Below are 70,553 nucleotides of genomic sequence, written 5' to 3'. Positions count from 1 at the left end.
TGAAAGACCAAGGCAAAGTAGACATTCAGGTGTTCAGCTTTCTCCTGGGTAAGCAACTCTCCTGAGTTGTTGAGCAATGGCCCCACACTCCCATTTGTTTTCCTCTTCCTCCCTATGTAACTAACGAAAGATGTCTTCTTGTCATTTATTCCTATTGTTAATCTAAGTTTGGTCACTGCTTTAGCCTATCTTATCTGTTCCCTGCAAATGCGGGCTGTCGTGGAATAGTCCTCCTTGGGGCCCGCCCCAAGCTTCCATTATTTATAAGCCTCTTTCTTCTTTCTTAAGAGGACCATTGTTGCCCTGAGGGGTCAGATCAATGCTCAGGATCTCAATAGTGCTCTGTTAGGAGGGCATGGTGTAAAACTGCACCTATACAAACACACAAACCAATTAGGTGCATACACACACACACTACCAGGTCAGGCACATAGACATCCAAAACAGCCTAGGCACATGCATACCTATCACCAATTCAAGTACACACACTATACACCCCAAAAGGTAAACCCAGATTACTAATTCGTATGTCATGCACACAATGGCGTACATACCTATATCTGTATCTACACACACACTCACCAGTTCACATACAACACACCTACACATACACACATGTAAGTTCCTAACTTGGGTGTTGTGATGTGTATGTATGTATGTGCTTGGTGTACTTGGGATACCTGGGGAAAGTTTAAGGTAAGAAAGTAGAAGTTTAGGGAGTGAAAATTGCTGGGAGTGAAAGTCACCAGAACTGAGATTAGAACCAGTAGACTAGAGGGGCCTGGGCTGAAGAACTGACACTCGGGGGTTACTTTAGGTTAATTGATCTTAATTAATTAAAATGCCCAAAGCCTATGGAACAGGAGAGCTATACCGGCATAGAGGCTGGAACTGGAGCCAGAGCTACGGGGGAGCTGAAAAGGTAGATGGGGAAAGAGAAAATGGAACTAAGGGAAAATGTGGGTGTTAAAGAGGGGCTCTGGGTGTGGGGAGCAAGAGGATGGCTCCGCAGCAGCTAGAGAAGTTGCAGGGAGTGGAATTAGGTGGTAGCAGCTGGAGAAAGGCTCCAGCTGCTGGAGAAAACTGCAGGACAGTCATGAGGAACTGGGAAGCTGCAGGGGGGGCTGATTACAGAAGGTGTGGGGAAAGCCTGAAAACAGAGACAGCAGAAAGTTACAGAAAAAGCAGCAGGAGAGACTGAAAGGTGGCAAGGCAGTGGGAAAGCAGACAAAGGCAGCAGAAAGTCACAGGGAAAAGGCAGTAGATAGCATGGGAGGCTGAAAGGCTGAAAGGGACAGCATGAGAGCAAGCAAAGGCTGAGAGATGGCAAAAAAGGGGAAATGAAATTGGGAGAAAATCAGGAAAGTAACAGAGGGGGGCAGAGCTGAGAGAGAGAGAGAATGAGGCTGAAGTTTAAGATAGGGAAGGGACTGGGATTCAGTAAAACATGACCCAACTCGGGGTTGCAAATCACAGTGGTTTTATTGAACAGGGGAGATGGTAACACAAAGTCTCACCAGTTCCCTTGCACCCACACACACACACACAATGGAAGCAGGGGTTAGAGAGGCTTGGTGCAGGAGCTGAAGTCCACTGAAGTCCAGGAGGAGAGTGACAGTGAGAGAGAGAGAGAAAGTCCAAATTGTAGGAGAAGATATGCAGGTAATATCTACCTATCCCAGGCTGGAAAGGGGTCCTTGTCTAGTAGGTGTTGTCCAGAGGGAGGTCGCCAGCAGGGCCTCTGGATGGATAGGTGGTGTGGCATGGTGCTGGTCCAGATGGAGAGGGCGTCCCACTGGGTCTGTCTTCACTGCCCCTTTTTATAGGGGCAGACCTTGTGTGACCCTAGTGACAGGAGGCATGCCCAGGCAAGGGTTAGCCCCTGGTGTACCGAGCATGTGTGCTCCATGCAGAGATGTGCAGTTTTGGGTGTCTATAATGGTGGGGTGTAATGGTGAGAGTTGCTGGTTCTGCAGGGTCTTTTGTCTTTCAAATGCTGGGTTCTTGTCTCTGTTCCTGGGTGAGGTCTGTGGTTCCTGGATGAACCAATGCAAGGTGATGGCCTGGTTGTTACAGGCCATTCAGTGGAGTCCTGCTACCATTGTATCTAAATCATTGCCAATCACTCTCATTCATCTGGGAACCAGTTTACATGGGAGGGGTACTTGACATATAATTGCAACTTGGGATGCCCAGACAGAGGATGGAGGCTTGACATATAAAATGGAAACTTGACATGACTTTGCTTCACTTACAAACACAAGCCTTCATATCCATATGAAATAATAAAACTCAATATAAAAATGATACTAATATAATATACAACAGTAAAAAACAACACAAACCTAATAATTATTCATTATATAACAGTGGATATCCAAAACCAAAAACTTGCTACCAAAATAACAAATGTTAAAGCTTATCCTAAGTCTGAGCTCACTTATACTTATCTATAGGGAACAGAGAGGGAGAGAAAAAAGTCAGAAATGGTTGGGGAAGGGAAGGCAATGCATTTAAAAAAAAATAAGAAGAAAAACTTGAGGTTTTGCTACACCATTATTTCCCTATTTAGCCAAGAGGGCCCCTTCTACTACCTTTTCTTTGCATGGGAATGGACTTCCTTTGTGCTTCAAGGATCATGTCCTTGGGAACAACCAGTCTTTGTGCACATCTTTCACCTTCAGTACCTAATCCTGCAGCACTTGTCCTACTAGTGAAGATGATGATGATTATGACAAAAGGTTATAACATTTTTAACATTCAAATTAATCTTCTGCAGTGGAGCACAGGTTCAGCTAGTTTATGGTGAATTTGTAGTAAATAATTTATGGTTTGTACTTCAGTTCTATATCACAACGCAGACCCAGAGCTTGCAGACTGCCTTTGGCTGTGCCTTATAATTAGTCTTAGCTCTAGAAGGAAGTAGTCCTCTCTCTGTGACTGTTCAGTCTTGTGCTTGTATAGTTATAGTTATCTTGGTGATATGATCATGGGTGCTGCTAAGCCATAAAAAAGAGTTTCTGTACCTTGGGTCACACTGGCAGTAGCCAGCCCAGCAGCAGTGGCCATCCCCATTTTTACATCTGCTTAAAATTGTTTCTCAGGGCTGGTGACCCAGCCACTCACCCCTACTTACATTACTGAGTTGTACTGCTGAATTTTGTTAAGTAATTATTTGCATAGTACATACTACACTAAAACTTCTATTCTACTTCATGAAGGAACATCTGGTGGCAGACAATCTTTTCTATCATCCTCTGGTTTTGAAACAATAATTTATAATGAGAGGCTTTATTCTGAATTCCCAGTTCTTTGATCTATTCAAGTATACCCATAATCAGAGATCCTGGTTTTCTCTGATAAAAAATCCCCAATTTTTTAATTTAAAAAAGTCACCAAAAATGCACATTTTTCCATGATTAAAACGAAATGCCACTTAAACACACGTGCATGCACACACACAGAGTGGTATGGGTAATCATAGAAAATGTGGATTTTGGGTTACTTTTTTTAATTCAAAAAGTGGGGATTTTTTTTTTATCAGAGACAACCAGGATCCCTGCTCACAGTATATGTTTTATTGTATTAATATTAATATAGTGATGGTTCATAAAATACCTTGATGAAGACCACATTTTATATACAGGGAAAAGAACACCACCTTACCCTGATGTGTTAATCAAATAAACAAGGGAGTGAAGAATTACAGAAATTAGGAACTTAAATGTGGGGACAGGCTTCTTCCCTCTTTTGTCTTGCTTTAAAACTCCTGGTTACTACAAGCCACCCCTTTTCTCTACAAGCCAGAATATTTCTCTCTCTCTCTTTTCCTTTAAATTAATAATGCTTCTTCCTCTTGCTACAAGATTTTCAGTCATCCATTACAAAGTGATCAGTGATCCAACTTCAGTTTCAAGGACTGATTGATGGAAAACATGTAATTAATTTTAGTGGGCCTCAGAGCAAGCAAGTCCTTCACACTCAGGTAGGCTCTGGAGTGGTGGGAGTCTACTACAGACCTCCCACTCAAAGTCCCGAGCTTGACCAGGAGTTTGCCCAGGAACTGACTGAGGCCGCTTGCTCCAGGACCTTGGTTGTCATGGGTGACTTCAATTACCCGGACATCTCCTGGGAAGATCACTCAGCTAAATCTGAGCGGGCGCAAAGCTTTCTCTCATGCATGGATGACCTCTACCTGACTCAAGAAGTCTATGGGCCAACGGGAGGCAAAGCGCTGCTTGACCTGGTACTGGCTACGGGGGACGACCTAATCGGGGACCTAGTGATCGATGGGAAGCTGGGTGACAGCGGCCATGAGCTGATCACCTTCACCATCCGCCGTAAAGCTGGCAAGTCAGTCAGCAACACAGAAGTCCTTCACTTCAGAAAAGCTGACTTTGACAAGCTCAAGAGGCTAGTCAGTCAGGCCCTCAGGGACCATGACCCCAGGGAGATGGGAGTTCAAGAAGAGTGGTTGCTTCTCAAGGAAGCAATCCTCAGTGCACAAGCTAAATCTATTCCAACAGGGAGGAAAGGCAGCAAGAAGGCACAGCAGCCCCCCTGGCTCTCCAGAGACCTAGTGGACCTACTGTGGCTAAAAAGGAAAGCCTACAAAAGATGGAGGATGGGATTCACCTCCAAGGAGGATTATTCTGCACTGGTCCGGTCCTGCAGGGAGCAAACCAGGAAAGCCAAGGCTGCAACTGAACTCCAACTAGCTTCAGGCATCAAGGACAGCAAAAAGTCCTTTTTCAGACATGTGGGGAGCCGGAGGAAAAGCAAATGCAATCTTGGACCCCTGCTAAACCAGATGGGGCAACTGACAACTGACGCCCAGGAAAAAGCCAACCTATTAAATAGGTACTTTGCGTCAGTCTTTCATCAGTCACACGGGATGCCCATCCCTGCTATGGGACAGGGAAATCTGGGTGGGGGGGATCCCCTACCCTCCATCAATGCTGACCTCGTGAAGGAACACCTTGAGAAGCTGGATACCTTCAAGTCAGCTGGCCCTGACAAACTGCACCCCAGGGTACTAAAGGAGCTGGTGAACGTCATAGCCCAACCCCTGGCATGGATATTTGAAAACTCCTGGCACTCTGGTGTAGTGCCCGAAGACTGGAAGAAGGCCAATGTGGTGCCGATCTTCAAGAAAGGGAGGAGAGTGGATCCGGCTAACTACAGGCCCATTAGCCTGACTTCTATCCTGGGGAAGATCTTAGAAAAGTTTATTAAGGAGGCCATCCTTGATGGACTGGCCCAGGCTAACATTCTAAGGGACAGCCAGCACGGGTTTGTTGCGGGTAGGTCTTGTTTGACCAATCTCATTTCCTTCTATGACCAGGTGACCTATCACCTGGACAAGGGAGAAGAGATTGATGTCATATATCTTGACTTCAGAAAAGCCTTTGATCTGGTATCCCATGATCACCTCTTGGCCAAACTGGCCAGTTGTGGCCTTGGCTCCACCACGATCCGCTGGCTGGGAAACTGGCTCCGTGGTCGGACCCAGAGGGTTGTGATTGATGGCAGTCACTCATCATGGTGCCATGTGACCAGTGGGGTCCCTCAAGGCTCTGTCCTGGGACCCATACTGTTCAACATCTTCATTAACGATGTGGACATTGGAGTCAGGAGTGGACTGGCCAAGTTCGCCGATGACACCAAACTTTGGGGCAAAGCATCCACTCCAGAAGATAGGCGGGTGATCGAGGCTGACCTGGACAAGCTCAGCAAATGGGCAGACGAGAACCTCATGCTGTTTAACACCGAAAAATGCAAGGTTCTCCACCTTGGGAGGAAAAACCTGCAGCACCCTTATAGGCTCGGCAGTGCTACATTGGTTAGCACTACAGAAGAAAAAGACTTGGGAGTCATCATTGACCACAAGATAAACATGAGCCTGCAATGCGATGCTGCGGCTAGTAAAGCGACCAAAATGCTGGCGTACATCCATAGATGCTTCTCGAGCAAATCCCGGGACGTCATTCTCCCCTTGTACTCGGCCTTAGTGAGGCTGCAGCTGGAGTACTGCGTCCAGTTTTGGGCTCCACAATTCAAAAAGGATGTGGAGAAGCTTGAGAGAGTCCAGAGGAGAGCCACGCGCATGATCAGAGGTCAGGAAAACAGATCTTACGATGACAGGCTGAGAGCCACGGGACTCTTTAGCCTGGAGAAGTGGAGGCTCAGGGGTGATCTGATGGCCACCTATAAGTTTATCAGGGGTGACCACCAGGATCTGGGGGAACGTTTGTTCACCAGAGTGCCCCAAGGGATGACGAGGTCGAACGGTCACAAACTCCTGCAAGACCGTTTCAGGCTGGACATAAGGAAGAATTTCTTTACTGTCCGAGCCCCCAAGGTCTGGAACAGTCTGCCAATGGAGGTGGTTCAAGCACCTACATTGAACACCTTCAAGAGTAAATTGGATGCTTATCTTGCTGGGATCCTATGACCCCAGCTGACTTCCTGCCCTTTGGGCAGGGGGCTGGACTCAATGATCTCCCGAGGTCCCTTCCAGCCCTAATGTCTATGAAATCTATGAAACTATGAAAATACCTAGCACATATAGCACTTTGCTATCTATCATGCACTCAAAAAAAAAATGACACAGTGAGGTTTTCAGGAAAATACAATTCATTTAAAATGGAAAGTAGTACGAAGAGTCTGAAAATGTCTCTGTGCTACAGGTAAGAGTAAACTATCAGCTCCTTTTCACTTTCCAAAATGGATGGGAGTAGATGATCTCCCCAGGCACCCAAATTTCTTCAGATTCCTAGTCACAGTTGCAAGTGGAAAGTAGCTCAGAGAAGAACTTGATGATGTGGTCTATAATCCCTGAAATAATACTAAATGCAAAATGGAAAAAAAAGAATAAACCATAAAAGCATCACTGAACTATTGGGGCATATTAAATCAAGTAGTTCTTGTTGTAAACATCTGGGTTGGGTTTGTAGGATTGATTTTCAAGCTAAGTGCTTTGAGATAGTCCATGCTGGTACTGTAAGGCAATCTAAAGAGTAATCTATCTAATGTAAGTGTAATATGTTTCTCATTTAAAATATGAGTATTAAAAAGATAGAATTGAAAAATCTACTTGTTCTTCTATTTTCTTGTGGTCATACATTTTAGAAGAGTGATGCAATTGGTGCTGAGGGCTACAGTGTTAAATGTTTGCATTTTTATAGTACAAATCATTACATCCAAACTTCAAAGGCCTTGTTTTGCTTTGTGCCTCTAATCTAAGCATTCTACACAGAAATTATATGCAGAGTGTGTGAGGGGGAACAGACTTCAAGCTCAGAACACCTAAATTTCCATGTTAACACACAAAATGGAAGGTAAAAAAACCCAAAGCGAACTAAAACGGAAGATAAAAGGCAATGTAATGTTTTGGAACACAACCAAAAGTCTTTTTCTAATCTTTTATTTTTATTTTCTTTGATCAACATGAAAGTTGAATACAGTTTCAAGCTTTTAAAATGTCACACAAACCACTTTGTTTCTCTTTTCATAATTTAATTATCACCTGAGTTTTCCCCCCTTCTATACCCTTATTTAATAAGAGAAGGTGACCATAAACATCTACTTTTAATACACAATCCTATTAAAAGTGTCACAACTTTCAAAGTTCTGGAAGGCCATGGATCTTGACAACATTAATAGCAAGTTAATACTAGGAAAGTAAGCTGCCAAAGTATCTCACGGTGACCTCATGGTGTTCCTTCTATGTGTCTTTCCCTTTACCTGTTAAGCCATTTAAAAAGCATAACCCTTTTGCTATGGGGTATATTATACCATTTTGGAGAACCTTTTGAAAATAGCAGGCATTGAAAACAATAAGGCTGCACAAAATTCACTCTTATACATTTTAACCACTCAGTGGAATTGCATGGCATAGATAAAACTGAGTCCTGTAGAAGTTAAAATTCAAAAAACAAAACAAACAAAAAACCACATGCACAACAGAGTTGTTCTTATTTTGTATTTAATCCACTGATATTTACCATGAAGGCCCTATTAAGTTATGGTAGATCAAGTTTTCTCTTTTCCTTAGTAATATGGGGTATAGAACACAAAATAATAGATCCACCTGTAAACTCCTTGATGATATAGCTGGGGATGGTCCTGCTTTAAATAAGGGGTTGGACTAGACGACCTCCCGAGGCCCCATCCAACCCTAATTTTCTATGACTCTATAACCTCCCAGGACTTCAAATTTCCAATGTATTACAGCAGTAAGGATATAAAACTAGAACACTTATTCCCTCCCATCAATTGAACAGATTTCTGTTCAGTTGAAAAGGTAACCTTTTGTTTCCACAAAATAACCATATTATTCTACTTTCCATTCCTGGAAAAAAAAATTATAAGTCATGATGAAGGTTGTATCAAAATTTTAATTTATTCTTGAATTACAGGTAACTCTTTGTTAAGCATTCAGTATTTGTATCATTATATAGCATCTACCAAACTGTTGTATCTTTCCAGTTCAAATCACCTCTCAATCAATTCCACATAACAAGCCTAACAATAACTGAAAGTAGAAGAAAAAGATTGACCCATGAATGTATTGTACTTGAGATATATAAAAGTTGTGTGTATATTTTATCTGTATAAAAAGTCGTGTTTCATTTTAATCATGGGGAAAATGTGGATTTTGGGTTACTTTTTTTAACTGAAAATTGGGGATTTTTTTTTTTTATACAAGAAGAACGGAATCCCTGGTTGTCATGTATTCTTTTTGTGGCCCATATAAAAACCTCATTTTCACACACTTGATGTGACAGATGCCTTTGTCTTTTGTTCATAAAAATTATGGATTCAATCACTTCTGTGACTGTAGAGTCTAAATATGAAAGCATGGTTACAAGCAAGGATCCTATAAAAGGATAATCCTCTTTTTGAAGTGAATGTATAGACAGAAGTAATTTTGATGATCTTATGCTTAAAACAATTTAAGAACTTTGTAGTGATTGATAAAGTCATGTAGGTCATTATTTTAAAATTTACAGAGAGTTACAGAAAGCATTTATTTACAGACACACATAATCAGCCACTTATACATTTTCTAGAGAACAAAAATATCTTTTAAACAAAACAGTTAAGGGTTATCAGCAAGGAGGCTATTTGGTAGGGCTGTGAGAGTTGGCAGAGATCCGATCCAGCTTCGGATCCAGCTGCTTCAGATGGCCGCAATCTGATTCAGAGCTCTGGACCGGGTTTCTGCCTTGATTCGGCCGAAGCAGCTTCAAAGCTTCAGAGCCACCTTGGAGATCTTGCCATAGGGTATAATAGGGAATCAATGGAAGATCTATAACTTTGTTGTTTTTTTGTATGATTTGGATGAAACTTACAGAGGTTGTAGCCTCTGCTAAGAATATGAAGCCTGCCAAGTTTCAAGTATATCCAAGGGTTTGGGGGGAACTGTACACTAAATTCTTGAAAGCCAAACTCATGTCATGGCTGTGTTTTATGCCACAGGGGGCTGAAAACTACAGGGTAGTAGCTCTTACTGAGGGCACAAAGTCTGCCAGGTTTCAAAATGGTTGGTGCAGGGGTTGGGAGGAACTGCAACCCAAATCTTTGAAAGCAAAGCTCCTGTCGCATCTATGTGTTACAATACAGGGGGCTGAAAACTGCAGGGGTGGTGGCCTCTGGTGAGGCCACAAAGCCTGCCAAGTTTCAAGAAGTTCAGTGTAGGGGTTTGGGGGGAACTGTAACCCAAGCTGCTGACAGGCAAAATTCATGACACAAATTACCCTGCGTGTGTTAAGGTGTAGTGGGCTGAAAACTGCAGGGGTGGTAGCTTTTACCAAGGCCACAAAGCCCGCCAAGTTTCAAGAAAATCAGTGCAGGGTTGGGGAGAACTGCGCCCCAAGCTGCTGACAGGCAAAACTCCTATCACGTGTATGTGTTACAACACGGGGGTCAAAACTGAAGAGGTGGTAGCTCTTACTCAGGCCACAAAGCCTGCCAGCTGTGAGTGTGTGTCCTAGAGTAGGCCTGAGTGAGTGCTGGGCTCTGCCAGGCTGCAAAGCCTGCCAGCTGTGTGTGTCTTGCTGGGGGAGTCTGTCATTTGGGGCTCTGCACCCCAAGCTGCTGATAGGCAAAACTCGTGATATGGGTGGGTGACACTGTGTGTGTTAAGGTGCACCCTTCCTGGTGCTGGGGCCTCTGCACAACACGGCAGTGTGCCCCACTGAGGTCTCCTCCTCCCCTACACCCTCATGCCCGGTCCTCCACTTTACGCGATAGCAGGTACAATAACTTAGGTGGCTCAACACCAGTAGCATCAGCAGCAGCATCAAAGGTACCCACATGGAACTGTCACAGAGCCTGTCATTTTGTAAAGGAATTGACAGCTAGAAATAAAGATGTATTGTGTTGGACATATGATATTATTCATAGTGTGTGATGCCTTATCTTGTGTTTTTATATCTATATGTGTATGAAGAAAAGGATACTTAAAAAATGTGTCTTTGGAAGCTTTAGGGTTAAAAACCCCTTTGTCAGCTAAGCTGAGCTCACCAGGAGCCTCACAACTGCACTGCAACCAGCAAGCATCAGACCTGTCAAAGATGTGACAGCCAGGACTTTGTGCATGCATTAGCTAGAGGTTATGGTGCCTCGTCCCTGTCTTTCACCAGGGGATTGTTGATCCTGGCATTTACGGGGCTGCCGCACTGCCAGCAGTTTCACCAGGCCAGCCTACCCTGGCAGGGTGAAGTTTTAGTGGTCATGCCTAGGACCTGGGGCCTCCTTCTTCCCCATAGCCCCCATCCCATACCTCCAAGTTCATCCTGGCAGGGGAATGAGCTCAGCAGGGATATGTTCTTCCCCTGCTGGCTGGTGATGCAGTTAGTGCCCCCTCCAGCTGAGAGTGGGGCATTACTTGGCTTTTCAAAACCTCAAAAAAGGAAATTGGTGCAGACAGAGTGAGGAGGGTGGCACTCAGTCTATTGTAGCAAAACCCCCAGTTTTTCTTTTTCATTTTTTCTTTTTTTTTTAAATGCATTCCCTCTCCTTCCCCAACTATTTCTGACTTTCTCTCTCCTTTTCTGTTCCCTATAGATAAGTATAAATGAAATTAGAAATAGGATAAGCTTCAGCATTTTATTTTAGTAGCAAGTTGTATTTGTTTTGTTTTTTTCTCGGTCTTTATATTTGTGACAGCGCGGAGTCCTAGGAGTGGCCGTGATCTCCCCTAGTGCCCCCTACCGTACCAATGTGGTACTAAAGCACCCTCACATCTCCCCTGCCATGTCTTTGATGTTAACAATGTATAAGGGAGGCTGCCTTTTGTCCCCTCTGACATGATGCTCTGATGTATCTCAGTCTCAGTTCTATTTTGGGTGACTTGGTGCACCGCAGCCTTATGGGCTATGTGTGGCTCTAGCCACCCCGTACCACGCCCGAAACCTCACAGATGTACTGGATGTTGTTTGGTTGATTTCCCTCTCCGCACCCCACAGATGCTCTCTGGCTTGTCTCGTAGCCCATGCCCCACTGGCGCTTTCTGGCTTATCTTGCAGCCTGCGCCCCCACTGGCACTCCCTGGCATCTTGCAACTGCCCACACTGGGGCTTCATGCAACTGCCTGCACAGGGGCTTCTCGCCTTAGGGCTCAGGTGGCCTCGGCCTTATTTGGCCCCCTCCCAATCCTCTGCTTCCTTTCTCAGGGCTGGGGTCAGTGCACCCCTGAATGTTGTGCCGTCTCTGGCACCGGAGTCCCCACACTACTGTGGAGCCCCTGTGAGGTCTCCTCCAACCCCTAATAGCCTCACCCAGTCCTCCAGTGTAACAACAACAACAAAAGCAATAACCCAAGCCAATCGGCTCTAACTCAAATCCAAGCCTCCTGGCTAAATGTTCTCCAAACCACACAACATCTCTCCCCCATGTAACTAGCGGCTTGTACATCCAGGCCTTTTCCCTTTCCCACCTTCAGGGCCAAGCTTTTTTCCTTAGTCAGGCAGTACTCCTTCTCCCTGGCTGCCAGTTGAGAGAGAGAGAGATCACTCACAGCCTCCAGTCTGGATATTATAGTAATCAGCCCTGCCCCTTCCGGTCAGCTAACTCAGCAGGTGTGGGATCTTAGTTCCTCTTGGTTGCCCCTAGTAACCAACACCTGAGCCCATACTGCTGTTTTTCCGGTAGCAGGCATCTTAGTGCCCTGCTATAATATTGTATAATTGTTATGTTTATATTGATTTTTACTGTTCTATATTACTGTTTTACTGGTGCTATATGATTTAGGCCTAAATATGTAAGTTAGCATAAGTCATATCAAGTTTCCTTTTTGTTTGTCAAGTCTCCATCTTGTCCCCAGGCCTGTTTGTGCAACCCGTGACTCACACCTTCTTACGTAACTTGGTTCATGAAGGAATGGGGATAAATGAGGGTACTTGAGAGACAATGGCAGGAGGTCTAAAAATAGCTCCTTCTGAATGACGGAACCATGAACACTAATACCTGGACCAACGACCCAGCCCTTGGAACCACCCTCAGCATTCACGAATCAAAAGATGAGGCAACTCACCATTGTGCCAGGCTGCACATGCTCAATAAGAGCACCTGGAGCCCTTTGGAACAGAACTGACCTTGCCTGGACAGGCCCCCCCATAGGAGATCAGAGGTTGTCTTCCCCATAAAAGGGATAGTGAAGACTGACTCCTTGGGACACCCTCTCCATCTGGAGCATGCCACACCACCTATCCATCCAGAGGCCCTGCCGGCGATCCCCCCTCTGGACAATACCTACTGGACAAAGATGCCTTTCCAGCCTGGATGGGTAGCTATCACCCCCTACCCGCTCTTCAACCAAGGACTTGAACTCTGCTTCTCTTCCCCACCTGGACTCCAACCCTTCCACTGAGTCTCTTTCTCCTGCTGCCATTATGAGTGCTTGTGTGTGTGTGTGTGCGCGCATGTATGAACCAATAACTTCATGAGGCTGTGTGGTGTGTTCTGTATTTAATAAACCTGTTATTTTGAAACCCCAAGTTGGGTTTTTGTGTGTTTCCTGACTGTTTCCTCCTTGCCACCACTTATCTGCCCCCACCCCCCAATATCTCACCTGTCTGCCTCAGTTTCCAGCCCCAATCTACCTTAAGTAACCTCAAGCCTCAGTTCCTCAGCTAGCTTCTCTCTAGTCCACTGGTTCTAATGTCAGTTCTGTCAACTTTCACTCCCTACACTTTAACTCTCTCTCTCACCTTAACCTTCCCCAAAGTATCCCAGGTACCCCAAGCACACACATACACACCATGCCATCCAATTTAGGAACTTACCTATGTGTAGGTGGGTTGTATGTGTGTGAACTGGTCAGTGTGTTTGTGTGTGTATATATATATAAAATTATGTGCATGATATATGAATTAGTGATCTGTGTATGTGTACTGAGTGTGTGGGTATGGACAATTGATTTTTGTCTAATTTTTAGTGTGTAGGATGTATGTGCTTGAATTGGTGATAGGTATGCATGTGCCCAGGCTGGTTTGGATGTGTAGGTGCCTGAGCTGGTAACGTGTGTGTGTATGTATGTGTGTATGCACCTAACTGATTTGTGTGTTTATATACATGCAATTGTGTCACATCCTCCTGTCTAACAGCAAAATATTGAGATCCTGAGAGTTGGCCTGACCCCACAGGGCAACACCGTCTGTAGGTGGAGTTTGGGGAACCCCAGCAGCAGGAGGTTCACCTTTAGGAACACCAGCTGCTCCATCAATGTGGGATCCAAGCAGGTGTGGTGAGGTGTCACAACATCCCCAGCAATGCTGAACACCCTCTCACTTAGAACACTGGCCATTCACAACATTGAAGCCATGCCCATGGTTCACATTGGCAGTGGCTAGCGTGGAGGACACTGGCTGGTGCTGGTGCTGGTACCAGTGCTGGTGCTGGGAGTGCTGGCACGGGAAAGTGGATCCTGCTCTTCCACATCCCCTCACCTCTACACTTCGGCCTCCCTTTGTTCACCAGCACCTGCATCCAGTGATCAAGGGTTTGGGGGCTGCCAGTGCACATGATCCCCTCCACCCTGAGGTCACACATGCCCACCATCATGCAGACTGTATTGCACTGCAAGGGTTCCAGCTGTCTCCTGATGACCTCCTTCAGCCACCTCACCAGTGCCTGCACATCTGGTGACAGCAGCCTGCCCCAGCCAGGAACATTGCTCCCCTGGAACTTCTCCATTTGGTTCTTCAGTTCCCTTACTAGGGGGATCACCTGGTTGAGGAAGACATCACCAATGCTAAAAGTCTTGAGGAAGGGCTTGAGGAGATAAGAGATGGTACCCGACTCAGCTCTGTTCAGGGGGGCACTGATCCCTACCTCTCCAAGCAAGGCCATCTCATGGATGGCCTTTGTTGCTCCACCAGCCTTTCAAGCATCAGGTATGTGGAGTTTCACCGAGTAGCCATATCCTGTATGATTCTGTGCTGCAGGATGCTGAGCTCTGCCTGTTTCTCCTGTTGCATCTTGCCCCCCCCTTGATGCTGCGGTGGAAGTAGCCCACCACCTTCCTGTATTTTGAAATCAGCTGGCTTGTAGCAGTACTGTTGGCGGTGCTGTCACCGGCAGCCTTGTCCCACTCCAAGGCATCCCTCACTATTAGGTGCAGCCTGTGTGCTACACACCAGATGCCAACAAAGTTGGCATCATGGACAGCCTTCATCATATTGGCCCCATTGTCGGTGACCATGAACCTGCAGGTGAGCTCGGCCTGCCCAACACGTCACCCTTGAACCTTTCAGTTCATGGCCCCCATGATCTCTTTTGCTATGTGGGACTCATCCAGCACCTCAGCTTTCAGTGGAGCCCACCGATGGTCTGACTGATCGCACCAGTGTCCCATGAGGGAGAGGTAGGCATGATCACCAGCCCAGCTGCTCCAGATGTCAGAGGTGCAGTGCAAGGCTACCTGTGGCCCTGCCTTGTACAGCTCCTCCCTCAAGTACTCCCTGCATGCCTGATACAGAGAGGGCACCACCGCCGTGCTAAAGGTGGTGCATACGGGCACTTTATGAAATGGGGCCAGAAGTGCTACAAACTGCCTGAACCCTGGTCGCTCAACTAGGGAGAAGGGCTGGCTATCCAGAGCAAGCATCTCCCCAGTGCTCTGGGTAATCTTGTGCACCTTGGGCATGCACCCCTTTTTCTGTCCACCTTTCCCCCACTGGTCCAGGGTGGCCTGCCTCTGCTTCGGGGTAAAGGGGGCTTTGGAGCAAGTGGGGGACTTTCCTTTCAGCACACTCACACTGGTGCCAGGCTAAGCAGCAGGAAGAAGAGCAAGGGGGTGGTGCCTACTCAGATGCTGCACCATGGCTGTGGTGGAGAAGTGTCTCATGTCCTTGCCATGGCTCATATGTCTTCAGCAGTGCTGGCAGATGGCAAACCTAGGATCATTTGCCACCTCAAAATGATTCCACATTAGACTACTCCCCTGCTTCTGGGTTGAGGGTGAGGATTCTGCCTTTTCCCCCTTCTCAGAAGGCTGAGGCTGAACAGCAGGAGGAGCTGCCTCAGCTGAGCCACTTGCCTCCATAACCTCAGCCTCCTCATAGTTTCATAGTAGTTTCATAGTAGCTAGAGTCGGAAGAGACCTAGGTAGATCATCTAGTCCGACCCCCTGCCTTGGCAGGAAAGAGCACAGGGGTCAGATGACCCTGGCAAGGTGCTCATCTAACTTCCTTTTAAAAATCCCCAGGCTAGGAGCCTGCACCACTTCCCCTGGAAGCTGGTTCCAGGCCCTAGCCGCCCTGACTGTGAAGTAGCGCCTCCTAATATCTAATCTAAACTTACCCTCCGCCAGCTTGTGACCGTTATTCCTGGTCACTCCTGGCAGCGCACGGGGGAACAGGGACTCCCCCAATACCTGCTGATCCCCCCGACCAGTTTGTAGCAGGCCACAAGGTCCCCCCTTAACCTTCTCTTGTGGAGGCTAAACAGGTTCAGGTCCCGTAGCCTCTCCTCATAAGGCCTGCCCTGCTGACCCCTGATCATACGAGTGGCCCTCCTCTGAACTCTTTCCATATCGTCCACGTCCCTCTTGAAGTGTGGCGCCCAGAACTGGACGCAGTACTCCAGCTGCGGCCTGACCAGTGCCGCATAGAGGGGGAGGATCACCTCCCTGGACCTGCTCGAGATGCATCTGTGGATGCATGATAGGGTACGGTTGGCCTTCTTGACTGCCTCCCCACACTGCCGGCCCATGTTCATCGTGGAGTCAATGACGACTCCAAGATCCTTTTCCGTCTCCGTGCTGGCAAGAGGGGAGTTCCCCAACCTGTAAGTGTGGTGCCGGTTCTTCCTCCCCATGTGCAACACCTTGCACTTATCAGTGTTAAACCCCATCCTATTCTCATCCGCCCACCGTTGCAACCTGTCAAGGTCAGTTTGTAGCCTATTGCACCCTTCTAGTGCACCCACATCCCCCCACATCTTAGTGTCATCAGCAAACTTGAACAGGGTGCTTTCTACCCCCTCATCCAAGTCACTGATGAAGATGTTGAACAGTGCGGGCCCGAGGACCGAGCCCTGCGGAACCCCACTGCCCACGTCCTTCCAGGTCGAGAAGAACCCATCCACTACCACCCTCTGGGTGAGGCCCTCTAACCAGTTGGCTACCCATTTGACCGTGTGGGCATCGACACCACAGTCTCCCAGCTTTTTGATGAGGACAGGGTGAGAGACAGTGTCGAAAGCCTTCCGGAAGTCCAGAAAGACTACATCCACAGCAACCCCTGCGTCTAATGATTTGGTGACCTGATCGTAAAAGGCCACCAGGTTGGTCTGACAAGACCTGCCACTGATGAACCCATGTTGGTTGCCCCTGAGCATGCATTCCCCCGCAAGGCCCTCCTGGATGTGTGCCAGGATAATTTTTTCAAAGAGCTTACCCGGGATTGAAGTAAGACTAACTGGCCTGTAATTTCCCGGGTCCTCTTTTTTTCCCTTTTTGAAGATAGGGACCACATTGGCCCTCTTCCAGTCCTCCGGCACCTCACCAGAGCACCACGAGTGCTCATAGAGCCGCGCCAGGGGTCCCGCAATGACCTCGGCCAGTTCCTGTAGAACCCTAGGGTGAAGATCGTCCGGACCAGCGGACTTGAACACGTCCAGCCTCTCCAGAAGTACCCTAACTAACTCCTCGCTAACCCCTGGCCCAGGCGTGTCTCTCCCGGGGCCCGAGGGGGGCCCAGCAGGGAGGTGGCTGAACTGGTCCCTACTTAGGAAGACAGAGGCAAAGAAATCGTTAAATATGTTAGCTTTGTCATCTGGCTGATGATGACTAAGTTGCCCATCGTGTCCTGCAGGGGCCCCACATTACTCTACTGCAGCTGGGGAAGTTGGCAAACTACCTCCCCAGGGGTAACACCCTTATGTACTGAAACAAGCTTCTGGAAAGCCTGAACTTCTTACCCAGCACTCGGTGTTTCCTTCCTCCCTGCCCTGCTCTCTGTATGTCTGTCTGTCTCTTTCAGAAAGGAGAGATAAACAAACCTCAAATCAAATTGTTAATAAGCCAGATGCCGCTTTTTAATTCACTCCTTCTCTCCACCTGGAGAGATCCAGCTTCCAGGCTGGTCAGATAATGTAATCAGACTACAAACATTAATTTCTGATGTCTCCCAAAAAAATCTCTAACTAAGCAGGAGTACCTGGTCCTGTAGTTTCCAGCAGGCACACTGCCTGCGTCACTCCCATGCCTTCGCATGGGAAACTGGCTCTGTCACTGCAACTGTTTCTTGGCTCTGGATCCTCTCCCCTTTGAGGAAATTACTCATCAAGTCTAGCTCCTCTTATAGTAAAGTATAGTGTTGTTGTACCACCTGTGCTGATCTACAATGCCATGAACACTCCTGGCACCGGCAAAATGACATCATCTTGCCAGCTGGCCCCACAGCATCTGGTAAGTTTCTCTTTACTCTCTTCACTTTTCTGTAACAGGGTCACCAGCTTCCTGTTACACACTGTCAAGGGAGAGAACAGGAGAGAGAAGGGATAAATGGGAGAAATAAAGAAAAAGAAAAACACCAGTTGCCTGCAGCAGGAGCCATGGCACAGCAGGGAGAAGAGGAGAAGCCTGCATGGCTCATCAGTCATGTCTTTATTCAGCTGGGACCGGCCAGTGATGTCACCAGCAATCGCCAGCTGGTGAAAATAAAAATGATGGTCAGCAGAAAAAGTGGGAAGGAGGAAACAGAGAGCAGCAGCGTGTGCCCTCAGGACCCCTGCCAGGAAGCCACCAGGAGGAAGAAAGGGCTGGGTAATGAGTCAGAAGAGACTTCTGGCCCTAAGCCTGACAGCAGCATAGTTTCATAGTTTCTATGGTCAGAAGGGACCTGAGCAGATCATTCAGTCCAACCCCCTGCCATGGCAGGAAAGAGTACTGGGGTCAAATGAACCCAGCAAGGTGTACATCTAGCCTCCTCTTAAAGACCCCCAGGGTAGGAGCCAGCGCCACTTCTCTTGGAAGTTGGTTCCAGATCCTAGCCACCCCGACGGTGAAGTAGCGCCTCCTGATATCTGGCCTAAATCTACCCTTTGCCAGCTTGTGACCATTATTCCTAGTCACTCCTGGTAGTGCACGGGGGAACAGGGACTTCTCCAGTGCCTGCTGGTCCCCTCTGACTAGTTTGTAAAGTGACTGCAGTAGCGGATCAGCCACTAACATGGGAAGTGGGCTGAAAACTGCTCCTGCAAGTTGCAACCACAGCAACAGCACAGCCCAGAGAGAAAGGCATGACATAACCTTCAATACAGCAGATGGGAGTATTGGGCATGGTTGAGGGGAAGGAGGAGGAGACCCTGGCAGAAGAAGCCCAGCAAAAGCCCAGGGCGGGCGCTGGACAAGCAAGGCACCTCCAGCACCTGTATCAAGGTGACCAAGCCTGAGCAGGGGAACAATGGAACTCCTGGAGAGGGGACGCCATCAGTGGGAGAGAAGAGAGATGGCCTAAGGGCATGTGAGGAGCTGGGAAGGAGAATTAGATAACTCGTATAGGTATAAATTAGGAGTGTGCTAGAAAAGGGGAAGTTTCCCCTAGGTATATTATGGGGGAGCTAGGCCTCTGTAGGCTCTACTGTGAGGAGGCAGGGAAGGGAACTTTCATAATTCCTAGCTAGGCAACAGAGGTGGTGTTTAGTGTTTTTCCTTATGTGCATTTCTTTTGGTTCCCCTGAGTGAAGGGGTTGAGAGAGAGAGGGCTGGATAATATAGCCCATAGGATGGCAGGTGATGAGGTGAATCTGAGGGCCAGAGTGCTCAGAGTAATGGATAGGTTCCATGATCAGGACCTCCAACCACAGAAGACCCATGATGGGGTAAGCCAACCAGGCTCCAAGAATGGGACCCCAGTAAGAAGAAACCCGAGAAGCACCATAACCGCAGGGGTGAGGGGACGTGGCCAAGAATACTTCTGGATCCACTAAGGTGGCATGAGGCCGGGATGTAGGGGTGGCGAAGCCCTGCGAGTGACCGTTGAGCCCACCATGGACTGCAGAGGGACCCAGGACAGTCAACCCCCCCACTGGGAGCATTCAAAGTCATGGCAGGCAAGATAGGGGAAGATGACTCCTGGAGGGAACAGCTACTCTGCCAATCACAGGAGCTGGTGAGATGTACATCACCGATCACCCAGACTAAAGCCGCATATGACAGGGTGCTAGAAGCTTGGCGGTCACGCACACCTTCCCTCTTTGTTTGAATTTCTGGCTGAAGAATTCTTACTGGCAATGTTCATTCATAGTTTTTCACCATTCCTCTCTTTTTTCCATGGTTGGCTCATCTTCTTCACTTGTACATTGTAGTAGAAAAACAACTACTGTGTTCTTCTTTCCTGCCCAATACTCTATTGTAAAATGGAAAGGCTGTAGTGCCAATGCCCACTGTATTATGCGGGCATTGTTAGTTTTTTCAGTTTGCAGCCACTTCAAAGGGGCATGGTCTATAATCAACACAAACTTTCACCCCAGCAAATAATACCTTAAAAACTCAACCCCCACTCTCTTCTGACCCCCACGCTAGGCATTCTCTTTCTATTGTTGAATACCTGGTTTCTAGTTTTGAAAACTTCTTACTAGCATATGCTATTGGGTGCTCTTCTCCCTGCCATTTTTGGAACAGCACTGCCTTCCTGGCACATCCTGAGACATCTGCCTGTAAGAAAATTGGCTCCTAAAACCTAGGGGTAGATAAAACTGGTGCCTTACAGCGTGACCATTTATTCTCCTTGAAAGCTTTTATAGCAAGCTCCAACCAATTCAACTGTCTGACTCTTCCCTTTGTCATATCTGTTAATGGGGCCATGATCTCAGAAAAATGTTTGAAAAATCTCCTACAGTAATTCACAAACCCTAAAAATGACCTAAGTTGTCTTAGTGTCTTTGGCAATTTATAACCTCTTATAGCCTCCACTTTATCTGCTAGCAGTCTCATCTTGCCTTGGCCTATTTGAATACCAAGGTATTTAGCCTCATCTTGTTCCAAACTACACGTTTTGGGATTTGCTGTCAGGCCTGCCATCCAGAGCTCCTGTAGGACTTTCCTTAGATGTTAGCAGTCTTGTCCCCAAATGGGTGAGAATATTATAATATCATCAATATATGCCAAGGTGTAATTTTGATGTGGAGCTAACGTTTTATCCATCAGCTAGTGGAATGGCACTGCCATTCTATGAAGGCCAAATGGCATTCTTTTAAATTGAAATAATCCCCACGGGGTCCCAAAGGCCGTTTTTTTCTTTATTCCTATTGTTCAGAGGAATTCACGAATAGCCTTTTATAAGGTCTAGGGTTGAGATATATTTGGCCTTGCCAATCTTCCCTAACACCTCTTCTATATGCAGCATAGGAAATGCATCAGAAGTCACAACTTTGTTTACCTTCCTAAAATAGACATAGACCTGGATAGTGCCATCCATCTTTAGCACTATCACCAATGGACTTCTCCATGGGCTCCTGGACTCTTCTATAATATCAGCTTCCAACATCTGTATGATCTCCTGTCTAATAGTTTTCTACAAATGTTGTAGCAACCTCTGCCAGTGATCTCTTATAAGCATCCCTCTGGTGTCCTAATACTGTGCACCACTCCCTTGGCTCTACCCAGTTTTGCCTTGAACACATCAGAAAACTCTTCTGCCAACAGTCCTAATTCCTTCTTCTGTTCTGAGGACAACTTAATTCCAATCTGGGGATCTCCCATCACAAATTCATCTATTCTCGGGTCCACCATATCATCTAAATACCGCACATCCTTCTGCATCAGCCATGACTCCCTACAATTCCACTTCCCTAACATGTTAATATGGTAGTTCTGCTTCCTCTTAACACATCTGGTCCTTTGGACCTCATAGTTCACCCATCCCAGCCTCCTAGTCACTTGGAATGAGCCTTGCCATCATACTAGCAATTTATGACTGCTGTCAGGTAACAGCACTAAAACCCAATCCCCCACCTTCAGATCTCTTTCCTTAGTATGGACATCATAATTTTGCTTTTACCTTTGCTGACTCAATCTGGGATTCTCTTGTGCCACCTCTCTAACTCTTTCCAACTGTTCTTGGAAATCTCTCATGAATGGGGGCTGATTCTCCCTTTCCGGGTGTCCCTCAGACCACCTCTCATAAATAATATCAAGCAGACTTCTTGGCTTATGCCCATAGACTAGTTTAAATGGAGTACATCCTGTGGATACCTGAGGGGCTTATCTGACTGCAAATAATAAAGAGGGTAACAGGGACTCCTATACTACCCCAAGTGCATTTACATTACTTGAAAATCATATTGTTTGATGTCCCTGTCACTGTCTTCACCTGGCTATGCAGATTGCTATTAAAGTGCCATTCTTTTATGTTGCAAAACTCTAAAATTCTTGTTTCAGGGATGATACTTTTTATTAGACCAACTAAGAAATTGCAAAAAAAAAAAAAAAAAAAAATCTTTCTTTGTAAGCTTTTGAGCACATGCACCCTTATTCAGGCTGAGGGAAATTAAAGATGATAAAAGTCTCCATACATAGAAAATAAACTTCATTTGCACAGAGGAAGCTGAAGGTTGGATCTCTCTTCCTCTGGGTTCATGAGAGTTCTATTGTGTAACTTGCTTTTCTATGTTAGATTTTTGCTTAGTAGAAAAATTCTTTACAGGGACTGAATGAAGCTAGGTACAATAAAACTGCTCATCATCACATGGGCAAATGAGAGAGGCACTGCCAGAGGTCCATTTTTTGTCTTTAGTTTTCTTTAAAAAATCATTCAGCTCTCTGATATATAATAGGTTTTTGCAGATAGGACCTAGCTCAGCAATGCCTTTGTATACATTCTTATTACCATGAGGTTTCATGGGACCTTCTTAAGTCTTTTCTTTTCTCCAGAAAGTAAAGAGATTCAGAATCACATTAAAATTCTAGGTGAACATATGGGGCATGGTAAAGCCACATAATACTATTGTGTAATGATGCAAACTCCAGAAGCTTGACTATCTAAACTACCTGATTCTGTTTCTACAAGATTCTGGTGCAGTAGAAGGTACACGAATCAGTTGATCCTGGAGATATACAAAACAATGTGAGGTGGCAGTTGGAGAAGCACCAAGTTACTCAGCATGTCTACACATTTGTTAATGTCCTGTAATTTTGGTGTGTTAAGTTTAGTCCTTGTAAAAACAGGACCTAACTTTATGTTCTATAATCGGCGTTACTGTGAATTAACTCACATAATCATTTTTTATGTGACGCCTACTGTTCATTGGACTAATCGACTGCACATTAGCATGGTTTTTGCTAGCTGTGCTAAAGCACAGTAGAATTAGTCAAATGAGCATGAAGTATCTTGTGTAGCTGTGCTCCCTGTGAAATACAGATGTTCTCACACTAATAATCATGCTAATTTAATCCACTGTTAATTTACTTGATTTTCAGACAGGACTATAGAATATATATTATCTGACCACATAATATGCAGTAAGAATAATTTGCAATAAGAATTCCCTCATAGACATAGGTCTTTTTCTTTACATTAAACTGGGTATAGTATGAACTGACTCGTATTATGTCATCAAGCAGTTAATTGTGTAAGAAACTTGAGAAAGATCATCCAGTCTTGCTATCTATAAATACAAACCAATACCAGCTATTTGAATTTGAATCATGTATGTTCTGTTAAGAGTTTTTTTGGAATAAAAGTTTTAAAAAAATAATCATGGCTTCATAGATACTCTTCCATCTTTACTTATTCCCAATCTCATGGCACATTTCTTTCAAAACTGATAGGAATTCTCCTATTTCTCAACATTAGTAAAAGTAGAAAAAAAAACACCTGATTTTTTTTTTAAATATGAACAAAACAAAACTTTCTACAAGTTAATAGTCATTTGTGATTATATAATAAATATAATAAAACTATAGAGAAAATGACAGATTTCGCATTTCTTAAGAGGTGTTTGACTCAAACAAAAGTATAAAAATCAAGACTTATTTGCATGATCCTGAGTCTTTTGAGGCAGGGAGAGTTACTTTTCTCTCAGTTGCAAATGCTCATCAAACAGCTCCTGTGAACTAAAAGTAGTTAAATCCAAATCAGGTCTTTTCTACACTGTTCCTAATATTGTATTGTCATGTTTAAACAACAGTTAATGTCTCTTATGAGCATTATCGTTAGTCCACAGACCAGATAAATTAACTTTTTTGTAAGACTTAAAACATTTTGGAAATGTGTAATTATGAATCAGTAAAAGGTCATTTTCATATGAAACCATTCAAAAATAACAAAGGAGACATGCCTGCCCTGTGTCTTATACTTACTACTTGCAAGGGAGATAAGCTTTCAGAAAAACATGGAAATGTTTCTGTCATACTTAGTGGTTTGCAAATATGACATTTTAGTTGAATGAAGCCAATCATGTTGTCTTATAGACACTAACACCAAAATGCAAACATGAAACAATTCCCTTGGGAATTTATCATAATAGTCATTTTCTGGTAATGTCCAGCCTGTATAACAGAATGCAAACCACTTCACAATAATATGTTTGGTTCACAGAGAAAAAAAAATGGTGCTAAATGATTTCAGGGAGTGTAACTGCTAAACAGAACATACGCTGATGTTATTAAAAAACAATAGAAAATATATATTTTCCAAGGTTTTGCAAAAGCACTTGTGATTTCGACACTCTATAGCCTATGATGTATTAAGTATGGTTGATTTTGAAAGAGCAGGTAGTCACAAGTTACTGAAACAAAGGGCTTTTTAAAGTGTTTCTACTGAGGGAATAAAAAATTGACACATCCAAAAGCATACTAACTTTGGAGGTGGGAGGGAACATTTTACTATACCTGCTATAAATGATGTGTATCCTACAGTGAATATTAAGTGAGAGTTGTTTCCATTAAATTAAATGCTACTGCATGTATAAATTAAGAGTTATACAATATAGGCCTATTCTGGGAAAGAAAATATGTTGGAAAGAAAATGCACCATGATTTAGGATTACGCTGTCAATGAATGAGAGCAGCTACCAATGCAATTTATCTCATAGGATTTAACTGATTTGTGATATAAGATCATGAAAAAGTAGGGTTCCAAAAAGAAAACAAGTAATTCTTTGTATGAAATTTCTTAACGGACTGGAAAAGATAATCATTGTCTAATTGTCCCTGTTACTATTTTGACTGATGATACATTTAGATTTCAAGGCCCTAACTATACAATGGGGGCAAGGATATTTTGTCTGTATTCATTCCAGGATCAGATTCTGTTCTTCTGCCAATGCCAGTATATCAATATACAACTGGAATTACTAGTGTTTTATACCATAATGATAAGAATACAAGAGCTGCTTGCTAAAAGAGTTCTCATTCCCTTCTGGTTACTAGAACAGCAGGGATCCTGGTTTTCTCTGATAAAAAAAAAAACACCACCACAAAACCCCAAATTTCAGATTGAAAAAAGTAACCCAAAATCCATATTCTTCTATGGTTAAAATGAAACACCACTATATATACATGTATTAGTGACTTTTCATTTTAATCATGAAACATGAATTTTGGGGTTACTTTTCTAAATCTGAAAATTAGGGATTTTTTAAAATCAGATAAAACCAAGATCCCTGGTAAACAGGGCCAAGATATGTTACATGCCATATTCCAATCCTTGGTTCATTTCTAGTCTTCCATATTGGCTCATATATTGTTTCTCAATAAAATTCACAGGAGAAGAATCTTATTTCATTTTACATGCCCAAATAGTACTTACTATCGGTTCACCTGCCATTTTAAACACATATGCAAATTTGAACAACACAAATTCTTTTGAAACTGAAGCACTGCATCTTGTCATTAATAATAACTGGATAAAACAGATGACAAAATGCAAGAAGCTTCTGCCTCATTGGGGGCAATGGTCCATGTTCCGGGAAGCAAAGCAGTGAACGGGACTCACCTGCAGCTCCAGACAAGACGCACACAAGGTGGAGGGAGGAGCCCGTGCGGCTCATTAGCTGCCTTTTTATTCAACTACAACCAGCTGGTGACATCACAGATGGATGCCGGCTGGCAGCGTTAAAAACGGCAGCGGCATCTGTGGAGGGGGCGGATAGCCTGGGCAAGGAACAGCAACTGCCACCGCCAGTGAGAGGAGCAGCAGCTGCGAGTAACATGGAGCCAGGAGAGCCAGCAGAAGTATGGACAGAGTGGAACCAGACCTCCTGGCTGGAGACTGCCCCAGATGACACTGGAGCTAGTGGCATGGCACCTGAGGACGCGGCGGGAAGGATACCAGGGAGTGCAGCAACCCACAGGTGGAGTGCCAGGATGACAGGGCATGGAGACAGCCTCTCCAGGGAGGAGAGACCCTGGGAGAACCCCAAAGGGGTACAGTCGGGGCGGGCATCACTGCCAGGCAGATAGAGTATTGAGCAGGAGGCGGGACCGTTGGAAGTGATCAGTCTGGGATGGGTCAGAAGGGAGCCGGGGAGGGCTCAGAGCAGCCTGCTTGATGGATAAGGAGACGCTGTGTGGGCAGCATTTCTTTAGGTTGTTTGATCATTTAACCCTGCCTAAGGGAGAGAGAGCTAGGGGAGTGTGCCCACAGATTGAGGCTGAAGGGAAGCCTCTGTGAGGCCTGAGTTTTCTTTGATTGTCCATTCCCTGAGGAGAGGGGAACAGATGAGGAGGGCTGTGGGCTGAGTTGGCCGATGATCACCATGGGGAGTCATGGTTGCTTAGGGGTAGGCCCGGGGGTGTCACCCTAATGGCTGGGAAACAAGTTCAGCAGATGAGGGATACACCGAAGGTGGCGTGAGGCCGGGGTGAAGAGGTGGCAGAGCCCCGTGAAGTGACCGCTGTGGGATCCTGGGCCACGGAGTATCCTGTGAACCGACCCCAAGTCATGGTGGGCGAAAATGGGGTTGGGGACACAGAGAGAAGAGAGCTAGTCTGACACCAACAAGATCCCAACAGGTGTTTGACATCTACCTACAAGGCAAAAACTGCTCAAGAATGGTTAATTGAAGCCCGGCGGTCACAGTCCAGAATGTAACAGTGTAGTCACACCTCTTTCCCACCAGTGTCACCACTGTTTTCACCTGATCTGGGCACAGCAGGAGCCCCAGAGCTACTGCTGCCCCATTCCAGCCATGGGCTACAGCTGTGCAGAGTGCCATGCTCAACAACAGACAGAGGTGGTGACACATGGTTTCCTCCTACCAGCACACACTCCCTGGCACCCTAAGATGTCCCACACTAGCCAGAAGTAGACAGTGGAAGGAGTGTCACCACCTCTGTTCCTAACTGATGAAGGCACAAGGGACCAGCTGTTTAGGGAGCTGGACTCAGCCAAGAACAGAAGTGGTGGCATGCAGGTTCCTCCTTGGAGCACCTAGTTTTGGCCAGTGGGAAACATCAGGGAGGAAAAGAAAAGGACAAGGAGTAGGAGCTGGAGAGAAGACACTGTTTATTACCAGACATGGGTGAATATGGGGAACTTAATTTCAAATCAATTCATGCAACATGGAGTGAAAAGTTTTCTTTGACCTCCATTATTACTAGATTTGCACTTTGCTCATGAAAAACACCAAGAAAAGGATAAGAAGAGGGAAGGAAATGGCAAAAAAAAGTATGTGTATAAAGTTAGTGTGTTCTCATAATATTTTTTTATTTGGGTAAATGTATTAACCTCAGTGAAGTCTCCTTAGATTCATACCATTGTAAGTGAGAGGAGAATCAGAATCAGGCCCATTTTATATCCTGTCTCTTTTAAGACCAACATATATATTTAACTACAAACCATGACTGTCTTCAGACTTAAGTGTCTTTCAGAGAATATAAAACAAAACAAAAACTGCAGGAAAAATGGTTAGGAAACTTAGGTCTACAACCCCAAAATAGTTTGATTTGTTTGTAAAATATGAAAATGCGTAAGATTATTTTTTGCTTCTTCTCCTATGGAAAAAAATAAAGAAAAAATGAACATGGAGCAGTAACGGAAAAATAATATTATTTTTTGTTCCTGTTGTTGGGCAAAAGTTTTGAGTTCCAGAGATCAAGAAGTGGTTTAGGCTTTGATTAACTTTAAAGAAAAGCTTTAAGTCTCTGTAATGTTTTACGTGCGATAACTGCAAATTAGAGAACATCAAGCAGTAGTGTTGTGACTGTTAAAGATACGGAAAGGAAGATGTAAGTTGCTGTGAACTAAAAAGGTACATGAAAACACTATTGAGGGGCTGCAGTGCCCAATTAGAAAGGTTTTCGTGAAGTTGTAAGTTATCCCTACTACAGAGGAAATCCAGACACTACTAAGAAACACAAAAAACATGTTAATATGTGAGATCCTCAAGGGAGTGTTTTTAAATTGCTAGAATTCAATTTTGTATTCTATATAAAAGAATATTCTGAGCCACAGCATGGGAAAAACATGTTATTTTATTTCAAGGAATTGTACATTTTTATTTATGGCAAAACACTGTTTAAAGTATTTTGAAAACTATAGCTGATACAACATTGACCAGATATTTTGCAGTAATTTCATGGCTGCCTAATGTTTTGTTTTTTGTTTTTTTTTCATTCTAATCTTCTGTTTTCAGTCGCTGCTTTACTGAAACTTTCATTTTTATATGACATTTGCATGCATTGTGTCGGGGTGGGTATTTGATTTTGGGTTTTTTGCAACTTTGAGAAAAAACAATTCACCCGTTTAGGTAAGTCCAGATAAATATTCATGCACTTTTCCCCAGGGACAACACACATTGGCATAAAGTTGTGCCTGTGCTACTTGTCCCTGGGGATCAAGGAGAGGTAATGCTTTCCTACACTTGGTCCAGGACAAAGGAGACAACTTGGTGAGTGACTTAAAAATAGAAGGTAGGCTGGATGACAGTGACTACAAAGCTATCACATTCACTGTCTGTCATAACGCTGATAAGTCTGATAGCAGGGTTGAAGTCTTGGACTTCAAAAATGCAAATTTCAACAAGCTTAGGTCACTAGTAGTGCAAGTGCTGTGGGACCAGGGACTAGAGGTTAAAAGTGTGCATGAAGAGTGGTCACTCCTTAAGGATCCTTGAAGCACAAAGGAAGTCCATTCCCACATGGAGAAAGGGTAGCAGAAGGGCTGGGAAGCCTGCCTGGCTAAACAGGGATATCATTGTCCTCCTTAGAAAGAAAAAAGAGGTGTACAAGCAATGGAAGCTGGGGACAGGCCCCAAGGAGGACTATACAACAATGGTCCACACTTGTAGGGAACAAATTAGAAAGGCTAAGGTGACAGCTGAACTTAGCAATGGGAATCAAGGACAAAAAAAGACCTTCTTTAGTTACATAGGGAACAAGAGGAAGGAAATGGGAGTGTGGGGTCACTGCTCAACAACTCAGGTCAACTGGTTACTGACACTCAGGAGAAAACTGAACTCCTGAATTTCTACTTTGCTTTGCTATTTAGTTGGGCCACAGAGCAAGTCATGCCAGATAGGGTACAGAATGAGCAGGGCAGAAATGATTGCCTTCCTACTGTAGCTGTGGAACTGGTGTGTGATCAATTGAAGAAATTAGGTATATATATATGTCAGCAGAACTGGATGAACAAGGGTTCCGAAGGAGTTGGCTGACATCACTGCAGAGCCCATGGTGAAAATATTCCAAAACACATGGTGCTCAGAAAGGTCCCTGAGGATTGGAAGAGGGCAAAGTTTGTGCCCATCTTCAAGAAGGGGAGGAGGGAGGACCTGGATAAATATAGACCAATTAACCTAACTTCTATCCCAGGGAAAATCCTGGAAAAATTCAGTAAGGAGTCTGTGTGTGATAGACTTGCAGAAGATAGGATTCTGAATGACAGCCAGTATGACTTCGTCATGGGCAGCTCTTGTCCTACCTGATTGTAAAAGGAGAGGGAGGTTGGTAACTCACCACCTGGATAAGAGAGAAGTGGTAGATATTGTCTACCTTGACTTCCAAAATGCCTTGGATCTGCTATCCCATATTATTTCTAGAAAATTGGAAGACAGTGGGCTTAACTGTGAGATGGTTAGGTGGGTATGAACCTGGCCTAATGAACAGATCTGTCATCCTGGAAAGAAGCGGACAGCGGTATCCTGCCGGTGGTCAGTGCTTGGTCCTGTATTTTTCAACATCTTTATCATTTGTTTTTTATTTTATTTTAAAATGCATTCCCTCCCCTTCCCTGACCATTTCTGACTTTCTCTCTCCCTCTCTATTCCCTATAGATAAGTATAAGTAAGCTAAGACATAGGATAAGCTTCAGCATTTTATTTTGGTAGCAAGTTGTATTTGTTTTGTTTTTTTGCCTACTTTATATTGAATTATTATTATGTTTATATTAATTCTTACTGTTCTGTATTACTGTTTTACTGATAATATATGATTTAGGCCTACATATGTAAGTTAGCATAAGTCATAGAATCATAGAAGAAGGGACCTTGTAGATCTTCAAGTCCGACGCCCTGCCAGGGCAGGAGAAAAAAAAACTGGGCTCAAATGATCCCAGCTAGGTAGGCATCAAGTCTCTTCTTAAAGACCCCCAGGGTAGGAGCCAGAACCACTTCCCTTGGAAGTTGGTTCCAGATCCTAGCCACCCTAACTGTGAAGTAGTTCTTATGGATGTCTAATCTAAACCTACTCTCCAACAACTTGTGGCCATTATTCCTTGTTATGCCAGGGGGCATGAGGGGAAACAAGGTCTCTCCCAAACCCTCCTGGTCCCCCCAGTGAGTTTATAGACTGTCACCTGGTCGCCCCTCAGCCTTCGCTTGTGAAGGCTGAAAAGGCTCAGGTCCCACAGTCTCTCATTGTAGGGTCTGCCCTGTTGTCCCCGGATCATGCAACCCTCCTCTGGACCCTCTCAATGTTGTCCTGAAGTGGGGTGCACAGAACTGGACACAGTACTCCAGCTGTGGCCTGACCAGCGTCGCATAGAGGGGGAGGATCACCTCTTTGGCCCTGCTAGAGATGCACCTGTGGGTGCACGACAAGGTCTGGTTAGCCCTTCCAACTGTGACCTCGCATTGTTGGCCCATGTTCACCTTGGAGTCAATAATGACTCCAAGATCCCTTTCTGCCTCCGTGCTCTCAAGAAGGGCATCTTATGAGTGGGCTGCTAGTTACTACTGCCCAAGTGCAGCACCCTGCACCTGTCAGTATTGAAGCACATCCTGTTTTTGCTACCCCACCCCTGTAACCTATCCAGGTCTTGCTGCAGTCTTTCCCTCCCTACTAGTGTGCTCACCTCACCCCAAATTTTGGTATCATCAGTGAATTTAAACAGGGTGCTTTTCATGCCATCATCCAAATCACTGATAAAGAGATTGAACAGTGCGGGCCCAAGGACCGAGCCCTGGGGGACTCCGCTGCCCACTTCTCCCCAGGTCAAATATGACCCATCTACCACCACCCTCTGAGTGCAACCCTTCAGCCAATCTGCAATCCATCTGACTGTGTAGACATCAGTGCCACAGTAACCCAATTTTTTAATGAGGATGGGGTGGGAGACGGTATCAAAGGCCTTGCTGAAGTCCAGAAAGACTACATCCACAGCAGCACCTGCATCCAAGGCTTTTGTGATCGGATCATAAAAGGCAATCAGGTTGGTCTGACATGACCTGCCCCTAATGAAACCGTGCTGGTTGCCCTTGAGCATCATCTCTGAGGCTGGCCCATCACAGATGTGCTCCATGATGATCTTCTCAAAGAGTTTCCCTAGGATTGAGATAAGACTGACGGGCCTATAGTTGCCTGGGTCCTCCCTCCATTTTGCTTGTCAAGTCTTCATCTTGTCCTCATGCCCTGTTGTGTAACCTATGACTCATACCTCCCCCTCCTATGTAACTTTGTTCCTGAATGAATGGGGATGAATGAGGGTGCTTGAGAGACAATTGCACTAGGTTTAAAAATAGCTCCCTCTGAATGATGTAACCATCCACACCAATACCAGGACCAAGGACCCAGCCCTTGGAACCACCCTCAACATTCAAGAACCAAAAGATGAGGCAACCCACCATTGTGCCAAGACTGCACATGCTCAGTAAGAACACCTGGAGCCCTTTGGAACAGAACTGACCTTGCCTGGACAGGCCCTCCCCATAGGAGATCAGAGGAAGTCTGCCCCATAAAAAGGAGTAGTGAAGACTGATTCCTTGGGATACCCTCTTCATCTGGACCATACCACACCACCTATCCATCTAAAGGCCCTGCTGGTGATTCCCCTTCTGGACAATACCTGCTGGACAAAGACCTGCTTCTGGGCTGGATAGGTAGCTGTCACCCCCCACCCTCTCTTCAACCAAGGACTATGTTTCTCTTCCCTACATGGACTCCAACCCTACCACTGAAACTCCTTCTCTTATTGCCACTGTGTGTGTGTGTGGGTGGGGGGACTGCTTGTGTGAGTGTGTGAAGGATCCAAGCTGTGCAGTAGAGTCTTCATTTAAGAAAGCTTTTATTTGGACCCCTGAGTTGGGTTCTGCTTTACTACGGTTCCAAACCTGCTCCAATCTCTCCAACCCTTGCCTCTCTAACTTCTGTCTCATTTCTCCCTCTCCTGCTTCTGGCTCACCACCACCTCCAACACCTGTCCCATGCTCCTGTGGCTCCAGCTGTCCTGAACTCCTCTCTGCCTGCAAACCCCTGTTTCTTTGCCATTCTCTCATCCCCAGTGCCTTTTCCCCTGATCTCTGCTACTCCTATTGTCTCATCCCCACTGCATTTCCCCCTGATCTCTGCCACTGTTTTTGTCTCATCCCTACTGCCTTTCCCCTGGATTTCTGCCACTTCTGTTGCTTCATCTCCACTGTGTTTTCTCCTGATCTCTGCCACTGTTATTCCCTTGTCCCCACTGCCTTTTCCCCTGATCTCCCAGACTGTCTCCTGGCTGTTTTCTCTTTGCCACCAGGCTTTTTCCCTTGCTTCCACCCAGGCACCAGGTGAGCCTGAGTAGCTCTGGGGCCACTTGACCTTAAATAACCCCAAGCCTCTGTTCCTCCACCAGCTTCTCTCTAGTCCACCAGTTCTAATATTAGTTCCAGCAACTTTCACTCCTTACACTTTCTCTCTTACTTTAACATTCACCTGGGTATCCCAGATACTTCAAGCACATACATACACACACTGTACCATCCAAGTTAGGAACTTACCTGTGTGTATGTGTAGGTAGGTTGTGTGTGTGTGTCTGCGTATGTCATTGTGTGCATGATATATGTATTAGTAATCCATGAATTTGTACTGAGTATGTGGGTATTGACAATTGATTTTTGTCTAACTATTGGTGTGTACAGTGTGTAGGTGCTTGAATTAGTGATAGGTGTGCCTAGGCTTGTAATTTTGGTTGTGTATGTGCCTGAGTTTGGTAGTGTGTGTGTACACACTTGGTGGGGGTGTATGCATGTAGAGAGTGTGTATGTGCCTAGTGTCTGGGTATGCACCTAATTGATTTTTGAGGGTGTTCATGTGCAATTGTACACCAAGACCTTCTGTCTAACAGCACAATATTGACATCCTAAGTATTGGCTTGACCCCACAGGGCAACACAATGATTTTGATTGGAAGGTGATGAGCTCACTGGCCAAGCTCACAGATGACACCAAGTTATGGGGAAGTGTGGTCATGCCTGAAGAGATGCTACAGATGCAGGCAGATCTAGACAGGCTAGCAAGTTGGGTGTTGCAGCATCAGATGAAGTTCAACATTGTGAAATTTAAAGTGTTGCACCTCAGGACAATCACCTGCACAACTACAGGCTTGTCAATGCCAAGCTGACCAGTACTATGGTGAGAGAGACATGGGGGTAATAATAGAGACCTGGAGGAAATGAAAGAGATGGGGGGTAGTAATAGACCAGAGCATGAATATGAGCCGGCAGTGCAACTCTGTTGCTAACAGGGCAAATAATACTCTGGCATGCATCAATCATCTCCCAAAAAACCAAGAACGTGATTCATCCACTGTACTCAGCACTGGTGTGACCCCAAGTGGAGTACTGTGTCCAGTTCTGGGCATGACACTTTAACAAAGATATGGTAAAACTTGAGAATTCAGAGAAGGGCCACACATATGATTAGAGGCTTGTAAAGCTAGCCATACAAGGAAAGGCTGAGGGACCTAGAACTCTTCAGCCTGAAAAAAGAAGGTGGCGAGGGGACTGGGAAGTAGCTTACCAATATGACAGGGGAGTACATCAGGGGCTTGGTAAAAAAACAGTTTACCAGGGCACACTTGCGGAAAACCAGGAGTAATGGTCATAAACACTTGGAAGACCATTTCAGTCTCAACACTAGGAAAAAATGTCTTCAGAATTAGGGTGTCCAGACTGTAGATGGTTCTCTCCAGAGATAGTACAAACACATACCCTGGAAAATTTCAAGAGGAGACTAAACAGTCACATTAATGGGGTGACCTGACACCATTGTCTTTCTTGCCTGGCACAGATGGCTGGACCAAATGCTCTTCTGAGGTCCTTTCCAGCCTTACAATATATGATTCTACAAAAACCATGGATGCTCACTGTGGCATGCAAAAAGTTTTTTTTTGGGGGGGAGGAAAGAATGGGGCCAGTATGTTGGCTAGACCCAGAAGCCTTTCCTAGGGGCTCTCGGAGTTGCAGCCATGGCACTTCAGCAACAGGAAGCCTAGTCAGAGTGTGACTCCAGCCAACCAGGCTTTTGTTGCAGGCAGAAAACTACTGCCATGTGCGCTACCTGGCATTTTCTAAGAACAGGTTTTCTTAGTGCCAACATCTCCTGGTGGCAACCACAAAGTAGGACACCTGAATAAGAACGATGAGGTACTTTTGATCAGCTACCTCCTAGAACCTTTCTTCATGGTCCTAAAAGCCCACAGTGTTGTGGATGACTATAAGGACAACCAGTCTACACGGCGCAGGGTGGTCAGATTCAGTTTTGGGGGAAAGGGACCTTTGGAGCAAGCGGGAGACTTCCATTTTGGTACACTCCTACAAGGACCCCTGCTCAAGAGGGGTGCGGCAGCAGCAGGCCCCAATTTATGACTTCCCGCAGAGCCCGGCTCTACGCCTCGGTGGCCACTGTCCCATGCCACTATGGGGTTGGGTGCCAGCCAGACAGGGACAAGGAGGCACAAAAACCTCCCTGCTCTGGGCCATGGGCCAGGAGCAAAGGGTCCCACCACCCCCCACCGGAAATGCAGAAAAAAGGGTCAAGCCACGCAGGAGGGGACAAGCCGAGGCTCCCCTGCAAAAGCGCTCAGTAGGGCTCGTCCGGGAGTTGAACCCGGGACCTCCCACACCCTAAGCAGGAATCATGCCACTAAACCAACAAAAGACCCACCGTCAAAGGGCCACCCCCAGGGCGAGGCCCCACACGTGCCTCAGCAGGGACTGCTCCCAGGGCAATCAATGGCAGTTAGCCAAGCAGCAGCAAAAGGGCAGCCAGATACTAAGAGCTGGGACACACCCAGGCCAGCCCCCCACCTTCCAAGGGCCACCCCAAGGACAAGGCCCCACACATGCCTGAGCAGGGACTCGAACCCTGGACCCTCAGATTAAAACTCTGAAGCTCTACCAACTGAGCCACCCAGGCACCACACAAGCCCTTGCCCTCCCTCTCATCGCCACGATTGCCCCCCGCCCCAAGCCCAGCCATACACACTAGGAGACATGGAGTCCCTCGGGCTCCTCTAGCACTCTGCTGCACAGCGCAGGGCACTCTTTTCTCCTCCAGCCGGGGCCCGGCTCCTGCCACAGGCAGGCCCTCCCACATTTCCACTCCGCTGCCCCTGGGCTCCCCAAACTCTGCCCTGAAGATACCTTGGTCACGGACGTGCTTCCCTGACCATGGCTCCCTCAGCTCTTCAGCCACACCCATGCACAGGTAGTCACCTGACCCTAGTGCGCACAAGGGCCCCTGCTCCAGAGGGGTGGGGCAGCAGCAGCAGGCCCCGATTTATGACTTCCCCCAGGGGCCGGCTCGACGCCTGGGCGGCCACCGTCCCATGCCACTATGGGCTTGGGGGCCAGCGAGACAGGGACAAGGAGGTACCATAACCTCCCTGCTCTGGGCCACGGGCCAGGCACAAATGGTCCCACCAACCCCCACCAGAAATGCAGAAAAACAGGGCAAGCTGCACAGGAGGGCGGAAGCCAAGGCTCCCCTGCAAGGGGGCGCAGCAGGGCTCGTCCGGGAGTTGAACCCGGGATCTCCCGCACCCTAAGCAGGAATCATGCCACTAGACCAACGAGCCGGGGGCTGACCTGCCCCCCGGCCCACTGCATGTTCAGGACCCGTTGACACGGGAGCCTCCTGTGCCGCCACACTGCTGCCACATCTGCGAGCCTGCCCTTCCAAGCTGTCCTTCCTTTGCGGCTCTTGTCTCATGACGTGCTGTGAAGAGTTGCACTCCCGCTCGGGCGATAGGCCAGAGGGTCCTGTGCAGCCAGGCGCGTCCTGGAGGAAGGGACAGACAACATGGCGGGGGCCGCTAGACTGAAGCGATGTACTGGGTTTGCGGGGGGCGGCACTGCGCCCCTTGCCTGCACACTCCCTGACCGCAGTTCCCCCGTGGGGCTTGGATGACGGGGTGACGAAGGAGCAGCTGCTGCCCTTTCCTCACCTGGCTGCCATGCGTGGGAGGCCAAAGGTTGCCCTGGGCTGGTCCCAGGGCAATCAATGGCAGTGAGCCAAGCACCAGGAAAAGGGCAGCCACAGGCAGCAGGACACCAGGAGGCTCCCCAGGAGCTGGCACACACCCAGGCCAGCCCCCCACCGTCAAAGGGCCACCCCCAGGGCGAGGCCCCACACGTGCCTCAGCAGGGACTGCTCCCAGGGCAATCAATGGCAGTTAGCCAAGCAGCAGCAAAAGGGCAGCCAGATACTAAGAGCTGGGACACACCCAGGCCAGCCCCCCACCTTCCAAGGGCCATCCCAAGGACAAGGCCCCACACATGCCTGAGCAGGGACTCGAACCCTGGACCCTCAGATTAAAAGTCTGAAGCTCTACCAACTGAGCCACCCAGGCACCACACAAGCCCTTGCCCTCCCTCTCATCGCCACGATTGCCCCCCGCCCCAAGCCCAGCCATACACACTAGGAGACATGGAGTCCCTCGGGCTCCTCTAGCACTCTGCTGCACAGCGCAGGGCACTCTTTTCTCCTCCAGCCGGGGCCCGGCTCCTGCCACAGGCAGGCCCTCCCACATTTCCACTCCGCTGCCCCTGGGCTCCCCAAACTCTGCCCTGAAGATACCTTGGTCACGGACGTGCTTCCCTGACCATGGCTCCCTCAGCTCTTCAGCCACACCCATGCACAGGTAGTCACCTGACCCTAGTGCGCACAAGGGCCCCTGCTCCAGAGGGGTGGGGCAGCAGCAGCAGGCCCCGATTTATGACTTCCCCCAGGGGCCGGCTCGACGCCTGGGCGGCCACCGTCCCATGCCACTATGGGCTTGGGGGCCAGCGAGACAGGGACAAGGAGGTACCATAACCTCCCTGCTCTGGGCCACGGGCCAGGCACAAATGGTCCCACCAACCCCCACCAGAAATGCAGAAAAACAGGGCAAGCTGCACAGGAGGGCGGAAGCCAAGGCTCCCCTGCAAGGGGGCGCAGCAGGGCTCGTCCGGGAGTTGAACCCGGGATCTCCCGCACCCAAAGCAGGAATCATGCCACTAGACCAACGAGCCGGGGGCTGACCTGTCCCCCGGCCCACTGCATGTTCAGGACCCGTTGACACGGGAGCCTCCTGTGCCGCCACACTGCTGCCACATCTGCGAGCCTGCCCTTCCAAGCTGTCCTTCCTTTGCGGCTCTTGTCTCATGACGTGCTGTGAAGAGTTGCACTCCCGCTCGGGCGATAGGCCAGAGGGTCCTGTGCAGCCAGGCGCGTCCTGGAGGAAGGGACAGACAACATGGCGGGGGCCGCTAGACTGAAGCGATGTACTGGGTTTGCGGGGGGCGGCACTGCGCCCCTTGCCTGCACACTCCCTGACCGCAGTTCCCCCGTGGGGCTTGGATGACGGGGTGACGAAGGAGCAGCTGCTGCCCTTTCCTCACCTGGCTGCCATGCGTGGGAGGCCAAAGGTTGCCCTGGGCTGGTCCCAGGGCAATCAATGGCAGTGAGCCAAGCACCAGGAAAAGGGCAGCCACAGGCAGCAGGACACCAGGAGGCTCCCCAGGAGCTGGCACACACCCAGGCCAGCCCCCCACCGTCAAAGGGCCACCCCCAGGGCGAGGCCCCACACGTGCCTCAGCAGGGACTGCTCCCAGGGCAATCAATGGCAGTTAGCCAAGCAGCAGCAAAAGGGCAGCCAGATACTAAGAGCTGGGACACACCCAGGCCAGCCCCCCACCTTCCAAGGGCCACCCCAAGGACAAGGCCCCACACATGCCTGAGCAGGGACTCGAACCCTGGACCCTCAGATTAAAAGTCTGAAGCTCTACCAACTGAGCCACCCAGGCACCACACAAGCCCTTGCCCTCCCTCTCATCGCCACGATTGCCCCCTGCCCCAAGCCCAGCCATACACACTAGGAGACATGGAGTCCCTCGGGCTCCTCTAGCACTCTGCTGCACAGCGCAGGGCACTCTTTTCTCCTCCAGCCGGGGCCCGGCTCCTGCCACAGGCAGGCCCTCCCACATTTCCACTCCGCTGCCCCTGGGCTCCCCAAACTCTGCCCTGAAGATACCTTGGTCACGGACGTGCTTCCCTGACCATGGCTCCCTCAGCTCTTCAGCCACACCCATGCACAGGTAGTCACCTGACCCTAGTGCGCACAAGGGCCCCTGCTCCAGAGGGGTGGGGCAGCAGCAGCAGGCCCCGATTTATGACTTCCCCCAGGGGCCGGCTCGACGCCTGGGCGGCCACCGTCCCATGCCACTATGGGCTTGGGGGCCAGCGAGACAGGGACAAGGAGGTACCATAACCTCCCTGCTCTGGGCCACGGGCCAGGCACAAATGGTCCCACCAACCCCCACCAGAAATGCAGAAAAACAGGGCAAGCTGCACAGGAGGGCGGAAGCCAAGGCTCCCCTGCAAGGGGGCGCAGCAGGGCTCGTCCGGGAGTTGAACCCGGGATCTCCCGCACCCTAAGCAGGAATCATGCCACTAGACCAACGAGCCGGGGGCTGACTTGTCCCCCGGCCCACTGCATGTTCAGGACCCGTTGACACGGGAGCCTCCTGTGCCGCCACACTGCTGCCACATCTGCGAGCCTGCCCTTCCAAGCTGTCCTTCCTTTGCGGCTCTTGTCTCATGACGTGCTGTGAAGAGTTGCACTCCCGCTCGGGCGATAGGCCAGAGGGTCCTGTGCAGCCAGGCGCGTCCTGGAGGAAGGGACAGACAACATGGCGGGGGCCGCTAGACTGAAGCGATGTACTGGGTTTGCGGGGGGCGGCACTGCGCCCCTTGCCTGCACACTCCCTGACCGCAGTTCCCCCGTGGGGCTTGGATGACGGGGTGACGAAGGAGCAGCTGCTGCCCTTTCCTCACCTGGCTGCCATGCGTGGGAGGCCAAAGGTTGCCCTGGGCTGGTCCCAGGGCAATCAATGGCAGTGAGCCAAGCACCAGGAAAAGGGCAGCCACAGGCAGCAGGACACCAGGAGGCTCCCCAGGAGCTGGCACACACCCAGGCCAGCCCCCCACCGTCAAAGGGCCACCCCCAGGGCGAGGCCCCACACGTGCCTCAGCAGGGACTGCTCCCAGGGCAATCAATGGCAGTTAGCCAAGCAGCAGCAAAAGGGCAGCCAGATACTAAGAGCTGGGACACACCCAGGCCAGCCCCCCACCTTCCAAGGGCCATCCCAAGGACAAGGCCCCACACATGCCTGAGCAGGGACTCGAACCCTGGACCCTCAGATTAAAACTCTGAAGCTCTACCAACTGAGCCACCCAGGAACCACACAAGCCCTTGCCCTCCCTCTCATCGCCACGATTGCCCCCCGCCCCAAGCCCAGCCATACACACTAGGAGACATGGAGTCCCTCGGGCTCCTCTAGCACTCTGCTGCACAGCGCAGGGCACTCTTTTCTCCTCCAGCCGGGGCCCGGCTCCTGCCACAGGCAGGCCCTCCCACATTTCCACTCCGCTGCCCCTGGGCTCCCCAAACTCTGCCCTGAAGATACCTTGGTCACGGACGTGCTTCCCTGACCATGGCTCCCTCAGCTCTTCAGCCACACCCATGCACAGGTAGTCACCTGACCCTAGTGCGCACAAGGGCCCCTGCTCCAGAGGGGTGGGGCAGCAGCAGCAGGCCCCGATTTATGACTTCCCCCAGGGGCCGGCTCGACGCCTGGGCGGCCACCGTCCCATGCCACTATGGGCTTGGGGGCCAGCGAGACAGGGACAAGGAGGTACCATAACCTCCCTGCTCTGGGCCACGGGCCAGGCACAAATGGTCCCACCAACCCCCACCAGAAATGCAGAAAAACAGGGGAAGCTGCACAGGAGGGCGGAAGCCAAGGCTCCCCTGCAAGGGGGCGCAGCAGGGCTCGTCCGGGAGTTGAACCCGGGATCTCCCGCACCCTAAGCAGGAATCATGCCACTAGACCAACGAGCCGGGGGCTGACTTGTCCCCCGGCCCACTGCATGTTCAGGACCCGTTGACACGGGAGCCTCCTGTGCCGCCACACTGCTGCCACATCTGCGAGCCTGCCCTTCCAAGCTGTCCTTCCTTTGCGGCTCTTGTCTCATGACGTGCTGTGAAGAGTTGCACTCCCGCTCGGGCGATAGGCCAGAGGGTCCTGTGCAGCCAGGCGCGTCCTGGAGGAAGGGACAGACAACATGGCGGGGGCCGCTAGACTGAAGCGATGTACTGGGTTTGCGGGGGGCGGCACTGCGCCCCTTGCCTGCACACTCCCTGACCGCAGTTCCCCCGTGGGGCTTGGATGACGGGGTGACGAAGGAGCAGCTGCTGCCCTTTCCTCACCTGGCTGCCATGCGTGGGAGGCCAAAGGTTGCCCTGGGCTGGTCCCAGGGCAATCAATGGCAGTGAGCCAAGCACCAGGAAAAGGGCAGCCACAGGCAGCAGGACACCAGGAGGCTCCCCAGGAGCTGGCACACACCCAGGCCAGCCCCCCACCGTCAAAGGGCCACCCCCAGGGCGAGGCCCCACACGTGCCTCAGCAGGGACTGCTCCCAGGGCAATCAATGGCAGTTAGCCAAGCAGCAGCAAAAGGGCAGCCAGATACTAAGAGCTGGGACACACCCAGGCCAGCCCCCCACCTTCCAAGGGCCATCCCAAGGACAAGGCCCCACACATGCCTGAGCAGGGACTCGAACCCTGGACCCTCAGATTAAAAGTCTGAAGCTCTACCAACTGAGCCACCCAGGCACCACACAAGCCCTTGCCCTCCCTCTCATCGCCACGATTGCCCCCTGCCCCAAGCCCAGCCATACACACTAGGAGACATGGAGTCCCTCGGGCTCCTCTAGCACTCTGCTGCACAGCGCAGGGCACTCTTTTCTCCTCCAGCCGGGGCCCGGCTCCTGCCACAGGCAGGCCCTCCCACATTTCCACTCCGCTGCCCCTGGGCTCCCCAAACTCTGCCCTGAAGATACCTTGGTCACGGACGTGCTTCCCTGACCATGGCTCCCTCAGCTCTTCAGCCACACCCATGCACAGGTAGTCACCTGACCCTAGTGCGCACAAGGGCCCCTGCTCCAGAGGGGTGGGGCAGCAGCAGCAGGCCCCGATTTATGACTTCCCCCAGGGGCCGGCTCGACGCCTGGGCGGCCACCGTCCCATGCCACTATGGGCTTGGGGGCCAGCGAGACAGGGACAAGGAGGTACCATAACCTCCCTGCTCTGGGCCACGGGCCAGGCACAAATGGTCCCACCAACCCCCACCAGAAATGCAGAAAAACAGGGCAAGCTGCACAGGAGGGCGGAAGCCAAGGCTCCCCTGCAAGGGGGCGCAGCAGGGCTCGTCCGGGAGTTGAACCCGGGATCTCCCGCACCCTAAGCAGGAATCATGCCACTAGACCAACGAGCCGGGGGCTGACTTGCCCCCCGGCCCACTGCATGTTCAGGACCCGTTGACACGGGAGCCTCCTGTGCCGCCACACTGCTGCCACATCTGCGAGCCTGCCCTTCCAAGCTGTCCTTCCTTTGCGGCTCTTGTCTCATGACGTGCTGTGAAGAGTTGCACTCCCGCTCGGGCGATAGGCCAGAGGGTCCTGTGCAGCCAGGCGCGTCCTGGAGGAAGGGACAGACAACATGGCGGGGGCCGCTAGACTGAAGCGATGTACTGGGTTTGCGGGGGGCGGCACTGCGCCCCTTGCCTGCACACTCCCTGACCGCAGTTCCCCCGTGGGGCTTGGATGACGGGGTGACGAAGGAGCAGCTGCTGCCCTTTCCTCACCTGGCTGCCATGCGTGGGAGGCCAAAGGTTGCCCTGGGCTGGTCCCAGGGCAATCAATGGCAGTGAGCCAAGCACCAGGAAAAGGGCAGCCACAGGCAGCAGGACACCAGGAGGCTCCCCAGGAGCTGGCACACACCCAGGCCAGCCCCCCACCGTCAAAGGGCCACCCCCAGGGCGAGGCCCCACACGTGCCTCAGCAGGGACTGCTCCCAGGGCAATCAATGGCAGTTAGCCAAGCAGCAGCAAAAGGGCAGCCAGATACTAAGAGCTGGGACACACCCAGGCCAGCCCCCCACCTTCCAAGGGCCATCCCAAGGACAAGGCCCCACACATGCCTGAGCAGGGACTCGAACCCTGGACCCTCAGATTAAAAGTCTGAAGCTCTACCAACTGAGCCACCCAGGCACCACACAAGCCCTTGCCCTCCCTCTCATCGCCACGATTGCCCCCTGCCCCAAGCCCAGCCATACACACTAGGAGACATGGAGTCCCTCGGGCTCCTCTAGCACTCTGCTGCACAGCGCAGGGCACTCTTTTCTCCTCCAGCCGGGGCCCGGCTCCTGCCACAGGCAGGCCCTCCCACATTTCCACTCCGCTGCCCCTGGGCTCCCCAAACTCTGCCCTGAAGATACCTTGGTCACGGACGTGCTTCCCTGACCATGGCTCCCTCAGCTCTTCAGCCACACCCATGCACAGGTAGTCACCTGACCCTAGTGCGCACAAGGGCCCCTGCTCCAGAGGGGTGGGGCAGCAGCAGCAGGCCCCGATTTATGACTTCCCCCAGGGGCCGGCTCGACGCCTGGGCGGCCACCGTCCCATGCCACTATGGGCTTGGGGGCCAGCGAGACAGGGACAAGGAGGTACCATAACCTCCCTGCTCTGGGCCACGGGCCAGGCACAAATGGTCCCACCAACCCCCACCAGAAATGCAGAAAAACAGGGCAAGCTGCACAGGAGGGCGGAAGCCAAGGCTCCCCTGCAAGGGGGCGCAGCAGGGCTCGTCCGGGAGTTGAACCCGGGATCTCCCGCACCCTAAGCAGGAATCATGCCACTAGACCAACGAGCCGGGGGCTGACCTGTCCCCCGGCCCACTGCATGTTCAGGACCCGTTGACACGGGAGCCTCCTGTGCCGCCACACTGCTGCCACATCTGCGAGCCTGCCCTTCCAAGCTGTCCTTCCTTTGCGGCTCTTGTCTCATGACGTGCTGTGAAGAGTTGCACTCCCGCTCGGGCGATAGGCCAGAGGGTCCTGTGCAGCCAGGCGCGTCCTGGAGGAAGGGACAGACAACATGGCGGGGGCCGCTAGACTGAAGCGATGTACTGGGTTTGCGGGGGGCGGCACTGCGCCCCTTGCCTGCACACTCCCTGACCGCAGTTCCCCCGTGGGGCTTGGATGACGGGGTGACGAAGGAGCAGCTGCTGCCCTTTCCTCACCTGGCTGCCATGCGTGGGAGGCCAAAGGTTGCCCTGGGCTGGTCCCAGGGCAATCAATGGCAGTGAGCCAAGCACCAGGAAAAGGGCAGCCACAGGCAGCAGGACACCAGGAGGCTCCCCAGGAGCTGGCACACACCCAGGCCAGCCCCCCACCGTCAAAGGGCCACCCCCAGGGCGAGGCCCCACACGTGCCTCAGCAGGGACTGCTCCCAGGGCAATCAATGGCAGTTAGCCAAGCAGCAGCAAAAGGGCAGCCAGATACTAAGAGCTGGGACACACCCAGGCCAGCCCCCCACCTTCCAAGGGCCATCCCAAGGACAAGGCCCCACACATGCCTGAGCAGGGACTCGAACCCTGGACCCTCAGATTAAAAGTCTGAAGCTCTACCAACTGAGCCACCCAGGCACCACACAAGCCCTTGCCCTCCCTCTCATCGCCACGATTGCCCCCTGCCCCAAGCCCAGCCATACACACTAGGAGACATGGAGTCCCTCGGGCTCCTCTAGCACTCTGCTGCACAGCGCAGGGCACTCTTTTCTCCTCCAGCCGGGGCCCGGCTCCTGCCACAGGCAGGCCCTCCCACATTTCCACTCCGCTGCCCCTGGGCTCCCCAAACTCTGCCCTGAAGATACCTTGGTCACGGACGTGCTTCCCTGACCATGGCTCCCTCAGCTCTTCAGCCACACCCATGCACAGGTAGTCACCTGACCCTAGTGCGCACAAGGGCCCCTGCTCCAGAGGGGTGGGGCAGCAGCAGCAGGCCCCGATTTATGACTTCCCCCAGGGGCCGGCTCGACGCCTGGGCGGCCACCGTCCCATGCCACTATGGGCTTGGGGGCCAGCGAGACAGGGACAAGGAGGTACCATAACCTCCCTGCTCTGGGCCACGGGCCAGGCACAAATGGTCCCACCAACCCCCACCAGAAATGCAGAAAAACAGGGCAAGCTGCACAGGAGGGCGGAAGCCAAGGCTCCCCTGCAAGGGGGCGCAGCAGGGCTCGTCCGGGAGTTGAACCCGGGATCTCCCGCACCCTAAGCAGGAATCATGCCACTAGACCAACGAGCCGGGGGCTGACTTGTCCCCCGGGCCCACTGCATGTTCAGGACCCGTTGACACGGGAGCCTCCTGTGCCGCCACACTGCTGCCACATCTGCGAGCCTGCCCTTCCAAGCTGTCCTTCCTTTGCGGCTCTTGTCTCATGACGTGCTGTGAAGAGTTGCACTCCCGCTCGGGCGATAGGCCAGAGGGTCCTGTGCAGCCAGGCGCGTCCTGGAGGAAGGGACAGACAACATGGCGGGGGCCGCTAGACTGAAGCGATGTACTGGGTTTGCGGGGGGCGGCACTGCGCCCCTTGCCTGCACACTCCCTGACCGCAGTTCCCCCGTGGGGCTTGGATGACGGGGTGACGAAGGAGCAGCTGCTGCCCTTTCCTCACCTGGCTGCCATGCGTGGGAGGCCAAAGGTTGCCCTGGGCTGGTCCCAGGGCAATCAATGGCAGTGAGCCAAGCACCAGGAAAAGGGCAGCCACAGGCAGCAGGACACCAGGAGGCTCCCCAGGAGCTGGCACACACCCAGGCCAGCCCCCCACCGTCAAAGGGCCACCCCCAGGGCGAGGCCCCACACGTGCCTCAGCAGGGACTGCTCCCAGGGCAATCAATGGCAGTTAGCCAAGCAGCAGCAAAAGGGCAGCCAGATACTAAGAGCTGGGACACACCCAGGCCAGCCCCCCACCTTCCAAGGGCCATCCCAAGGACAAGGCCCCACACATGCCTGAGCAGGGACTCGAACCCTGGACCCTCAGATTAAAAGTCTGAAGCTCTACCAACTGAGCCACCCAGGCACCACACAAGCCCTTGCCCTCCCTCTCATCGCCACGATTGCCCCCCGCCCCAAGCCCAGCCATACACACTAGGAGACATGGAGTCCCTCGGGCTCCTCTAGCACTCTGCTGCACAGCGCAGGGCACTCTTTTCTCCTCCAGCCGGGGCCCGGCTCCTGCCACAGGCAGGCCCTCCCACATTTCCACTCCGCTGCCCCTGGGCTCCCCAAACTCTGCCCTGAAGATACCTTGGTCACGGACGTGCTTCCCTGACCATGGCTCCCTCAGCTCTTCAGCCACACCCATGCACAGGTAGTCACCTGACCCTAGTGCGCACAAGGGCCCCTGCTCCAGAGGGGTGGGGCAGCAGCAGCAGGCCCCGATTTATGACTTCCCCCAGGGGCCGGCTCGACGCCTGGGCGGCCACCGTCCCATGCCACTATGGGCTTGGGGGCCAGCGAGACAGGGACAAGGAGGTACCATAACCTCCCTGCTCTGGGCCACGGGCCAGGCACAAATGGTCCCACCAACCCCCACCAGAAATGCAGAAAAACAGGGCAAGCCGCACAGGAGGGCGGAAGCCAAGGCTCCCCTGCAAGGGGGCGCAGCAGGGCTCGTCCGGGAGTTGAACCCGGGATCTCCCGCACCCTAAGCAGGAATCATGCCACTAGACCAACGAGCCGGGGGCTGACCTGCCCCCCGGCCCACTGCATGTTCAGGACCCGTTGACACGGGAGCCTCCTGTGCCGCCACACTGCTGCCACATCTGCGAGCCTGCCCTTCCAAGCTGTCCTTCCTTTGCGGCTCTTGTCTCATGACGTGCTGTGAAGAGTTGCACTCCCGCTCGGGCGATAGGCCAGAGGGTCCTGTGCAGCCAGGCGCGTCCTGGAGGAAGGGACAGACAACATGGCGGGGGCCGCTAGACTGAAGCGATGTACTGGGTTTGCGGGGGGCGGCACTGCGCCCCTTGCCTGCACACTCCCTGACCGCAGTTCCCCCGTGGGGCTTGGATGACGGGGTGACGAAGGAGCAGCTGCTGCCCTTTCCTCACCTGGCTGCCATGCGTGGGAGGCCAAAGGTTGCCCTGGGCTGGTCCCAGGGCAATCAATGGCAGTGAGCCAAGCACCAGGAAAAGGGCAGCCACAGGCAGCAGGACACCAGGAGGCTCCCCAGGAGCTGGCACACACCCAGGCCAGCCCCCCACCGTCAAAGGGCCACCCCCAGGGCGAGGCCCCACACGTGCCTCAGCAGGGACTGCTCCCAGGGCAATCAATGGCAGTTAGCCAAGCAGCAGCAAAAGGGCAGCCAGATACTAAGAGCTGGGACACACCCAGGCCAGCCCCCCACCTTCCAAGGGCCATCCCAAGGACAAGGCCCCACACATGCCTGAGCAGGGACTCGAACCCTGGACCCTCAGATTAAAAGTCTGAAGCTCTACCAACTGAGCCACCCAGGAACCACACAAGCCCTTGCCCTCCCTCTCATCGCCACGATTGCCCCCTGCCCCAAGCCCAGCCATACACACTAGGAGACATGGAGTCCCTCGGGCTCCTCTAGCACTCTGCTGCACAGCGCAGGGCACTCTTTTCTCCTCCAGCCGGGGCCCGGCTCCTGCCACAGGCAGGCCCTCCCACATTTCCACTCCGCTGCCCCTGGGCTCCCCAAACTCTGCCCTGAAGATACCTTGGTCACGGACGTGCTTCCCTGACCATGGCTCCCTCAGCTCTTCAGCCACACCCATGCACAGGAATGAAGACACCAAGATTTACCAAGAGACAGTTCAAATCTGACAAAGAAATAAGAATCTTTTTGGTATCTTAACTCTCCTGAGTGAGACAAAGATTAATCCAACATCTGCTGCAGTTTAGAGATCTACCTGTTCACTAAAGTGTCCCCCAGACTCTCCCATTCCCTTCCCCATAACAGGAGCAGATGATCCTGGCAACATAGATGAAAAATGGTATTATAGTAAAGTTTAAAAAAAAAAAAGGAGGAACTGACTTCCCCATGTAATCTATTGAAATTATATTGTCTACATATGGCATATATTTATGGTGAATACTGAAACTTATCGTGGCTTGTTTTCAAATCAATATTTACCTACCCACATACAACTATTGTGTATGTTATGTATTTCTCTTTTCTTGCCATAGGAAATTGGTAATTTCTTATGTGTTACTATGTGGTACTGTAGGCAAATATTGGAATTTTAATGGCATCCATGTTACAGAAATAGATACTTTGCCTTGAGTATTTAGCTGAAACTCCATTCTGCTGTTAATTTAATGCTGACAAGAAAGATACTTTCAATTCCTTTCTCCCCATTGTTGCCTCAGTGCAAGAAAGGTCAGGATTTTTCTTTTAGTGCAGTAGATGCTATACATTGTATATTGGTGAAGATGAGACAGGGGGAAAGAAGGCTAAAAAATACATGATTCAGCCTGAAACACTTCCAGAACATCAAACAATATCTCTTTGATTACAAATGCTTGAGGCAAATCAGACTTTAAGTGGTATTGTTTCCCATGTTTTGATTTTAAGAAATGAGACAATGGTTACAAAATTGCCTTTCATAAGGCAGATATGAGGGAACCTTTGCAACTTGTTAGTATGCACATTAGCAACTAGCTGTTCAAATTCTTTAGAAAGTGCCTATTGCGCATTCTGTTTCAATAAATATGCTCTAAGAGTTATTTCAAACTGGCATAAGAAAATGGAAAAAAAATCTATAGCAGTATGTGATGGTGTGGACTGGCTAGTTGCTGGTGTGGAAGGAGTTAAAGAGAGCTGCTGGAATGAGATGGCCCCACCCCAGTGTGCTTACAGCCAGTATCAGGCCTCCAGGAGTAATTAGAAGCAGGTATTCGGGCTCAGAAAAGAGAAGAAACTCCATCTGGACTGAGCTGTCAGATGCCCACAAGGTCAGATGCCCGCCGAGGAATAAACAATGTGGATTCCCAGGTCAGTGCAGGTACCTGGGTAGATTATAGCATAGGAACCAGGGAGCTGCCCTGGTATCATGTTAAATTTTAGTGTAGAATGCATAAATGTAGCCATCCTAATCCCTGCTACAAGGAGAGCAATGTGCTACGGTGATGTAGCTTTCACAGACCTCTACATTTGACCAGCAGCTACTTCACCATAGCAACACACTCCCCCCGTTTTAGGAAAGGAAGTATCAAATCAAGATGCAGTAACAATGTTGCCATATCAACACTTGCAGATGTGACCAGGAGGTTTGAATAGGGCAGGGTAGAAGTGAATCACAGATGGTGCCTGTCCCAGGCTAACACCACACAGATGCAAATGCTGCTAAAATTGATGGCTGTCCTACAGTAGTGACCAGTTAAGATTCTAGCTGTTCAGAATCACCATGAATAGCAGCAGGTGGTGCAGAAGTTTAGCTTCCTATTGCACCAATGGCATCCCCTTACCTTGCTACCAGAAGCCAGAGCATTCCCATCTGGCTAACCAAGATGGAACCATCTGATGACTCTGACATATTTAAGGGCATTTGAGCGGTGACAGCTGCTACATAGTGGTCTCCACAGCACAGATTCTGTGCTTGTCAGGGACAGACCAGCTGGCCTACTGGGATCTCAGTACCAAGACAGCTTGTGATTTCCAGGAAGTGAAAGCCACAAACTTGACACCCTCAGCATTTCAGAGGAGACCTTTAGATAGCACTTCTGCAAAGAATACCCACCTGGAGACCAACAGCACCTCAGTGCCCAGGTGTTGGAGGTAATTCTCCTGCAGCAGTTTACCTAAATACTTTCCCCTGGGGGTAGGAACGGGATATTGTGGCGTGAGTGCAAGGTGGCAGCAGAGGTGTTTCACCTGATGGAGCAATATTAGGCCATGGAACCCACTGGAGGGCCTACTCCCAAGGAGTGCCAGATGCCTTGAGGCCCAAGACCACTCCCAGAGGCAGGAAGCCAAATAAGGTGGTGTGCAGAGAGAGTGCCAACTGGAGTTTACTCCCAGGCAAGGTGACAGAGGAGTAGATCTTAAGGTATGGGGGCCTCTACTAGCCTTGGATGGGGACCCCTGAGTCTGTTTCCCTGAACTAGAGAAGATGGCCCCAGCAAGCCCTAAAGGAGACAGGAACCAGGTGCTGAGAAAGAGGGGACCTTAGGCCAAGGGAAGATCTCTCCCCTTATGGCCATAAGGCACAGGATGCTTGTTTCACCTGTGGCCACCTTGGGCATTGGGCTTGACCTTGCCTACACATGGAGTGATTGCACCCACATCTGGAGAGCAGAATCACAGGCTCAGGCTACATAGCCTGCAAAGCTGAAGGTCCCAATCATGGTGAATTGTACTGAGATGGTACTAAGGTGGATTTGGGATGTGTCCAAACAATTATTAGAAAATTGCTACTCCCTGACTCTGGGAAGCTCCTGGATACAGTGCATATTCATCACATTCATGGGGACATAAACCCAACTCCTAGGCCTGGGCACTGTTGTCATTGGGATGGTGCATGAAACCAAGCAGGGTAGGCCTTGTAGATTCCTTGGTTTATCCCAGTATCCTTGGATGAGATTAAGAGTTCCTCAAAGCCTTCCTAAAGGGGCCACAGCTTCTTATGACCAGGGATCCTGGGTTTCTCTAATAATAAAAAAAAAAAAAAATCTCAAATTTTTAGTTTAAAGAAGTAACCCAAAATCCACATTTTGCCATAATTAAAATGAAGCAGCACTATATATATATATATATATATATATATATATATAAATGGTGTTTTATTTTAATTTCATTTTCTTTTTAATATGCCTGATGTTTCTATTCCAGGAGATGCCTCAGACATCAACAGGGTTATCCCCCTTCAAGCTGCTATATGGACATCAACCTCAGGGAATCCTGGACCTTGTACAGATGTAAGAAGAAAAACTGCAGTGAGCCAATAATGTGATCTCATATATCTTATGAACTTTCATTTCCCCACAGACACCGGGCTATCCCTCGCCTGCTTGAGCTGGCCATACCCACCAGCCTGTGGTATATTAGCCACCTGTTTAGTGTGGGCAAGGCCACAACTGGTAAGGCCACCCTAGAGGTGTGCAGCACTCTCCAGAAAGTGCTGGGGCCCACCATGTTCCATGTGTACAACATGGATAGTGGTGTTGAAGGGGTTCCATGCCCTGGGCTGCCCCCAGTACATCAGGGCCCTGGACAGGACCCACAGCCCTGTCACCTTCCCACCACAAAATGACTTGTCCTATTACAGCCAGGGGGGATTTCACTCTGTGGTGCTCCAGGGCATCATGGACCACTGTGGGGCTCTCAAACATGTGAGTGCCATCCAGGTGGGCAGTACCCACAACACTCAAATGTTTTGGAACTTTGGCCTGTCAGGCTTGGTGGAAAGTGAGTGCTTCAGGCCAGGGGTGGTGGACTTGCAGCTGGGCAGCATCATGGTCCCACCCCTAGTCATCATGGACCCCTCCTACCCACTCCTGCACTAGCTCATGTGGCACTACACTGGCCAGCTGGATCCCCGCCAGGCCTACTTTAACCACTGCCTGGGGTGGACCCACACCCTGGTGGAGTGTGCCTTTGGCATCTCAAGGACCACTGGTGCGCCCTCACCTCCTGCCTCAAGTTCACCAAGGAGAAGCTCCCCTGGGTCACTGTCACAAGCTGTGTGCTGCATCTGTGAATTCCAGGGGTAGCTGTTCCACAAGGCCTACGCAGAAGAAGTGCAGTGGGCAAAGGATGCCTGGCTCACCCAGTAGGGCTGCATAACTGCCAGTGGGGATCTGGGCATCAGGTATGGGATGTCCTGGCTGCCCACCTCCTCCTGCACTCCATGCTCTAGCCCACCTACACCAGAACCCCTGGAATCCATCTCTCCTACTCCCAGCACAGTGCTCACTGCAGACACACGTAAAAAAACCCAAGTTATTATTCCTTTTGCATCAAGCAGACCTTCCTCTTCCCTCTCCTACAAGCAGAGAACCTCTACCACCCACCTCACCCAACAATAAAATACCCTCTTCCTTGTGCAAACTTTTCACCATGATAGCCTAGGGTGGGGGCCATGGGGTTGGGGTGTCTAGGGGCAGACTCCAATGAAAGGTGCCCAGGACCCCAGTTTTTGGCCCCTCACTTGTGGGGGTGAAGCCACAGTGAGTGCAGCAGACTGGGGGTTCATCAAGTGGTGATGGTGGCCACTGGTGCCACCCCTGTGGCATCCAGTGGCTAGGACCAGCAGGGCTGGTGTGTGGTTCTGCCCGCAATGCAGGCAGCTCTGTCTCTGCTTTCACATGGACCCAGGGTGAACACTGGGGCTGGGCCCAGGTATGAGAGCTGGGTGGTGGGCACCTGGGGCAGGAGCTAGGTCAGGGGCTCCTGGCTGCTGGAGGCAATATAAGACCACCTCTCAGGCCCAAGTGGGGGCCTTCTCCTGGGCAGTGGGAGACTGCCAGGGGGCAGGCAGGACTAGGGTTGGGCAGTGGGCATCATGAAGGCAACTGCCAGAGGCACAATGATGTTCAGTACCCGGTGGTTGTTGACCATGGCCTACATTGCCCAGGCCAGTACTGTGTTTTGCTCCTGCAGCAACTCAAGCCATTTACACTCCAGGACCAGGAGCTATGCCTGGAAATCCCGATCTATCTGGTCCAATGCATTCTTGCTGGTGATGCCCTCTGTCCACCAGGCCCATGAGTCCTCTAGCCAGGTCTGGATGGTGTGGTCCTGGCATCCTTGTGTCCCTGCAGTGCAAAAAGCAGCAGCACTGGGGTGCATTCTGGCTGGCACAACTAGGTTGTAGCCTACTCAGTGGGATACAGGGCCTGGGGTAGCCTGAGGCTTCATAGATGTGTGCCCCGAGGCTCAAAATACCTTAAGGCTTTTAAAGCCTGGGGCAGGAGAGACTCCCAGCCCAGAGCCCTTTGGCTATCCTCAGGGCAGCCCCCCAGTGGTAGGGCTGACCCAGGAGCAAACTTGCTCCTAGATCACATCTATACATTCATAACTGTGCATTAACTAATCACACTTAAATTTGCTAGTAGCAAACTTACTTGCGATGAAAGGTTTTTACTGTGCAGTTAGCATACACATGGGTAGATATGTAGACTTACTGCATAGTAAACTAGATTACTGCACAGTTAGTCATCTTGTGTAGATGTGCCCACAGAAAAGAAAATCAAGAATAAGACTTTTATGGCCAAGTTGCATATGTATCACATTTTATCAATGACTTCGATACCCAAGGGAGTTAGTAGCTAATTAGGAGATACCATAATAGGAAAATTTAATTGAACAAATTATTTTAACTTTTATTTGGCCAAAATTAAAGATATTATTGGGGAAGAGGTTATCCTTCCTCTTATATAAGCACTGTACTCATAGGGTTGAAAAGATAGGACAAGTGAGAAAAAAGTGAAGAAATAAGGAATGTTCTTACAGTAATATTACATATTGCTGTATAATATTGCTAATATTAGCATACATATGACAAAGCTGTTGATTGTTTCCTCCATAACAACAACACAAAAATATTTGAGGAGAATTAATTAATATTTCCTGTAAATATTTCTTAAGCAATTCTCTATTCTGCTGGGAAAGAATAAGAATTCAGAGAGTATTCTATCTGGGGAATCTGTCACAAAAATGGTTCAAAGAATCACGGGCATTTTCAGAGTAAATATGGCATTTGTGTTTGTGTTGTAAAGAAATGCTTATACAATAGATTAGAAAAGTATCATTTATAGAGGTTTTTCCCCCAGTGTGCAGCATAAATTTTTAACTGTTAAAAAGCTGTGCAACTATTTCAAGATGCCTTTGAAGAGGTGTGCAATGGATGATGTCAAACAAATACTGTATTTACTTACATACTACCTGTACTTCCTTCCTCACTGAAAAGTAGACTTCCAAAATTGTATTGCGTATCTGAAGCATATTGTATGCCAATAGTATAATACCTTAAGGCTTTTAAAGACTGAGGCAGGGGTTGCCATAGAGGCAGCCCAGCCCTGGGGCAGGAGAGGCTCTCAGGGACGCTTATTGCATGCCAATAATATAAACACACCACTTTGATTCTGACTCTACTCGAAGTGGTAGACTCAAATGCCTGGTAGCAACTGTGGCATTTCTATTCTAGCAGCTAAGGGGAATCAACTGACTTGAAGGATCATTGTACTTCACAGGTGTTAAGAACCATCTCTTTTTTAATGGCATTGTTTTACTAATCAAGCTAACCTTTCTTATAAGATTTTTTTTCTGTCTACTAGCCATTCCTAGCCTCTCTCTCTCATTCTATTTCATAGCTCTGCAGATATTTCTACCTCTTTTTAAATTCTTAGTTCTGCTCATGGAGACCAGTATTCAGCAGCAGCTACAGTTACCACTTCTAGATGAACAGGGAAGAAAGGATTCATGGGCAGGAGATCAGGGTCAGTATCAGGAATGTGTCTGCTTGCTGCTCAGAAAAGCCCCATCTGGCCCTGGTTGCCTGGATGGAACTGGCTGCCAGCTACAGGCTTCTTGAGTGCCCCGAGCTGACCCCTATTAGAGTACTTTCATATAGGCTTACCATATTTCCAATTTTAAAAAAGAGGACATTTTGGGGGGAAGGGTATAATATTGTAGCGGGGAGGGCAGTGATATGCCCCTTGCCCCTCACAGCCCTGCTGGTGTCCCTCACTCACAACCCACAGCCCCCTTCCCTTCCAGCTCTGCTGATGCCCCTCACTCCCAACCTGCAGCCTCTTGGCCCCCCAGCCCTGTTGGTGCTCCTCACTCCTGACCCGCAGGCCCCACCTCTCCAGCCCTGCCAGTGTCCTGCACTCCTGACCTGAAGCCCCTTGCTTCCTCCCAGCCCTGCCAGTGTCCCTCACTCCTTACCTGCAACCCCTAGCCCCCTCCAGCCCTGCCAGTGCCCCTCACTCCCGATCCACTGACCCCTACCTCCCAGCACTGCCAGTGACCCATACTTCTGACCCACAGCCCCTGCTCCCTGCCAGCCCTACTACCCAAGCAGCTTGCTAGCACACACACCTTCCAGCAGCTGCCAGGGTGGTGCACAGAGCACATGATCTCCCAGTAGCCAATCAGCTTCACTACTGCCCCCAGTCCCAAGCAAAAGCAGAGAAAGAGCCAAAAACCTGGACATTTGCTTGCATTTTCAAAAACCCACCTGGACAGAGGACAAGGGGCCAAAAAAGAGGACAGGTCTGGGAAAACCCAAATGTATGGTGACTGTAACTTTCAATGCTCTGTGGGCTTACATGAAAACAAGTTTCCTTCTGTCTAGTCCCAGTGTTCTTCATTCTTGGTCTGTTCCATGATCCTTGGCTCCCTGTTCTGTTTGCTTTGTTCCTACATGAAACTCTTCTGAAATTGTATTTTCTGTCTTACTCCATTCTGCTCCCTCTGCCTCTACCCTCCAGCTCTGGACTCCCAGCTTCTGACACTCTGGCTCTGGACTTCCAGTTTGTTACCATTGTACCACTGTTCCATCAACCCTTCTTATGTCTGTTGCACCCATGACACTCTGTCCCTGCTAGATGCAACAAAAACTCTGGGGGGCAAAAAATCATTATCCTCCCTTCCTAAAAACAATGCGTGTTCTTTATTTGGGGGCATGGTATGCAAGACAATGCAGTATAGACATAACAAAAAAGGATGAGACCAAGACATAAGAATTTTGTTAGCTATTCAAGATTATGTTTTTAAAAATAAAAATAAAAACCGGAATATGTTTTTAAAGGTATATACTTGGAAGTTATAGTGCAAGGTGGGTATTTCAACATCTCAAAAAATGTAAAGTAAAAGAGTTGCTAGGTAATATGAAACAGAAATATATGGTATCCTAAGAAGAGGGAAGATAGATTTTATTCGGTTTTATCAGTCCTCTCAAACACGCTTCCATCGTTTAACTTCATTTTCTCTTAGAATAAAGACACATTAGTGGAATAAATCCTGACTGTTTTATTTCTCCAGAATCTTCAGCATCTTCAGAAATCATCCCTTTTACTGACTTTACTGCAAAATTAATTTGAACACTCTAACCTCTTTCTGGCATTTATTTTTTCATCTAAGAATGGTGTCTAAAAGCTGTTATTAGCTTATCTTCAACTCACATTTTTCAGACCATCTTCTTTTTTGAATACCTTCACTAAATTCCCCTTTTCTTCCATAAAAATATGAAGTTTTTACATTGTCTTAAATGGTTTTTGTATTGTCATAAATTTCCTTCATATTCAGAGATCACTGTTAGCATTCCGCTTTTATTTTCTTTTAATAATTCCTTTCAATCTTCTTTTTAAAATGGTGCTTTTGTGTCCTTCACTCACTCCCACTTTTGCTTCTCACCTTACATATGAAACAGTGTTCTTTATCTCATTAAAATCAGTTTGGAAAACCTATCTGTTCTGTCAATTTTTCTATCAATAATGGTAATAATGTGCCTAAGAAATATCATTGGACTGATATTTATTTTCTGTATTTATAGTATAATCTCACAAACACCTACTAACATGAGTAGTTTTTACTTTCATAAGCAGTCCTATTGATTTCAAATTGCATACACATATAAGTCAGAACTACTTCTGGATTTACATTTCTGGGACCCTAAATTGTGCATTAGTTAAAGTATTGTTAGACAACATACTGCTTATGATAGAAGCCTAATATTGGAACTATAAGAACCATTACAAAGTATTTAAATTTGCGGATTGTGTACATTGTTCACTTATGCTTAAAAAAAAGTCCTTCTTTAGATTTAATTGTTATTTTGCAGTATGCTAAAGTTTGTAATGATAGTTTGAGTGAGCAATGACACTTAGTAACATGGAACAAGACTGCAAAGATTTTAGGAACATTTATTTGGTTTACAATTCAATGAACCATTTTTTAGTAAAGTTCTTATATAAATTAATAAGAATAACATCTTTGCTAACCATATATTACCATGAAAAATCATCATCCTGAATGATCAACAGAAAAGGAGTGGGAACAAATTATCAGTATAAATACAACAGAGAGCCTAATTCTCTGAAAGTATGATCCACAGTTTTAAGGATGCTTCATCTTTCATTTAAGCATTCATAATGAAGGGAAAACAAAACACAGAACAAACAAATTGTAAGAAACATCACTAAGAAAAGGGAATCATCCTTGGTTATGAATATTGACTCATTCAATGCAACAGAAAATTGACATGGAAGCCCTAATGCTCCCTGTGCACAGTAATTGGTTTGAACTTCATCTCTGAGTATCCACATGGCATAACAGTAGAAAATGTTAATCTTCTTTATGCTCACTGTTTTCATCACTTGTTTCATTCTCAAAGCAGTAAAAAAATTCAAAAGTAGGAAATTTTCTCCACACAAATGAAGGAAATAGGTATTCAACTCTTCGTGCACAGAGTTCTTCAGTCAGGAAAAATGTTGCCTGCAGTGTTACAGATGCTTTTTGAGTAAACACTCAATGGCAGGCAAGAACAGAAACATTTGCCAAAGGTCCCAGCTGCTTTCTCAATTCCCATTAAATTATATGATATTCTCTTGGATCTGCATACTTATTATTATGAAAGTATTCTTCCGCTATTACAAATGCAAAGTGACTCTATCCTGATGGTGCCATCCTGTTCCCAGCAGGTGAGGCCCATACCATCCATCTGTACAACATAACACCGGCCAATTTCATCCACTATACAACTCTAAGTTGTATACCATTGACTGATTCACTCTCATATCTAATCTAAGAAAGGTTTATACTAATGAGATATAAAAACAAGGAATAGAAGAAATCTTGCCTAAATCAATGTTGAAACCACTTTATTCTACAATTTGAGTAATATTTCACTAGAGATCAGTAATCCTCACACATCTACTGGTAACAAAACAGCTAAGCAACTAATGTAAGCAACATACTGAGCTTATTTTAAAATGAATTGGAAGGCTGAAAAAAAGGTTTTTAAGCTTATATTTATAAAAAATGGATAGCAGATTAATTGAATCAAATTGCTGTTGACACTTCCATTATATTTGAATATTTGTAAAAAAAAATAATATTTATATAGAAGATCAGTATTAGTATATTTTTTTAAATGTATATTTTTTGTATAGATTGAATAATCTAAAGAAGTGTTAAATATGACTCCTTTAAGAACTTTAACCTTTAGAGGAGTGTTCTATTTCAATTTGCATGCCTAAATGGTGTGTACATACCTGTCTGATTGCAGTTTTCTAGCATCTATGCAGTTTGAGATTCTATTTCACCTCATGCTGAAATAGACTTTATTTGTGTGTGTGTATATATATATATATATATATCTGTGGAAGCAAAAGTAAGGATAAGAACTCTCCTGTATTTTAACTTAATGGCCTACTTGCTACAACACTCCGGCAAGGAATGGGAGGCAGAGGGTCTAGATAATCTCACTTAATTTCACTGGAAAGGATTTCAACCTGCATCTTTTTCTTCCCAGTGAAGTGCTCTAGCCATCCGTATACAAGTTAAGCATTATCCAGGGTGCTTTCCAACCCTGCTCTTGAAGCTACTCCACTCCACCTTGCATGTATTATTCATTGGATAAAATGGATAAACAACACTGGAAAAAAATCTGTTCCACTGCAAGCAAGGGCTCAAGCTAGAACCCAGAAACCCCCATTCAAGGGAAGCATCAACCTTACTGAATCACATACCCCATAGCCTAGGAAGGCACTACATCTTCTCCTCCTCCACTACCATGCCACCTATAATCAACTTGTCATATTCTCCACTTCCCCTCTTCCCCACACTTACAATTCTGGGACACAACCAACCTTCATGGGGGAGTTCATGGAACTATATACCTGTAATCCCTACAACACTTTGTGCTTCCACACTTGAAGCATTATGTAGACCATCATACTATAGTATATATCACCATCCGCCGTATAGTATATCATACTATAGTATATATTATTATATAGTATATAGTATATCATACTATATGTCGCGGGGCACTCCCGCGCCCCGCTCCTAAGGAGATGCCCCAGGAAGAGGAGAGGCCTGGAGCAACACAGATGGGGGTTGCTAGGGCAACCAGGCAGGTCATGTGGCCAGGAGGGGGCAGGGCCAGGCCCTTATAAACAGCTAGGCCAAAGCCTAGGGAGCAGTGCCCTTCTGGCTGCCACTGGAGCAGGAGCTCTGCGGCTGAGCTGAGTGGCCTGGGTTAGTGGTTGCTACTTCACCACGCTAACCGGCTGCAATGATGCAGGGAACAAGACCGCCCGGACGGAAGGTAGGACTGAGAGCCCTGGCAGGGCTTGGAGTTATTGTTAGGGGTGTGGAGCCTCTGTTTATGTTGGAGCCAGAGGGCTTGAGTTATGGTTAACCGGAGGACCGGGTGAGGCTGTAGGGGAGCGAGGAGGCCTCACGGGAGCTCCCCCCCACAGTTTGGGGGTTCCCAGTGCTCAGTAGGGGCGCAGTGCCAGGGGCACTATTGTCGGTGCTGCAGGGCACCATATTGCGCCAGGGAGGCGCGGTGTGCGGGGTTACAGACCCCGGCCCATAAGGGTGGTGTTTAGCCCTGAGGCGGAGAGGGCGCGGCGCAAAGAGCGCGGTACAGGCCCCAGAGAGGGCGAGGCCCGGAGAGGGCGCAGAACAGGAAGGGGACCAGACAACGTCCCCCGGGACAGCTGCGAGGCTTGGGGCGTGCTAAAGGGGAGGTTTTGGAGGCACGCATTTGCCCATAAGGCTGGGGTGAGAGTACCCCACTTTGGAACGGAGGGGATACCATCGAGGTGCCGTTAGGTGTAAGTAGGCAGCCTCCCATTCTGAACTTTAACAGCAAAGACGTGGCAGGCGAGAAGAGGGTGCCAGACCACCCTAATTGGCATGGCAAGGGGGCGCTCGCGAGCTCACGGCCGCTCGCGGGGCCATCCGTGACACTATAGTATATATTCACCATCCGTCGTAAAGCTGGCAAGTCAGTCAGCAACACAGAAGTCCTTCACTTCAGAAAAGCTGACTTTGACAGGCTCAAGAGGCTTGTCAGTCAGGCCCTTAGGGACCATGACCCCAGGGAGATGGGAGTTCGAGAAGAGTGGTTGCTTCTCAAGGAAGCGATCCTCAATGCACAAGCCAAATCTATTCCAACATGGAGGAAAGGCAGCAAGAAGGCACAGCAGCCCTCCTGGCTCTCCAGGGACCTAGTGGACCTCCTGTGGCTAAAAAGGAAAGCCTACAAAGGATAGAGGACGGGATTCACCTCCAAGGAGGATTATTCTGCGCTGCTCTGGTCCTGCAGGGGGCAAACCAGGAAAGCCAAGGCTGAAACTGAACTCCAACTAGCTTCAAGCATCAAGGACAACAAAAAGTCCTTTTTCAGATATGTGGGGGGCCAGAGGAAAAGCAAGGGCAATGTTGGACCCCCTGCTAAACCAGATGGGGCAACTCACAACTGACGCCCAGGAAAAAGCCAACCTATTAAATAGGTACTTTGCGTCAGTCTTTCATCAGTCCCACAGGATGCCCATGCCTGCTATGGGACAGGGAGATCCGGGTGTTGGGGATCCCCTACCCTCCATAAATGCTGACCTCATGAAGGAACATCTTGAGAAGCTGGATACCTTCAAGTCAGCCGGCCCTGATAATCTGCACCCCAGGGTACTCAAGGAGCTGGCGAGCGTCATAGCCCAGCCCCTGGCACGGATCTTTGAAAACTCCTGGCGCTCTGGTCTAGTGCCCGAAGACTGGAAGAAGGCCAATGTGGTGGCGATCTTCAAGAAAGGGAGGAGAGTGGATCCGGCTAACTACAGGCCCATTAGCCTGACTTCTATCCTGGGGAAGATCTTAGAAAAGTTTATTAAGGAGGCCATCCTTGATGGACTTGCCCAGGCTAACATCCTAAGGGATAGCCAACTTGGGTTTGTTGCGGGTAGGTCTTGTTTGACAAATCTCATTTCCTTCTATGACCAGGTGACCTATCACCTGGACGAGGGAGATGAGATTGATGTCATATATCTTGACTTCAAAAAAGCTTTTGATCTGGTATCCCATGATCACCTCTTGGCCAAACTGGCCAGTTGTGGCCTTGGCTCCCCCACGATCCGCTGGCTGGGAAATTGGCTCTGTGGTGGGACCCAGAGGGTTGTAATTGGTGGCAGTCACTCATCATGGTGTCCTGTGACCAGTGGGGTCCCTCAAGACTCTGTTCTGGGACCCATCCTGTTCAACATCTTCATTAATGATGTGGACATTGGAGTCAGGAGTGGACTGGCCAAGTTTGCCGATGACACCGAACTTTGGGGCAAAGCATCCACGCCAGAAGATAGGTGGTGATCCAGGCTGACCTGGACAAGCTCAGCAAATGGGTGGAGGAGAACCTGATGGTGTTTAACACCAAAAATGCAAGGTTCTCCACCTTGGAAGGCAAAATCTGCAGCATCCTTATAGGTTCAGCAGCGCTACATTGGATAGCCCTACAGAAGAAAGAGACTTGGGGGTCATCTTTGACCACAAGATGAACATGAGCCTGCAATGCGATGCTGTGGCTAATAAAGTGACCAAAACGCTGGCTTGCATCCAGAGATGCTTCTCGAGCAAATCCCGGGACGTCATTCTCCCCTCGTACTCGGCCTTGGTGAGGCCGCAGCTGGAGTACTGCGTCCAGTTTTGGGCTCCACAATTCCAAAAAGATGTGGAGAAGCTTGAGAGAGTCCAGAGGAGAGCCACGCGCATGATCAGAGGTCAGGAAAACAGATCTTACGATGATAGGCTGAGAGACATGGGACTCTTTAGCCTGGAAAAGCGCAGGCTCAGGGGTGATCTGCTGGCCACCTATAAGTTTATCAGGGGTGACCACCAGGATCTGGGGGAATGTTTGTTTGCCAGAGTGCCCCAAGGGATGACTAGGTCGAACGGTCACAAACTCCTGCAAGACCGTTTCAGGCTGGACATAAGGAAGAATTTCTTTACTGTCCAAGCCCCCAAGGTCTGGAACAGTCTGCCAGTGGAGGTGGTTCAAGCACCTACATTGAACACCTTCAAGAGTAAATTGGATGCTTATCTTGCTGGGATCCTATGACCCCAGCTGACTTCCTGCCCTTTGGGCAGGGGGCTGGATTTGATGATCTCTCGAGGTCTCTTCCAGCCCTGATGTCTATGAAAAAAATCTATAAATATACATTTATTTTGAAATTTGAAACAAATTGAGCCCTTACCTAATCATGGAATCTCCTGAAATTGAAAAGAAAATTTTGCCATTAGCTTAGTGGTTTTAGAAAGGCCCTTTTAATTGCTTGTGTTTATGTTATAAAGAATAATAGAGAAAATGCTGTTGTTTGAACCCTGTCATCTAACATTTTCAGTTCCATCTATCAATAGCAGTCATAGAATATTTTAAACAATTTAATTTAGCTATTCCAACTATTCTAACAAAAAAAGTGAATAGACAAATACAAATAGGGGTTGCATTTAGGGTAGAATTACAAAATGAAAGTATTTAGGTAATTTAAGTACACAAGTAATAAAATTTATGTACATAGGTAATTTCACTATGCTGGCAAAAATTAAAAATATATGGAATTTCAGGTGCATAAGTAATCACCAGGGATCTTGGTTTTCTCTGATTAAAAAAAAAAAAAAAAAAAGCCCTAATTTTCAGATAAAAAATGTAACCCAACATCCACATTTTTCAGAATAAGAAGCTACAGTCTCAAACTGCAGCAAGGGAATTTTAAGTTAGGTATTAGGAAGAATTTTCTCACTAGGAGGGTAGTAAAACGCCGGAAAAGGTTACCCAGAAAGTGGTGGAATCTCCATCCTTGGAGGTTTTCAAGGCCCAATTAGAGAAAGCTTTGGCTGGAATGATCTAGTTGGGGGTGGTTCTGCTTTGAGTAGGGTTTTTTTAGAAAATTAGGTTTGGAAGGGACCTCAAGAGGTCATCTAGTCCAACCCCCTTCTCAAATCAAGGCAGGGTCATCCCCAACTAGATCATTCCAGATAAAGCTTTGTTTAGCCGGGTCTTCAAAACCTCCAAGGATGGAGTTTCCACCAGTTCTCTGGGTAACCTGTTCCAGTGTTTTACTACCCTCCTAATGAGAAAATTCTAATATCTAACCTTAACTTCCCTTGCTGCAACTTGAGACTGTTGCTCCTTGTTCTCTCATCTGCCACCACTGAGAAAAACTCCTAGTTTGTCTTTTTTTATTTTAAAATGTATTCCCTCTCCTTCCCCAACCATTTCTGATTTTTTTCTCTCCCTCTCTACTCCATATAGATAAGTATAAGTGAGTTAAGACATAGGATAAGCTTTAGCATTTTATTTTGGTAGCAAGTTGTTTTTGTTTTGTTTTTTTCTCTTTTTCAATTAAGTCTCACTGTTTTATATTGTATAATTATTATGTTTATATTGATTTTTACTGTTCTATATTACTGTTTTACTGATACTGTATGATTTAGGATTACATATGTAAGTTAGCATAAGCCATGTCAAGTTTCCATCTTGTGTCCTCTGCCTGGGCATACCCTATTGTAACTCTGTTGTAACTGTGTGACTAATGGCCCTCCTCCCATGTAAAGTGGTTCTGTGAGCAAATGGGTGATTGACAGACAATGGCAGTAGGACTAAAAATAGCTTCCTCTGAATGAACTCAATAACCCAACCATCACCCTGCATTGACCCTACCTGGTTCAAGATTTGGAAGACAAAGACTGCTGCAGAAATCAGCCAACTGACCATTCCAGACAAGTCCCTACACACCTTGACTTCAATCCCTTCACCAAGCCTTTTTCTCTCCTGCTACCAGTGTGTGGCCATGTATGTGAGTGCTTGTGTGTGTGTGTGGGTAGGAACCAATAACTTTGTGGGGATGTGTAGTGTGTTGTCTGTTTAATAAACTTGTTATTTTGAAACCCTGAGTTGGGTTGTTGTCTTATTGACCTCCCAACCCTCTTCCTCAATCTCCCAACTTTCTGCTTCTCTATTTCCAGCCCCAATCTCCGAGCTGTCTGCCTCTCTCTTTTCTGGCTGTCTCCTCCTTACACCAGACTTTTTTCCTTGCTTCCACCCCAGCACCAGTGACCATGAGTAATCCTGGGGCCACTTGCTTTAAGTAACCCCAAGCCTCTATTTCTCAGCCCAGCTTCTTTCTAGTTTACTGGTTCTAATCCCAGTCCCAGCAACTTTTACTCTCTCACCTTAAACTTCTACCCAGGTTTCCTAAACACACATACACACACCTTACCATCAAAGTTAGGCACTCACCTGTGTGTATGTGTAGGTAGGTGGTATGTGTGTGAACTGGTGAATATATGTGTGTATATATATATAATCCATATATATGTCATTGTGTGCATGATATATGAATATGTGTACGGAGTGCATGGGTTTTGGCAATTGAATGTTGTCTAATTTTTGGTGTGTATGAGCTTAAATTAGTAACAGGTGTGTATGTGCCTAGGCTGGTAATTTTGGATGTGTGTGCATGTGCCTGAGTTGGTAGTGGGTGTGTGCATGCCTAGTGTGTGTGCATGCACCTAATTGACTTTGAGTATGTGCATGTGCAGTTGTATACCATGCCCTCCTGTGTAACAGCACAATATCGAGATCCTGAGCGTTGGCCTGACCCCACAGGGCAACACTTCAGGTATTGAAGGCTGCTATTAAAACCTGCCTCAGTCTTCTCTTCTCTAGACTAAATAAGCCCAGTTCCCTCAGCCTGTCCTCATAAGTCATGCCCCAGTCCCCTCACCATTTCTGTTGCTCAAATATATGTGTGTGTGTGTGTGTGTGTGGTGTTTCATTTTAATCAGGAAAAATGTGGATTTTGGGAACCTTTTTTTATCCAAAAATTAGGGATTATTTTTAATCAGAGAAAACTAGGATCCCTGGTAATGAGGTAAAATTTTTGTGGCACATAATCTTAAATTAGGCACTTAACTTCCTCATTAGCTGTCCAAATAATTATGGACCCGCAGATTCAAATCAGAGACAGGCCCAACATACACTCATAATATAGATAGCTTGCATAAAATATAAAATATGTTACAATTTGCTATATTAAGCATGTAAGAACATAAGAACTGACATTTACTGGGTCAGGCAATAGGTCCATCTTGCCCAGAATCCTGTGTTTCACTGGGCCTATCTACACATGCAATTAAGGTGAAGCAGTAGCTGGGGTTTACTGCTATTTGAATGTGCACCCATAAGAGCAAAGCGTTGAGCCAGGTTAAACCATCTCCATTTGTCAGGGACCTCAGGGGTCAGCCTGCAAACCCAGGGCTGCTTCCTGCAACTCAGTGTGCTGCAGAGGGGCTGGCTCATTCACAAAGGTGCTCAGCATGGGATTAGCCAGCAGGCAGCCCCCTCACTGAAGCATCCTCATGTACCAGCTGCCCTCCAGTGTCTACACATGTGCTGCTGTGAAGTTTTTTACTCTGCAGCAGATAGTACTTGTATTTACAAATGCTATCTTGCTGTGAAATAAATTAAGTTACTCCAGGCTAATAGGGGTTCATGTGTAGACACCAAAATGTTTATTGCACAGTCCATTAACCTACTGCACAGTAAACATCTCATGTAGAAATGCCTACCATGGCAGAGTCTTATGGCTTCTACAACTTTAAAGACTGTAAACGTAAATTCATTGAAGTAAATAATAATACAAATAAATAACAACATCCTTTGCATTTTTATGTCTGATTCAATATTTTCTCATGTTTTGGTTTTAAAGGTTCTAAAAAATATAAAATAATATATTACTTAAAATAACAAGAACAAAAATACAAACTCAGGAGGAGAGTTACAGTCTTGGCATGGCACTTCATGAATTGAAACAAATTCTCTTTGTTTCTACAGCACAGGATAGTTAATGTTAAACTTTAAATAGATTTAAAAAACATGATATAAGATAGCTAGGCCACCAAACACTTATAAATTGAAGTAAAAATATATAGGCATTTAAGATACAGTGTCTTTGAGAACTGTTAAAATTGTTGAGACCAGAGAGGCTGTGAGTCAAAGAACAATACCTTTATTTCTTCATTACAATGTCCACAATCCTGGAACAAAGAACAGTAAAAGAAAATGATAAACATAAAAAGAAGAAGAAAACCCTACCAAAAAAGAAAAATTCATAAAAAGTATTTCAGAAAATCCTTCCCTGCCAACAAACTCATAATCAATAGACCTAAGAATGCTATTACATAAATTAGAGACAGTATGCCCTGATTCTGGATCTATACTTTTTATGAACTTATTGTATGACATCTTTGTCATTAAATTTTGACCAGTGAAGTCTTTGTCAACTGTATAGATGAATATGAAAGAAATAATGAGTTGCATCTATTTAAAACTACAATATTGTCCTGGCAAAGCCCTTATTGATTTAATTTGCACCTTAACTACAACAAGAATTTTGCCTGAGGTAAAAGAGTCTGAGTCTGAAAATAGGAGCAAATCTATACAAAGAAGCTTTAGTCACAAAACTTCTCCCACTTTACCCATTTACTGTTACCAAATATTTGGAACCACAACTCTAAGGAAAACAAACATTTTTTCTCTCCTAGTATTGGGAACATTCTGCCTGCTGAGCTGCTCAAAAATGGTGCCAGTCTTGAATATAGTTACTATCATATGGATAACTCTTTGCTACTAAGGTCACCAGGTCCAATAACGTAAGCAAGGTAACAGACACTAGGCATCTTCAAAATGATGTGGAACTCAAGTTGTGAAGATGGTGAGAAATCATTGTAGTCTGTTACTAATACCTAAACAAACAACTTACTGTATTTCAGGAGGGGAAGAGCCGTACACCAACAACATTAAGTATGGCTTTGATACTACTTCATCATAATATAAATGATTTATTAAGCCTTACAACTTGAAAGTTAAGGGCCTGGGTTTTAAATCAGTGGAAATGTAAGTGTACTAGGTACAAGACTGCAGTATATTGCCACTATAGTGCTTCACTACCCATGCTAACTTTGGTACCAATATCAGCGCAGCCAAATCAGTATTGTGCATTAGTCATGCATTTTGCCATGTATTTCAAGTCAAAAAGTGCAAAACCCTGCCTAATCTCTTTGGCACAGTTGAGTGTCTTGTAAACTATCCTACACTTGAGGACATTTGAGGTTCACGTAAAATACTTGAACCAGTAGGTGAACTGAGAGCAGCCAGCCCAAAGAACATCAGACTTAGCACAAAGCAGTTGAAAAATATAACCAACGGAGGATATGTTGATGGTTTAAGAGGTAGTCACCTCCTGTGGAAGCTGGAACACCAAACAATAAAGAATGCAAGATTCATGGGACTAACTAGAGGAAACATAAGTGCAGCCCAGTCATGGGTGTTCATCTAGGAAGAGAGAGGCCTCAGCTACAATTCATGCTCTGCACATTATTTACCTGTTTCATCCAATGACTGTTTAATGCAAATGCTTAAGTAATCCTAGGAGCAAGGACCATAACCTGCTTTTTATATTATCTCCACTTCTCTCTCTCACTGCGTGCCTTGTGTAATACAGTGCACAATTTAATTTATTAAAAATAACTTCAGAAATAATGAATGAAAAGGAAGCAATTCTAATGATTACCTTTAGTGTATTTCAAGAAAGTTGTTTTAAAAACAACCATTTGGAAAGTGATAAGGAAAGGCCTCCAGTGAAATACATTTGAGTGGGTTGAGGTGGTGATAGAGAAGTGAAAACAAGGCTTGATGCTTATATCATTGATCAGAAATTGTACTCTTCTGTGTACTCTTAGAAAAGAATCAGATTATTTCTTTGGACTAAATGTGTTTCTTCTTTTCATAGTCTGTAAAGGAGAGTGAATATGAACTTGAATGTGAATGTCACATCCCTTCTACACTTTGATCATGGAATAGGCATTGTTTGGCAAAGAGACTCAATGTTGAAAGTCTGGGCAAAGGCTTTCTACAGTAAGACGAGCTGTATGCTCCTCTGTCCAGTGAACAACAGAAGGGGTTTTGTGTAAGCCCACATAAGCATAAAAATGGCAGATGCCTTTACTTTCAGCAGCTTAAAGTGATCAGTCTGAAAAAGCATTCATCAGTGGACATACAATGCAGACTTCTAGATGTCAAAAAAAAGAGATGGTTAGAATGATTAGTGTTCTTTCTGTTTCATCAAACAACTGTGCTGTCTCCTTCTTTTTACTCTGTAATCAGCTCTATTCCTTAGTGTAGTGAAACTTATCTCATTGCTTTCAATAACAGAAAGAATGAAACTTTTGATTATAACCAATGTTTTTCAGCCATTGAAAAAGCAAAAAGAAAACAAATCAATAGAATGTTGAAAGGCAATAATTAGTGAAATAAAGCAAAACTGTAAACAACCTCCCAATTGTTGTAGTTAATGCAATTTTAATAAATTGAAAAAAATGAAACCTTTTAAATATAATGGTGCAAAGTTTATCTCTGGTGTATATCCCCTGGTGTATATCCCTGGGTTGCACTGGGATGCATGTGACCAATTAACATGCATATATTTGTGTGGAAAGGGACAATGTTAATTTGAGTTATGTTCTGGAAAAACTTTTTAAAGAGCAGTCTCTACTTTGAGATCTCTGTTTTTGCTGCCAAATTTAGAAGTGTGGGTATTCAAAATCCTAGGTTACTATTGAAAAATTGTTTGTTGATTATAATTAATATTGTTTCAAGTTTAGTAGAGTCTCCTGTGAAATTATGATGTTTGATTTTATCCCAAGAATTTTCTTCCAAATATTTATGACTTGAAAAGTTCTCCAGGCTTTGGAAACTGGAGCACCAACTTCTGGAGATTTCTCTCATATTTTTTTAGTAGAATTAACTGATTCAGAACAAAAAAGTTTTCTTGAGATTTGGGGATTTGCTAAAGTCTGGAAAATGGCCAAATTTGTTTTTGAGTTGAGTGTTGGAAACATCCATGAACAGAAAAAAATTGGAAAGCATGCAGTCTGTATGGGATAAACAGCAAGAAATATTTAGAAATACATCCTCATCCTGAGATATGAGAAGGGAGATGGTTTCCAAAGTTTGGGAGCTTCTTATATTTTGCAATTTAGGTACACTAATTCCTTTAATTTAGTATAAATTTTTCATTAGTGGCTGAGTGAAATTCAGGTAGGTTTTCTAGCTTCTTTCAGATGTGGTCAGGACCTAGGTTTAAAACATTCTTTTACCATAAAAAATCTCAGGTCACGTTCTTTTTCTTTAGTGATCCCTATTTTACAGGTCTGTGCAAAGCTTCAGTCCATGAAGTGATCTGGCAGAGATTCGGCCTGATTTGGTGGCCAAATCTCCAAATCCAAATTGAATCAGAGGACCCTTTAATTTCTCCAAATCAAATCAGAGCCCTCCAAATTGATTTGGAAAGATTCAGAAAGATTTGGCGATTTGAACATAGAAACAGCTTTTTTCTACATACCTCTAGGTAGCAGGGGCTTGTGAATGCTGTGGTTCTGGGGCACATGGAGTGTCCCACAGAAGCGTGGGGGGCTCCTCAGTGTGCTCAGCAGCAGACCCAGAAGTGGACCAGAAGCACTTCCAGTCCACTTCCAGGTCAGCTGTGGAGTGCACTGGGGCCCTGCCATCCCCGCATCCTTCCCCCACCCGGCCCCGGCTCAGTGAGTGGTACCTCCTGGGTCTGGAGGAGCACTCGGGGTCCCCCAGAGGCTGACCACCCAGCCAAGGAGGTACTTCTAGTCCACTTTCAGCTTCACTGTCAAGCATGCTGGGGTCCCTCCCTGTGCTCCAGTGGGATGCTCCATCCACCCCAGCATCACAGCATTCACAAGCTGTGCTGGTACCTCAAAGTATATAGAAAAAACTTTTAAAGCTGTGTCTGTCAGAATCACTGATTCTCTGAATCAGCACCAAATCCTCAGATTCAAATCAGGGACAGTGATCCGAATCAACAAATTGAATCACTGTCCCCAATTCAGGCCAAATCTGAATTCAAATTGCATAGGGCCCATTTCACACACCCCTACTGTTTTTCCTAATATATATAGTCATCTAGAAATGTATAATAATACTACTAAAACTGGGCTAAACGTAACTTTGCTCTTTCACCCTTTTCTACCTGTATAATGCTTTGACATATTTATTAAAATTATTTTTTAAATCTATTTTAAAGGACTATTTTAAAGGAATACTTTGATTTGGCAATGCATTAGAAAAATATATTTGGAAATGGACTTCATGGGACTTGCAGTTCATGTCCTTTATTCTCCATATATCTTAGCTGAACTACTTCTTGCACCATGCACCAAATCTCTCCTCTTTGCTAATTCCTAAATTAAACTGGACAGATAAGGAAACAGAATTGTGTGTGAAATGAAGCATTATGAGAAACTATTTGAAATATTCTAACTTTGGCATACACTAACTTCTAACTAAATTTGGAATAGCCTTGGGGTTTTTATTTTAAATAAAAACACCAAATTTTCCTCTTATATGTAATTTCATCTATCTGATTTGATAGTATTTACCCACTTTAACTTCATCATGTTAAAACTTGTGTAGGCTTAGACCCACTGAGTATGAAGCACCTTTTCCCATTGAGTAGTCATTGACAGGTATACAGTGTGAGTGAAAAACTCTGCCTCATTTTGTGGGATCTGAATAGACAAAAATATACATTTTACCCAAAGAAGGCTAAGGAGTCTAATGTAATGTATTACTAAAAAAACTAGAGATAGACACAAACAAATGTAGAGGGAATTAGAGATTTTTTTCAAAAATATCAGGAAGATGCTATAAAGACCAGGCCTAGCAGGGAGAGAAATTATAATGCTGCTGGCAGCATTTTACTAGCTTTAGGGCTTCCATAGATCTGAAAATCTGTGTGTCAAAAAAAATTAACCAAAAAGCCTTCATATTTATCCCTTAAGGGAAATCATGATTAGCATACTTTAAGAAAATATGTTATGCTTGAGCACTAATTATAACTCTATGACCTTGCAAGAAGAGACACATTGAGCTATCCTTCATACAACATTTGTAAGCAAAGACACATTTAAGAAAAAAAATGTCTGTGGGCTTCCTTGACTTGAATCAAGATTTAAATTAATGCTCAAAGTGACCTGAATCATAATTTTTCTGGCATGTTTCCCCTTACAAAAGAGGTTTAGATTTGAAGCCCCTAAATTGTATTCTCTGGGTGTATTCTCTGGGTGCATCTACATGAGATGTTTAGTGCACAGTAGCCTAATAACACCGCAGTAAGGTGCTGGACAAAAACTGTGCTAATACACTACTGGGCAGTAGTATTAGGCTACTGTGCAGTAATCATTACAAAAAAACCCTGTGTGCCAGCACTACAGTACAGTAACTGTAGTTAATATGTATTAAGTTAATAGTTTATTATCAAAGCTTATCAAAGCTTATCTGTAATATCAAAATACATTGCAGCATTTCCTGATCAACACACAGTGCTGTGTGAATATCCCTTCTCAATATACACTAATTAAATATGCAGCAACTACTGCACATTAATGAATGTGTAC

At 47.6% G+C, this 70,553-nt stretch overlaps 17 non-coding genes across 17 annotated transcripts; all 17 read right to left on the bottom strand.

Annotated features, from left to right (window-relative positions):
* Positions 1 to 34,997: 34,997 nt before the first annotated feature.
* Positions 34,998 to 35,070, bottom strand: TRNAK-UUU (transfer RNA lysine (anticodon UUU)). Its single transcript has one exon. It is a non-coding gene; the product is annotated as a tRNA-Lys (tRNA).
* A 589-nt stretch (positions 35,071 to 35,659) lies between these two features.
* Positions 35,660 to 35,731, bottom strand: TRNAP-AGG (transfer RNA proline (anticodon AGG)). The gene has a single exon. It is a non-coding gene; the product is annotated as a tRNA-Pro (tRNA).
* Positions 35,732 to 36,432: 701 nt separating this feature from the next.
* On the bottom strand, positions 36,433 to 36,505 carry TRNAK-UUU (transfer RNA lysine (anticodon UUU)). Its single transcript has one exon. It is a non-coding gene; the product is annotated as a tRNA-Lys (tRNA).
* A 589-nt stretch (positions 36,506 to 37,094) lies between these two features.
* On the bottom strand, positions 37,095 to 37,166 carry TRNAP-UGG (transfer RNA proline (anticodon UGG)). Its single transcript has one exon. It is a non-coding gene; the product is annotated as a tRNA-Pro (tRNA).
* A 701-nt stretch (positions 37,167 to 37,867) lies between these two features.
* On the bottom strand, positions 37,868 to 37,940 carry TRNAK-UUU (transfer RNA lysine (anticodon UUU)). Its single transcript has one exon. It is a non-coding gene; the product is annotated as a tRNA-Lys (tRNA).
* Positions 37,941 to 38,529: 589 nt separating this feature from the next.
* Positions 38,530 to 38,601, bottom strand: TRNAP-AGG (transfer RNA proline (anticodon AGG)). Its single transcript has one exon. It is a non-coding gene; the product is annotated as a tRNA-Pro (tRNA).
* A 701-nt stretch (positions 38,602 to 39,302) lies between these two features.
* Positions 39,303 to 39,375, bottom strand: TRNAK-UUU (transfer RNA lysine (anticodon UUU)). The gene has a single exon. It is a non-coding gene; the product is annotated as a tRNA-Lys (tRNA).
* Positions 39,376 to 39,964: 589 nt separating this feature from the next.
* Positions 39,965 to 40,036, bottom strand: TRNAP-AGG (transfer RNA proline (anticodon AGG)). Its single transcript has one exon. It is a non-coding gene; the product is annotated as a tRNA-Pro (tRNA).
* A 701-nt stretch (positions 40,037 to 40,737) lies between these two features.
* Positions 40,738 to 40,810, bottom strand: TRNAK-UUU (transfer RNA lysine (anticodon UUU)). The gene has a single exon. It is a non-coding gene; the product is annotated as a tRNA-Lys (tRNA).
* Positions 40,811 to 41,399: 589 nt separating this feature from the next.
* Positions 41,400 to 41,471, bottom strand: TRNAP-AGG (transfer RNA proline (anticodon AGG)). The gene has a single exon. It is a non-coding gene; the product is annotated as a tRNA-Pro (tRNA).
* A 701-nt stretch (positions 41,472 to 42,172) lies between these two features.
* On the bottom strand, positions 42,173 to 42,245 carry TRNAK-UUU (transfer RNA lysine (anticodon UUU)). Its single transcript has one exon. It is a non-coding gene; the product is annotated as a tRNA-Lys (tRNA).
* A 589-nt stretch (positions 42,246 to 42,834) lies between these two features.
* Positions 42,835 to 42,906, bottom strand: TRNAP-AGG (transfer RNA proline (anticodon AGG)). The gene has a single exon. It is a non-coding gene; the product is annotated as a tRNA-Pro (tRNA).
* A 701-nt stretch (positions 42,907 to 43,607) lies between these two features.
* TRNAK-UUU (transfer RNA lysine (anticodon UUU)) lies at positions 43,608 to 43,680 on the bottom strand. Its single transcript has one exon. It is a non-coding gene; the product is annotated as a tRNA-Lys (tRNA).
* Positions 43,681 to 44,269: 589 nt separating this feature from the next.
* On the bottom strand, positions 44,270 to 44,341 carry TRNAP-AGG (transfer RNA proline (anticodon AGG)). Its single transcript has one exon. It is a non-coding gene; the product is annotated as a tRNA-Pro (tRNA).
* A 702-nt stretch (positions 44,342 to 45,043) lies between these two features.
* TRNAK-UUU (transfer RNA lysine (anticodon UUU)) lies at positions 45,044 to 45,116 on the bottom strand. Its single transcript has one exon. It is a non-coding gene; the product is annotated as a tRNA-Lys (tRNA).
* Positions 45,117 to 45,705: 589 nt separating this feature from the next.
* On the bottom strand, positions 45,706 to 45,777 carry TRNAP-AGG (transfer RNA proline (anticodon AGG)). Its single transcript has one exon. It is a non-coding gene; the product is annotated as a tRNA-Pro (tRNA).
* Positions 45,778 to 46,478: 701 nt separating this feature from the next.
* On the bottom strand, positions 46,479 to 46,551 carry TRNAK-UUU (transfer RNA lysine (anticodon UUU)). Its single transcript has one exon. It is a non-coding gene; the product is annotated as a tRNA-Lys (tRNA).
* Positions 46,552 to 70,553: the final 24,002 nt, after the last annotated feature.

This window comes from Crocodylus siamensis, chromosome 1, assembly GCF_052110815.1.
Source record: "Crocodylus siamensis isolate JL-2025a chromosome 1, ASM5211081v1, whole genome shotgun sequence".
In the NCBI taxonomy this organism is placed as follows: Eukaryota; Metazoa; Chordata; order Crocodylia; family Crocodylidae; genus Crocodylus; species Crocodylus siamensis.
Note: the sequence above shows the minus strand (reverse complement) of the source record. Positions and strands in the feature narration are given on the sequence as shown.